General features: G+C 35.6%; 6 protein-coding genes across 7 annotated transcripts; 3 read left to right on the forward strand and 3 right to left on the reverse strand.

The window, feature by feature from the left end:
• LOC104787894 (ATP sulfurylase 1, chloroplastic-like) lies at positions 15,036–17,323 on the forward strand. The gene is made up of 5 exons (XM_010513553.2): positions 15,036–15,660; positions 15,916–16,321; positions 16,412–16,672; positions 16,759–16,845; positions 16,955–17,323. Exons 1-5 carry the CDS (start codon positions 15,143–15,145, stop codon positions 17,090–17,092), a joined length of 1,410 nt encoding a protein of 469 aa, XP_010511855.1. The 5' UTR covers positions 15,036–15,142; the 3' UTR covers positions 17,093–17,323.
• LOC104787904 (DNA-directed RNA polymerase IV subunit 7-like) lies at positions 22,734–24,134 on the forward strand. 2 transcript variants are annotated; one of them, XM_010513565.2, is made up of 2 exons: positions 22,734–22,885; positions 23,219–24,134. In XM_010513565.2, exon 2 carries the CDS (start codon positions 23,567–23,569, stop codon positions 24,068–24,070), a length of 504 nt encoding a protein of 167 aa, XP_010511867.1. In that variant the 5' UTR covers positions 22,734–22,885; positions 23,219–23,566; the 3' UTR covers positions 24,071–24,134. The 2 variants fall into 2 exon arrangements, with proteins under 2 accessions (XP_010511867.1, XP_010511875.1); XM_010513573.2 differs by having other exon boundaries at positions 23,546–24,134.
• LOC104787920 (putative calcium-transporting ATPase 13, plasma membrane-type) lies at positions 24,146–27,410 on the reverse strand. Its single transcript, XM_010513581.2, has one exon. The coding sequence runs from the start codon at positions 27,298–27,300 to the stop codon at positions 24,232–24,234; it is 3,069 nt and encodes a 1,022-aa protein (XP_010511883.1). The 5' UTR covers positions 27,301–27,410; the 3' UTR covers positions 24,146–24,231.
• On the reverse strand, positions 27,900–30,506 carry LOC109125695 (zinc finger BED domain-containing protein DAYSLEEPER-like). The gene is made up of 4 exons (XM_019228109.1): positions 28,812–30,506; positions 28,396–28,731; positions 28,201–28,275; positions 27,900–28,148 (listed from the first exon to the last, which is right to left on the reverse strand). The coding sequence occupies exons 1-4, from the start codon at positions 30,504–30,506 to the stop codon at positions 27,900–27,902; spliced, it is 2,355 nt and encodes a 784-aa protein (XP_019083654.1).
• On the forward strand, positions 45,759–47,480 carry LOC104706719 (cytochrome b6). Its single transcript, XM_010422932.2, has 2 exons — positions 45,759–45,842; positions 46,636–47,480. Exons 1-2 carry the CDS (start codon positions 45,837–45,839, stop codon positions 47,275–47,277), a joined length of 648 nt encoding a protein of 215 aa, XP_010421234.2. The 5' UTR covers positions 45,759–45,836; the 3' UTR covers positions 47,278–47,480.
• On the reverse strand, positions 55,028–57,030 carry LOC104787939 (calmodulin-like protein 11). The gene is made up of 3 exons (XM_010513604.2): positions 56,633–57,030; positions 56,458–56,538; positions 55,028–55,377 (listed from the first exon to the last, which is right to left on the reverse strand). The coding sequence occupies exons 1-3, from the start codon at positions 56,888–56,890 to the stop codon at positions 55,240–55,242; spliced, it is 477 nt and encodes a 158-aa protein (XP_010511906.1). The 5' UTR covers positions 56,891–57,030; the 3' UTR covers positions 55,028–55,239.

Below are 67,022 nucleotides of genomic sequence, written 5' to 3' on the forward strand. Positions count from 1 at the left end.
GAGAACTATGCTCTAGATCCTCTCATAGAGATGATCTACAATCTATGATCTCAAGTTTCTATTGTCTTATATACCTATTTGATGTCAAATTTCAAGTTTCAGACCGGTGACATAGTATCAATTCTATCTCTCCTCATAAATCTCCCGTTCTCTTCGATAAAGATACAAATAACAAACTATCTTCCTTAATTGCAGCTTCGAAATGCATGATCAAACAACAAATCACAGATTAAGAACTGAACAAAATAAATCGGAAAATTTTAATTGGTTATAGTTCGCCATGGATTAAAACCGGATCATTTAAATGGACGAACATAGAGTTAAGCTTACCTCTATGACAAATTAGATATCCATTCCGATTGGAAGATATGGACAGTCATCTACTTTCCCCAACAACGATTCGTATTCCTCCTCCAGCCAGAAGCTCAGGAATTTACCCCAATTCACAGGTTTAATCAGCCGATTACAGTGGCTAGATAAAGAGATAGGGGATACAAAATCGAAGAACATTAGAAAAAGGGAAAAAAAGGGAACGAAAAAAGGGAAAGCTGCCTTCTCTCCAAATTATAACCTACCCATTGTTTATTTGGTCATATAGTTTATTTGGTCATTGTTTATTTCGTCATATAGTTTATTGGTCAGTCTTTATTTGGTCATTGTTTAACATCTATAAGTCAAGTAAATTACACTTCTAATCATGTTGCAGATTAACATTACTGTGACAATTAAATATTCGCAATAGTGTGTCTACCAAAGTATAGTGGTTTATCAGGGGTATGAAAGAAACAAAAAATTGTTGTATCAAAACAAAGACAGTGTTCATCAAAGATAGAAGTGTAACTTCTCAAATACTTCTCAAATGTACTATTTTAAAATACCATACATAACCATTTATTGATCTATGAAATTTAACAATTTAAAAAACGAATTGTTATGCAAAGTTGATAAATAGCAAAATTATTACACATGTTAAAACTATATACTCAAATATAAAAAAATATTGTAAAGATAAATTAAATATCTAAAACTAATCGATTAATTATTATACCGGGCGTAGCCCGGAGTAACCCCTAGTTATATATACATTTTTCTAGTTCCGCGCGCACGTTATACACTTAACACATTTCTTACAAAACAATACGGATGGATTTAGGCCCATAGGCCCAGTCAACTAACTTAGCCCGATCACCCATAGGCCCATTTAACTAACTTAGCCCGATCGGGCTGAACAAACAATTTGAATTAGGCCATTAACACCACATTCTTTCATGATTTCGTTCCAATGAGAAAGGTGTAGTGTGAAGTCTCAACGTCGAAACGACCACATGTAATGTCATACAACAAAGTGATATGAACCTTATTTGGGTAACCCTGAAAACAAAAAAGTCAAGCTAGGATCATCATGTATAGCTAAATTCTACAAATCTCATTTATTATCATAAATAATCAAAACATAAATCAAACTAAAAGAAAAAAAAAGATTCTTCTTGGTCAATATATAACTAAAGTACTTCACATCTCATATACTGTCAAGTATCATTTCTTCAATGAACCAACGGATTATTCAGGGTCGTTCATGACATTAATTAACATGACGACCATTATTGTTCATCTTTTATGCATATATGCATATGTTTATATGCTTAATTATTATATATCACATTGGTTTTTAAAAAGAATCATATGGAAGCTCTCTATTGTAAAGGTATATGTGGTTGGCTAGATACAGACAGAATAGTGTCGATTGAAAGAGCACATGGATGCTCAACGAATCTCCCCATATCAAAAGAAGTGGATTACAAAAGACCCTCTTTATATAATTTTTTGTCCTAAAGAATTTAAAAACAATTTTTGTCCTAAAATTTTCAAAATATTGTATACGATATTTTTATATTACATTACATTTTCCTCTCACTTCGCATATGCACTTTGATTATAAAATTCATATACTACCATCACTTTTTGCCATAAGTTTTTTTTCCCCCTTAATGGACATAATAATATCCAAACTCTACCGTCTAAATCGAAGTTTTATGTGCTACTTATTTCTTTAGTACGAATGAGTAAACATATGGTATTCATATGGTGGTACTCAAGGATTAGAAGATTATTCAAATTGGGGTTTATATATTTAGATGCATTTTTGACATGAGTGTTCAAAGTACACAATCTCTATATGTACCTAATGTACAGTTCACAATTTCAAAATATTCTCGATCGAAGTAATATCATGGAGAGAAAAAGAAGGAGAAGGCTTTGCTTTTATGGGTGTGAATCTATAAATGGGATGTTTCCTACTCAGTAAACACTAATTTCTTTAAATAAAAACAGTAAAGGGGACCATTTTGCATGTTGCATCTTCTATTACATAGACTTAGCCCCACTTGCAAATTCACTACCCCCACCAAACGTTACCGTGTTAGTAAACTCCATGCTATAAGGTACGTACAAGTTACAAAACACACCAATATGTGTTTGTATGTATATATATCCATGGTTGATGGTCCTAGCTAGCTAACTACAACTCCTAGGGTACACATACCGGAGCCATCATCATCAATTTATCATCGACATCGATTTATCATTATGATCATCGAGACTCTCTCTCTCTCTCTCATCTCTCTCTCCTCCAATGTATGTAGCAGTGGCAGTAATGTGGGTGATACGTTTGTATAAAGCTGGAAAGCAACGTTTGAATCCACTCTCTGTTGGCTTAAGCATGCTTCTTTTAACTCTTCTCATGTAGGCTCTCTTTACATATATTCTAATAACGTTATAACAACTCACAATTTGCGACAGATTTATCACATACATGAACCAAAGAAACATTAGTACGATCATTTATATTTTAATGAAATTAAATTAAATATCATCAAAAACTCAAAGTGTACAATTGTTACGTACTTTCATTTTACATGGATTGTAAGATATATATTGATATTACCATTTTCTACATAAGCTTCAATGGCTTTTAGAACTAAATAAATTTGTTTTCAAAAATACCACACATTATAGCAATTTTATAATTGTAGATTCGTATATAGTAGTTTGGCGAAAGGCTATGAATATGATCACTTTTTCTTGGCTTTGGATGCAAAGTTACTGATGTCATCAAAATCAAACAACCCTTTCTATTTAATTAGCATCTATGTTATTGCTTTTTACGAAAAGAAAAATAAAAGAAACATAATAATAAAATATAGTACCATTGTATTCGATAGATGATCCAAAACAAAAAGATAAGTTCGAGTCGATAGCATCACATTCACATATATATGTCTGATCAAGTACTTCTCAATTTGCATACGTACACATCAAACAGTTGCATCAGCCTCCTCGTGAGTCATGTCGAAACATGTATGACAAATTTGTACGCCTAATCTTCTCAAGTCGTGTATACATCTAACAACTCAAGCGGGGATATTTCTGTATACTATTTTTTTAACCAAATTAATCATTGAAACACAAGTAAACTCACAGATGATTTTGTCTCTTGCTTAGGACTTATAACAGATGATAATTAACAAAAAAGGGACCTTAATTAGGCATATAAACTTTTCTCTTCTCCATGAAGCTTAACTATGTCAGCGAAATATCTATATACCCTTTCATTTGCAATTAGTGTTGTGACTTATTTGTACCAAACCAAATAATATGGCTTACATCTTAATTTGTTTATGCATTGTAATTATCGGACAAGAAACATAGTATCTAAATATATACTACTAAAAAAAAAATTAACTATGTATATAATACTGAAAACCATTATAAGTTATTCTTTTGCGTCCATGCACCAATTTTTATTAACAATTTCGTCACACACATCCCTAATTACTGGAAAATTTAGTTGACCGGCTTGAAGCTTATGTGAGTAACTATGTTTACTCTTTTTCATTTGCAATTACTGTTGTTGACTTATTGGTACCAAACTAAAAACCTTAAAAAAGGAACAATGAAAATGAAAAACTTCTAAGCCAATAAGAGGTTTTGCCTTTTTATCTTTCTACCAAATACAAAAAAAAAAAGTCGTTGTCGAAGGATTGTCCATATCAATAATTTTCAATAGCTTGCAATGCAATATCGCGTAGCTGTCACAAACCAACAGCTTGCCCAGAACCTATCGAAATTTGAGTAAGTTTTGCATAGAAATGGTATCATCCCATTGTTAGTGATAAGGAATCTTTTTGAGGAAAGTTTGTTTTATTATTCAATTCTCTTTCTATACATTTACAGCAATAAACAATTAAATCACATCAGTTTCATATAGTACTTTATTTATTACACATCTTCCAGATTTATATTTTTTTTTGTTCTTGTTACATGCTAAAGCTATTTATATTTTATAAATAAAAAGGTTGCTGTAACGTCTCTAGAGCTATTAATTACTACAACGGTAATTGGCATTGTGGTAGATTACAAGAACAAATGGTCGTAAAACATGTGTAGTCGGTAATTAAGCATTGATTCTGTATGCACATAGATAATTATATAGTTTAGCTTCACAAAAACTAAAATATATTATTTCTGTGTGACAAAGACTGGCACTTGGGTCAATAATTATATATATATATATATATATATTAATGCACTTTAAATAGATCATGAGAATATCCCTCTATTAGTTAAAATTATATTCAAATACCATTTTTAAAAAAAGTTTTTTTCCTACAAAATACTTTAATGTCTTGTAAAAAAATCAAAATGTTATTTTGGAAGGGTTTAAGCAATTGTAAGACTTTTTTCAGAACTCATTCTAGAAAACATATTTTTGTGGTGTATATTGGATTTTTTTTTTAAAGTTGTTTGTATACAGTTTGGCTTCTTCGTGAAATTAAGATTATACAATATCATTAGTGGGAACACAAGTATATACAATGTTTAATTTACTTAATGGTATATGAGAGAATTATAAAGCAGTTAACCATGCACGATGAGCTTATATATATATAGAAGCCAAAAAAATGTAATGCTTCCCATATATTATACTTCCTCAGTTTCAAAATATAAGATGTTTCGAGTGAACGCACGCAGATTAATAAATAACCACTTTAAAAAAGTTCAACCAATCATAAACAAGACTGCATAAAATAAAAAATAAAAAAATAATCTAAAAGTTACCTAGAAAGTTGAAAACATCATATATTATGAAACAAAGAAAAACTTCTAAAACATCTTATATTACGAAACGAAAGGAGTATACACTAAGAGTTTCATAGGTTATACTTTATGCATGTGTAAACTTCACTTTTTCATGACTTAGGTCTTAGTTAAAGCCACTATTTCTTAATTATATTGAATATGAATCATAAAGATATGTCTCTGCGGTGGAATTTGAAAACGAAATTAAACCTAATGATGAGTCTAATTAAATTCTATATAATCAATCGAATAGGACAACAAGAAAACTCTCGTTTTTTTCTATCCGACATAGAAAATAATAATTCTGAACATATTGTTAAATAAATGGTTAATATAAATACTAAACCAATTCGTACTACTATGTTTCAAATTAATTAACCAAGAATGGATGTATTCAGACGTATACAAATCGAAGTCGTCATCAAGTCTTCTATAATAACAGAGTGATAACTGAGTAAGTAGGTTTAACATTTGATTAACAAGTCTCAGAGTGATCGAGAACCTCCTATTAACATCTAACATCTTCTAGAACATTAATCTCATAGAAAACTATAATCAATTTAAAATATTATTATTATTTATTGAATTATTCTTTATCAAAACAATTTTTTTGGTATTTCAAAAAAATAATATCAAGAACTAGTAAGAAGAGAGAAAAAAAGAAAGGGTCTCCATCAATATATATATATATATATATAGTAGAGATCAGTAATTAATAAGAGTTACAGAAAGAAGCAAAAAACAACAACACACAAAACTAATCTGTCTCTCTCTGTAAGAGATGAGAGAAGAAGTAAGTGAATGAGACTTAGAGAATCGGCGTGACATTATTCAATTTTATTCACGGTTCTTACTTTGGACCACTCTTTCTTTAACGCCTTTTGTTTGTCACTCGTTCTTTTATTTTATTTTATTTTTCTTACACTTTCGACCCTCAAACCCTTGTTTAATTGTAAAACTGACCCTTCTCAAACTATGTTCTTATCTCTCTCTCCTTCACGTTCTCCACCTCTTCTCTTCTATATAAACACCCGTCTTCTTCTTCACTTGATGAACAGACGATTTTTATCTCTTTTTTATTTTGGGTTCTTGATATGGTTTGGTGCACCGGCATCTGATGAAGCTGCCAGCATGATCTAATTAGCTTTCTTTTATATCCGTTGTTGTTTTTCGTGACGATGGTTTAAGAGATGAGTGTCGATTAGATCATGTTCGCAGTTTCACCCGTTGACTGTCGCACCTTTTATATAAACCCTAATTTTTTCCATCTCAAAATCCACAATATCTAGGATTATTTTCACTCTTTAGTTTTTTTCGTTTGATTTTTAAGAAACTTTTTTTTTTCTCATCTGATCTGCTAGATTCGTTCTCTTTTCTGAGGCTTAATATACTGTTTCATCTGAATTTTCATCATAGATATGATTGTGTCTATCAGTGTATGCAGATCTGAAGGAATTTTGTTTTTGTTAGGGTTATATATAGAGTTATATGACTATAGGAAACCCTAATTCGTCATTTCGCAAATTGCTTTTATTTTTTTTTATTTTGTTAAATGTGAAAATGTCATTATGATGAATATAGGGAAGAGGAGATTTTATTTTTTTTACAAAGATTAGAGAATTTTATAGATTGATGAGTTGATTATCTATAGTTACTTTTTGGGGATCTCAAGAGAGACTTCCAACTTCTTTACCCTGTTCCTACAGAAAAGACTTTCATATACATCTGTATTTTTGTTATTATAATAGTTTAGGGTTTCTGGGAGTTGAAACTGAAGTTGTACACGATTGATACGTATATGGGTAAAGATTTCTGGTGTTAGTAGTTACTTTGCGCGGAGCTAACTCTACTTGAGGATCCTGCTATATTTACCAGAGATATGCAAATTAATAAGTGTTAAGAATTTTATAAGAGTTTACTACACCAGTAATGATGGTTGGCCAATAAATTACTGTTGTGAAAACCTTAGGTTAGGCTTTAGAGTCATTTCAACTTTGGCCTCGAAAAAAATAGATGTTTTCTGTGATTTGAATGGCTTCGTAGATCTTAGAGATATATATTTACCATGGTGAGTGATAGAATGATTAAAGAGTAATTCAAATTAAACCCCCAAAAAAAAACATTGAACAACTAAAACTTGGATATGTCAATTTTACTGTTTCATTGCTCGAAAATGGTCCCCTTTGCATGTTTAAGAGATATACACATGACCAGTTAACAATTGTTTCAATCACTACATTTCAATTGTATAATTCAAATTATTATGTACACAAAATATACGTTAGTTCATATGATCGAAACATTTCTTGACCTTATGCCTTATCAAATATCATAATTCATAAGTAGCCAAGTACAAACGATCATCCATATCATCATCGGTCGTCATCATCTCTTTTTTTTTTGCTTTTAACTCATCGATCGTCATCATCTAATAGGTACGTCTATAATAGGGATGATATGATTCGGTTAATGGGATTTCGAAACTTTGGCTTTTCTATTTGTATGGGAAAGCTCCACCGAGTGTACAATTTTGTTTTTTTGTCTAATTTAAATGAGATTCTCCAAGTTGCTTTCGTCTCTTTCAAACTTTCCTTTAATGGTTTTAGTTCGTCAGTTACAAAAGAAAATTCGTCTGTACGTACATAATTACGTATGTGTAAATCTTTACACTAAAATGTATCAATCTGTTCCTACATCACATTCAATTTTCTCCAACCGTTACTTTTACTTATCTAAGAAAAGGCCAAGCATTGATTCGCCCTTTTTCTGTATTCTAACGTTAATTAAACATTTTAATTTATGTAGGAAGTCTTTTTAAAAAATAATATAAACAAGACATTTATTTAGGGATCTGAGTAAACTTTAGGAAAATCAAAACCAATATATTATACTAAAGAAAAAAAATAGAAGCTTGCATGAATCACCCAATTATTAGAAATATCTTATAAAAAGCCTACAGCTTAGTTTATAAATCATTAAAATGAAATTTCCTTACACAACTTTCAAATGAGAAAAAGGCTATTGAAACAATATTAATTTGTAAGAAAAATATGCATTTAAGGATTTTGAACTAGACTGATGAATTTGTTGGTGAAAAATACATACTTATTTGGTCATTTAAATAAAACTCCCTTACAAAACTTGTAGTTGAATGTAATAGAATAGTCGTACTCGTATGTATTAGTTTCGTATAAATATTTCACTAGTAGAACTGAAACCTCTTGTGACCTGTCCATGATTATTGAACAATACAAAAATCTACTAGCTAGACCTTTACGCAATACGCAGTGTGCATCTTTATAAATTATAATCAACTTCGTGAACGAAGAGCCCGAACATGACGTGTGGAGGTGGACCATAAACTACAACCCGAACATGTCCTTGGCAAATACTATAAATTCAGCCCACCACAATTGAGCCTTTATTTTTTCTCCACAATACTTGGGCCTAATCTTCGTTATGTCATTGCTACTCATATAAGACGCATAGACATGCCCGGAATGTAATCATATCAGAGACCTACTTTTCAAAAGGTTCGTCTTTTTTTTTTTTTTGAACAAATTCAAAAGGTTCGTCAAGTACCGTCTGTCCTTACTATAGTTACTATATTCCTCATGCGTTAGATAAGTGCGGATAGTACATGGAGCCTAGACTCACTCAAGTCAAGCTTGTTCCTTTGGCTCATTTGTAATAATTTGGTGAAGTCTTCTTTAGAACCTTTGGATTGACTTCGGGTTTCCATTCATGAAGAGACTCGGATTAATCGAGAAACTTTGGCATTTCCTCTTATATGGATCTTACTTAATTACTTTGGGTAAGTGGACTTGGACAGTGAGTCCCAACAAAGTTTTAATTGGGCATGCATTAATTAATTTATGTTCAGAAAAACAAGAATATTTATAGTTCAGTATAATCGACGAACTTTATTGATAAGACAATGTACGATGAAATTTGAAATATTGGATTTTAGGAGTATATATGTATTAAATTGAATAAATTATGATTTCTGCTTACTGTATTTAATTATCTGGTTAATGATTACGAGAGCAAAGCAGGTAGGTCGATCATGAATGTTTTTATTTTGATTTTTGACACATGTTGAATGTGAAAAAGGTCCCTAGCCACCAATAAACTGGTCATCAAGCCCTACATGATCCAACTCCTTGATTGTCTTACATTTACTTAAATATATGAATTAGTAATAAAAAAAATTGTGTTAACATCCAAACTGAATAATTTTAAAAATAAGAAGAGTAAACTTGTAAGTTTGTAACGTTTGAGTATTTTGGAGTTCAATTTGTTATAATGGAAAAGAAATGGTTAAGAAAATAATTGGGAGTTAAAATTCATTCATCTACCAGCCTACCAACTTTCCAATTTTGACAATATTTACCACGTGCCTCTGCGCATGCACAGCATCATTGTCAGATTAACAAACACATAAGAAAGAGAAGAAGAAAAAAAAGATGAGTTCGTGGCTGCTTCGGGGTCAAGATTGGTCTGATTCAGGTCAATATTGAGGAGCTTTATAATATAAGTAGTAATCAATGGGTCGGCAAAATGTTTTCTACAATAACATCTTTTATTGTATTCACAATGATACCTCGTGTTTTTTTATTTTTCTTTCCCCCTACAATAATTGTGAGAGAATAACAAATATAAAGCTTTCTCTGTATCTATCTCGACGGCTCCTAAAGCTGTATATATACATCACAAATTAACCTAGAGAGATACTTACGATATACACATAAAAGATCAAAAAGGACAATATGAATATTAACATAATTCTACTCTAATAACCTCCCTCAAGTTAGAGCATGCAAATCAAGGATACCCAACTTGCCAAGAAAAGAGGAGAACTCCTTTGCTCTCAATGCCTTCGTAAAAATGTCTGCTAGCTGAATAGTGGTGGAGATATGTTGTGTAGCAATCACCTTCCGTTGAATTTCATCACGAATAAAATGACAATCTTTCTCAATATGCTTCGTACGTTCGTAAAAAACGGGATTAGCTGCAATATGAATGGCTGCCTCGCTATCACAAAACAAAGACATCGAAGATGAGTGATCAACACCAAGATCAAGCAAACAAGCTTTAATCCAAAGAAGCTCTTTAGTAATATCTGCCATGGCCCGATATTCGGCCTCAGCCGAAGACATAAACACCCGCTTTTGCTTCTTCGTTCTCCATGAAATAGGAGAGGATCCAAGCTGAATAAACCAACCAGATAAAGAACGACGAGTTAACGGACATCCATCATAATCAGAGTCACACCAACCACGAATATGTAGATCACAAGCCGAACTAAGAAGAACTCCTTGACCTGCAGTCCCTTTGATATAACGCACTACCCGCATTGCTGCGTCCCAATGGTCTTCACGAGGAGTCTGCATAAATAGAGATAATATGTGAACGCAATATGCCAAATCTGGTCTAGTTACCGCAAGATATATCATGCGACCAACCAATCTTCTATATCGTTCGGGATCATGAAGAGGTGCACTTTTAGACAAGGCTAGGGTGTGATTCTGGTCCATGGGAAAATCCACCGATTTAGCATTAAGAAGACATGTTTCCGAAACAATGTCCAATGCATATTTTCTTTGACAAAGGTATATGCCTGACGAGTTACGTGCAACCTCCAAACCCAAAAAATATTTCAAAGCACCAAGATCCTTCATATGAAACCTTGAGCTCAAGTAAGCTTTAAACAACTTAATAGCATCACCGTCGTTTCCCGTAATGGCCAAGTCATCCACATATACCAAGATATACAACTGAACCCCATCACGTACATAAGAGAAAAGAGAATAGTCTGAACATGATTGTGTGAAACCATAACTGATCAATGCATCTACTAATTTTGCAAACCAACAATGCGGTGCTTGCTTTAACCCATAAAAAGATTTCCGAAGCTTACACACCTGATTAGGAGACGACGTACAAAAGCCANGTAGAGATAATATGTGAATGCAGTATGCCAAATCTGGTCTAGTTACCGCAAGATATATCAGGCGACCAACCAATCTTCTATATCGTTCGGGATCATGAAGAGGTGCACTTTTAGACAAGGCTAGGGTGTGATTCTGGTCCATGGGAAAATCCACCGGTTTAGCATTAAGAAGACCTGTTTCCGAAACAATGTCCAATGCATATTTTCTTTGACAAAGGTATATGCCTGACGAGTTACGTGCAACCTCCAAACCCAAAAAATATTTCAAAGCACCAAGATCCTTCATATGAAACCTTGAGCTCAAGTAAGCTTTAAACAACTTAATAGCATCACCGTCGTTTCCCGTAATGGCCAAGTCATCCACATATACCAAGATATACAACTGAACCCCATCACGTACATAAGAGAAAAGAGAATAGTCTGAACATGATTGTGTGAAACCATAACTGATCAATGCATCTNTTTGTCAAATTGCCGCTTAGTCATAGCCATAAACTGTTTTAAATGCATAGATGTTTCACTCTTTTCCGTCATCAAAAATAGCCACACTCTACGAGAAAAATCATCTACTATAGTAAGAAAATATGTTACTCAAAACCAATTGGCAATGTTAAATTAGAGTTTTACTATGGGCTTCCAACTCAAAACCAATTGGCAATGAGTGGAAAGGCCCTAACCCTTTATATATTACTCAAGTCCCTTTACATCTATCATNTTTTAGTAAGACCGAGGGTTTTTTTTCTCGACAGTCACGACCAAGTTGAGCGATAGGTGGAGAGAAACCGTGGCTAGCATCACACACAGTAGAACCAAGTTGATCAACCACAACTAGTTGTTCCGCCGTAGGCTCAACGCCAACAGCTGCATGTGTAGCATTATTTGGAACCACCGGTGTTGGCTCAGTTTCGAGAATCACATCTGGTGTATTAAATTCCGGAGACACATCCGTTGCAGCGAAAGGAGAAACAACACCAACAGTGTCTGTAGACGTAGGAGCTAGAATTAACGGAGGTATCTCAGCCAAATCATGTGACGGTTCCAACGTCATGTTATCGTGAAAAGGAAATGATGTTTCACAAAAGACGATGTCACGAGAGACTAGAAATTTTTTTTCCTCAAGATCATAAACCAGCCACCCTTTCTTCTCATATGGATATCCCAAAAAAACACAACGTCGGGACCGACTCGCAAATTTATCACCATTATGATGTTGATTATGTGTGAAGCATAAACACCCAAAAACCTTTAACTGATCATAACGTGGAGAGCGTCCGTAAAGCATTTCATACGGTGTTTTTCCTTTAAGCAACAATGATGGAGTTCAATTAATAAGATAACAAGTAGCAAGTACGCATTCCCCCCAATATCCAATAGGAAGATGAGCTTGAAATCGAAGAGCTCTAGCCACATTTAAGATATGGGCGATGCTTGCGTTCTACTCGTCCGTTCTGTTGTGGAGTTCCAACACACGAAGTCTCATGAATAATCCCATGTTCTAGAAAATATCCCTTCATGCAAATAAACTCAGTTCCATTGTCGCTACGTACTCGCTTAATATTTTTGTCAAATTGCCGCTTAGTCATAGCCATAAACTGTTTTAAATGCATAGATGTTTCACTCTTTTCCGTCATCAAAAATAGCCACACTCTACGAGAAAAATCATCTACTATAGTAAGAAAATATGTTACTCAAAACCAATTGGCAATGTTAAATTAGGGTTTTACTATGGGCTTCCAACTCAAAACCAATTGGCAATGAGTGGAGAGGCCCTAACCCTTTATATATTACTCAAGTCCCTTTACATCTATCATATGTGGGATCTTTTTTCCACACGCCCCCTCGAGATGATGGCTCTTTTAGCCATTAATCTCGACAGAATCCATCACTCCCCTTCGAGATAATGCTCTCTTTTTTTAGCTATCTCGATGGAATGGGGCCTTCCTTTGGGCCATCAATTAATGGGTGATCGGGTCTCTATCCGGGCCGAACTAGTTAACGGGCCAGCGTGTGTAGACTCTGATACCATGTCAGAAAATAACAAATATAAAGCTTTCTCTGTATCTATCTCGACGGCTCCTAGAGNAATTAATAAGATAACAAGTAGCAAGTACGCATTCCCCCCAATATCCAATAGGAAGATGAGCTTGAAATCGAAGAGCTCTAGCCACATTTAAGATATGGGCGATGCTTGCGTTCTACTCGTCCGTTCTGTTGTGGAGTTCCAACACACGAAGTCTCATGAATAATCCCATGTTCTAGAAAATATCCCTTCATGCAAATAAACTCAGTTCCATTGTCGCTACGTACTCGCTTAATATTTTTGTCAAATTGCCGCTTAGTCATAGCCATAAACTGTTTTAAATGCATAGATGTTTCACTCTTTTCCGTCATCAAAAATAGCCACACTCTACGAGAAAAATCATCTACTATAGTAAGAAAATATGTTACTCAAAACCAATTGGCAATGTTAAATTAGAGTTTTACTATGGGCTTCCAACTCAAAACCAATTGGCAATGAGTGGAAAGGCCCTAACCCTTTATATATTACTCAAGTCCCTTTACATCTATCATATGTGGGATCTTTTTTCCACACGCCCCCTCGAGATGATGGCTCTTTTAGCCATTAATCTCGACAGAATCCATCACTCCCCTTCGAGATAATGCTCTCTTTTTTTAGCTATCTCGATGGAATGGGGCCTTCCTTTGGGCCATCAATTAATGGGTGATCGGGTCTCTATCCGGGCCGAACTAGTTAACGGGCCAGCGTGTGTAGACTCTGATACCATGTCAGAAAATAACAAATATAAAGCTTTCTCTGTATCTATCTCGACGGCTCCTAGAGCTGTATATATACATCACAAATTAACCTACAGAGGTACTTACGATATACACATAAAAGACCAAAAAGGACAATATGAATATTAACATAATTCTACTCTAATAATAATATCCAACTCAATAATGCTCCAATCTTTATCAAATTACATCGAGTTTTTTTTCGTATCGTCGTTGTCAAGAGCCGATAGACACACATAGCTACGATCCTACGGATAAGAGTAAAATTGGAAACATAGAATTATAACTAAATTTATCCAACTCACGTTCTAGTAGATCGTAAATAATGAATGGTGAAAAAAGAAAAAAAAAATGAATGGGTTATATAAGATAATAATAAGAGAGAATAATCTACAAAAAAAAAATGAAGTAAATCAAACAATTGAATAAAATTCTTAAGAAAGTAAATATAGCCATGGCATGAGTGTGTTACATCTATAAATTTTAATGTTTAGCTCAATTTTTGTTTATTTAAATGAGATTTGATTACTCCAAAAGTAGTACTAGTATAGTATTATTCTAAAAAAAAAAAATGAGAAAAAAGGGGACAAATATTCGTGATGTGACGTGGCAGATCGAGTGGTGTTAATATTCTAATATCAAGTGGTTTGTGTAGTAAGCAAATGCGTGGTCGAACCTGACCGTATTCTTGGGATGTATTCAACTGTAGCATCGGTCCTCACCACACAGTTTCCTAACTTTTATTTATTTCTTTCCTCAACAACATACAAAATTATTCATATTTATCTAATTACTCTGGATATATCTTTTATCTAACATGTCCCAAAACATAAAAATAAATTTATTCATAAAAATAATTACTATTATATGTTTTGTTCGATTATGACATTTATAGTTTATGAGTTAAATACAAAAGAAACGTATTGACCAAAAAAAATATATATATATACAATGACTCTGTGCTATACCAATAAGGTAACCTCGTTATAATATATGTCACACACTACTACTACTATTAATATAATCATACACTGAATAAAATTAATTAAATAACTAATACCCGTCCAGGTACATAATAATAATAATATTCGTAGATACGGTCCTTAATAATTACTATTAACTCTATAAAGCCAATCCAAACACCAAATCTCATTTTCCAATTGAAATGGGAACAAACAAACCATACCATCTCCAAGCTCTCTCTCCTCCATCTTGAAGTAGCAGCCATATAAGCCTAACAAGCCTTTCAAAAACATGGCTTCCATGGCTGCAGTATTAAGCAAAACTCCATTCTTATCTCAACCACTCACCAAATCATCATCCCCAAACTCCGATCTCCCCTTCGCTGCCGTTTCCTTCCCTTCCAAATCCCTACGCCGTCGCGGCGGCGGTGGAGGCGTGGGATCAGTCCGAGCCGGATTAATCGCGCCTGACGGAGGTAAGCTTGTGGAGCTTATCGTGGAAGAGCCGAAACGGCGGGAGAAGAAACACGAGGCGGCGGAGCTTCCTCGCGTCGAGCTAACGGCGATTGACTTGCAATGGATGCACGTGTTAAGCGAAGGCTGGGCAAGTCCACTCGGAGGTTTCATGAGAGAATCCGAGTTCCTCCAAACTCTTCATTTCAACTCGCTCCGTCTTGACGACGGATCCGTTGTTAACATGTCTGTTCCTATTGTTCTCGCTATCGACGATGAGCAAAAGGCACTCATCGGCGATTCTAAACGTGTCGCTCTTGTTGGTTCCGATGGTAACCCCGTCGCTATCCTCACCGAGTAAGTTCTTCTATTATTCTCTCGAATCAGATTTGATTGATTCATGAAGAAGAAGAAACTGAGATTTAGCTTTATCTGTGTTGATTGATATTGTAGTTGTTAGACTAGATCTGATTCGTTTGACAAAAGCTGAATACTCTGTTTATGCATCACTGTAGATACAATAGTCATTAAATGATATAGATGCATGATTGAAAATTGGATATGGATTTATAATTAGTTACTCAAAAACTTGTATGTTGCTGTTTTGATCAGCATTGAGATTTACAAGCATCCAAAGGAAGAAAGGATAGCTAGAACTTGGGGTACGACTGCTCCAGGTTTGCCTTATGTACAAGAGGCGATAACCAATGCTGGAAACTGGCTTATTGGTGGTGATCTTGAGGTTCTTGAGCCAGTTAAATACAACGATGGGCTTGACCGTTTCAGGCTTTCGCCTGCTGAGCTACGTAAAGAGCTGGAGAAGCGTAACGCGGATGCTGTATTTGCTTTCCAGCTGAGGAATCCGGTTCACAATGGTCATGCTCTTCTAATGACTGATACACGTAGGAGGCTTCTTGAGATGGGATACAAAAACCCTATCCTTTTGCTTCATCCGTTAGGAGGATTCACAAAGGCTGATGATGTTCCTTTAGATTGGAGGATGAAGCAACACGAGAAGGTAAAGAAACAACGCTTATTGATTGTGTGTATCTGAGTGAGAGCAACAACAATTGCTGTTATACTAAATGGGTTTATGATTCTAATACAGGTGCTAGAGGACGGTGTTCTTGATCCAGAGACAACAGTGGTTTCGATCTTCCCTTCTCCTATGCATTACGCTGGTCCAACCGAAGTGCAATGGCATGCCAAGGCTAGAATCAATGCTGGTGCTAACTTTTACATTGTGGGTCGTGATCCAGCTGGGATGGGTCATCCCGTAGAGAAACGTGATCTTTACGATGCTGATCATGGAAAGAAAGTACTAAGCATGGCACCAGGACTCGAACGGCTCAATATCCTTCCTTTCAAGGTATATAGAAAACACAATTGAAAAAGATTCACCCCTTTTTGTTCAGGCAAATGTTGAGATCTGATTCCTTGGTTCAATTTTGGCAGGTTGCTGCATATGACAAGACGCAAGGCAAGATGGCTTTCTTCGATCCGTCAAGGCCTCAAGATTTCTTGTTCATCTCTGGCACTAAGGTAAATCTATCAGTCCCCAAGAGAAATACTACATTGTGAAATCCTTCATCGCTTCATTGTATACTTACAAGAAAAAAAAATTCTCTAAATGTTTTTCGATTTCTTTCAGATGCGCACATTGGCAAAGAACAACGAAAACCCGCCAGATGGTTTCATGTGCCCAGGTGGATGGAAAGTTCTGGTGGATTACTATGAGAGCTTGACTCCAGCAGGTAATGGTAGACTACAGGAAGTGGTTCCGGTTTAAGACAAAAGACAAAACTGTATGTGCTTCGTTTCAAGTTGTAACGTTTGTATTGTGAGCCTTGTGGCAACAGTCATTGTTGTATAGGGAGAAAGCCTATGTATAATTAGGCTGGACCTTTTTCCAAATAAATTACAGAGAAAGACTGTTTCGTTTTGCAAGACAGTTTACGAAACTTGTAATATTTCGGTCTGAAACTTTGTACTATATGAATGAAACGATTGTGTTTATATATAACATGAACAGCTAATTAACTTTCTATAAAATTTTACGTGTAATAGATGCATGAATCATTGAATCTTTCATTTTTGACTCCATAATGAATTCATTCGACAAAAAAGTAATCATACCAGCAGTAGTTATGGGCCTTTCATAGGGCATGTAAATTAGGAAACCAACTTACGTGGTCTCCTCCCGACAAAGACGGATAGTGTTGTGTTGTCTTCTCCGACGCTTCGTTGCTCCTCGGCACAGGGAAATTGAAGTCTGTTTTCAAAGTTGTTCAATTAGAGGTTCTAGTTTCGTCTTTCAGTAAGTTCAATTAGAGGTTCTAGTTTCGTCTTTCAGTAATTCCTTTCAATATAATCATTCAGCTTTACAATCTTTCAGTGATTTGGTGCAACGGTAGAAATCACACATTCTTATTCCATGGGTAAGAGTGATGTTCGATTTTTTTTTTTTTTTTTTTTTTTTTTTTTTTTTTTTTTTTTTTTTTTNGGCTTTAGACAAAAATTGATTTGGTTTTAGTGTCTCACTCATCCATGATCCATGATCTTTGATTTTTGGCTTTGACTGTGATATATTTTTTTAAGTTGCAGTCCTTAACTTTAATTTAAACTATTCTAGATTTGGAGAATACAGAAGTGAAAGAGCTACTGGCCACTAATGCAAAATTAGAAGACGAAAAAAAAAGACTAACAAAAGAGGCAAGGCTTTTTTGTGGCTGTATTTTTCTTCCTATTGCGAATACATCTCTTCTGTTTCTGTTTCTCGGGTTAGTCCACATGATCTATTAGTTACTATGGAAATTATATGGATTGTTTTGTATTAATAGGTCACGTTAGTTAAGGGTATGTGCAAAAGCCTGCACAAGATAAAAACAGGTTTGCAAAAGAGCTATTCAGACATCTTGGAGGATAAAAGGAAACTAATGGAAGAACGCATGAGGCTGCGGAATGAATTAGATAAGAAAATTGTAAGTTTCTCCTCTATTTCACTTGTCTTTATAGTCACGTCCCGGTCCCTACTGTTTCTTAATATTTTTGTTTTTATAGACAAAATTTGATTTGGTTTTACTGACACATCCATGATCTTCGATTTTGGCTTTGACTGTGATATATTATTAATTTGATTTTTTTTTTTTTTTTGCAAATTGAATCTAAAGTTGTTAACTTTGGGGTTTTGTTTTTGTTGTGTGGAAGGTGATATCTCAAAACAAAACCCCGGAAGTGACCGAGAGAAGCTCAAACAATGATGAAGAGCATAGTTAAGTTGGTGTCAAGGAGAAAAGCAATCAGTTGGAGAGACACACTAAAAGAAAAGACCAAATGTCAGCTAGCATAAGATAGTTTTTTTTATGAATGAAACGATTGTCTTTATTTTATATATAATAAAAGCAGCTTATGTAACTTTCTATAAATTCACGGCATAAGCATGAATCATTGAGAATATTTCGTTTTTGTCTCCATAAACAATCAGGTGAATTTGTCTCATTTCGTGTTGTGTTGTCTTCTCCGACGCTTCGTTGCTCCTCGGCAGATGGAAATTGGAGTCTGTTTTCCAAAGTTGTTCAATTAGAGCTTCTAGTTTCGTCTTTCAGTTCATTCAGCTTAGTGCTTTTGATTTTTTCGAACCAATATTTTCAGTAGATTCAGTCTTAGCGTTTGTGAAGAATAACGATGGTGGAACTACAAACTGGTTTAAGCTTGTTTGTAAAATCAATGTTGGTTTGATGGACAATTAAAAAAATAATAGTTTAAATTTCAAATTTAGATTCCATAAATTAAGCAACTACAAAATCAAAACAATCAAGGCAGTATTATATTACGCTTGACAAACAAATTGATTGTTTCCTAAAATATCTATATCATCATTAACATGATGTTAATAACATCCTAAAATCTCGCCTCTTCGTAAAAAATTGATAGCCACGTAATTCCAAAATCTATCAAAATATTAATTCCGTAATCTTAACAAATCTGAAGTATAAATCCAGCTTTTTGGCAATTTGAATATATACGTTACTATTGCCTAATTGTCTCACACGCAGAAAGCTTTGATTAAGCGTCAAAGTACCGGTTTTATCGGTACAGCCGTCATTGTCTCACACGCAGAAAACTTTCTAATAATTTGTTGAATATCTTTTTTCTTTTATTCAATCGTAAAAATATTGAGAATTTAGTTAGCATTGCATGCGTTTTTTTCGTAGCATATATTTTAAATGATTGCTTGGAGAATATTTTATATGCAAAATTGGTAGTACGATTTCATACAGATATATGAATGAATTTTTATATGAATCATATACTAAAATTTGCACAAAAAAAAGATTTATTAAATATTAGCAGCTTGGGGTTGATTTTTACAGCTTCAAAATTCAAACTAGATATATATAGAGAAGTTAAATAGAAGGCGGTGCAACATTTTGAGTAATTCTTAATACCTCTACAAATTTATCATCAATGGGTTACAAACTTAGTGATTGCGATTATTTACGATTAAATTAAGTTATTATTTGCACCAAATAAAATGAACTTACTCCAAGATAATATTATTATTATACTTTCAAAGACAACATGTTCACAACTTGTTTACATAGCAAGCGCATGTTTTTTCAGGATTATCAGGTGACACCTGATAACATTTTCCGTGCTTCAAGTTTACCTTCATGCATTTTATGATGCAGTCTTTAGTTGTAATGCAAGAACCTACCCAATAATCGGTATTCGGTGTAACATCAGCTTCCGCAACATCTGTAATATTAAATAAAACAAATTAAAAATATAGTATATATAATATATAAATAAGCATATCATATAAATTTAAATAAAAAATGTAGATTATGTTGCATACTTGGGATCAAGAAAACGACCAAACACAAGAATATAAAACAGACAGATTTGTATGAGAAAGCCATTTTTTTTAATTATTTGTTTTGTCAATGAAACATAATCGAAACACTTACGAGTTATATATAGAGAGATATGGGAACATGCATTTATGACGATTTTATTTAATTTTACGTTGTTATTATAGGTTAATTTTCTAAGATTTGATAATGAACTCATCACAATCCCCGAAAAATGAAAGTTAATCATTATTCCAGATCCGAATTCATATTCTTCTTCCTATATTTGGTAGTAGGGACAATATATGGAATGTAATTGTGAGATCTTTGACAATAATATAAATTTTGGAATGTAAATATAATCCAAGTTTTAGTCATTTATGCAGTTATTTATATAAACAAATATTTAATTCTATCATCAACAATATACGTATCCATCGTGATTGATTAATATTGATATTGATGTTAATAGTGCGTATATTACGCTAATAAGAATTTACCAAATTTGTATGCGATTTTTCTATTTAGTATGTTGTAACTTGCAAGTAAATCTTTAATTAATATTGCAATATTCTGTGAATTAGAGGATCAGTTTGGAAAAAGAAAAAATCGCATATATATTTGGGAGGTTACGATTTGTGTAACCGGTTTTGATTTAAAGTCAGATTTAATTTCTTTATCAACTTTGCTTCTGCCATGACTTAAAAGGAAAAAATCGAAATAAGAATTAATTATTAGGGGATACGTACTAAAAATATGATCCCTAATTTTTAGCACTTACAACTCATTCCACGTCCCCTCCTCCCCACTAGTTATTTTCTACCATAAATTTGAGATTTTGGTCCGAGAGGAAGAGAAGAGAAACAAAGAAAATTTTTTTTTGACTTTTGATGCGTTCCTAAATCCATGTGGTCTTCTTTTGGTGTGTCGTCTCTCTACAGTGATCTAGTTTGAATGGTTTGCCAATTCAAACCAGTCAAACTAGTTGCGGTCGAGAGATGCACAAAAGAAGATTAAATGTCAATTTTTTTTCTACAAAAGAAAATCTATAGAACAAAAATACAACCACAATGGTTAATATTGTGGCATGTAGCTTTCAATTAATTAACCAAACCTATCTACTTCATTGTTCAATCTGGATATAGTGGTCCGTAGCTCTTTTACAGAAAACAAGTTGTTCATGCATTTTGGTTGGAGAATACAGGCCACTATATCCAATTGAATGAGGAAGTCGAAAGTTTGGTTGATGACTTTAACTCTATGCTTATTGAGTTTGATTTTTGATTTTTGATTTTTTTCGTTAATTGTTGAGTTTCATTTCTATTGTTTGCATGAAAAGTGTTTTTATAAAAAGTCATGAAGATATGGACACTGGCCTCATGCTCCAGAGAGCTATTGTTGTTCGTCTACTCGATGCCTTTTCTAGCAAGAAGGCAACAAAAGATCTTGGATACTTCATCACAATTCTTGAAACAGTCGGCGAGTGTAAGATCAAGGACCAGACTTGCGTAACTGTCTTTCCCGTGGTTTTAAGCCAGAGTTTAAATTTATATTTCATTCCTTTAAAAAGCAAAAGTCTATCTTGGCCTGTGTATACATGTTTAGTTTAGCTTAGTGCGAATACATGTACGTGTTATAATTTATAAACGATAACACTTATTGAGATCAACTTTGTAGTAAAATCGGATTTTGAATTTAAAATAAATTACGTGGCCTGTATTTTAAATTCCTGTAGGAAATAGGTTTAATTAGTTTGTAACCTCAAAAATCAAGCATTTAAATTCCTAAATTGCGATAATGATTAGCCAACATTTCCTAGCCTATAAACAGATGATAGTGAATCAAATTATATCATTCACATACCACATAAATCTAGCATGCATTATTCAAAACTTATGATTTCACTTATTCCACATAAATCCTAGTTGTTCCAACTTATTTAATTTTATGGTACATTGAACCATCTTTTTGAATACATAGTAGAAAAAAGTTATGAAAACTTCTTATTAGGCATGAAGGAATGGCGAGAGAAAAGATTCGTATCCAATTAGGGATACAGCATGTGGTTTGAATTTCTTAACATTTACCCACAAAGATTGATAAAGAAGGGTAACTACGCAAAATCAAAACTCTTATTATTTGTTTATAGATCTAATAAGCAAAGAGAACGAAGGATGAAGGTCATAACAGATAATTATGGACATGCTTTTTCGGATAGGCTATCGTGGATATATTATTAACAAACAAAACTTCATTCTCATTCTCTCCCTAGTTTGAGTAAGACCAGTTGTTGCTCAACACAAAGTAATGATGAGGTAAAAGAGTTACAGTTCACCAAACTAAGGGTATCGATCGCCAACTCAATTCAACTAACATCTAATCGTTTTCCGAAACTTTGTGACGACACAACAAACTTTGTCTTATGTTTAGTGAGTGACAGATTAGACATAAAATGTTTGGATTTAACAGACGTGGGAATAGAACCTGAAATGCAAATTAGGTGAGATATACATTGGTCCCATATAAGTTAATGGATGAGACTTATGTGTCGCCCATTTGTAGTAATGGGCCTATAAATTAGGAAACCAACTTACGCGTGGTCTCCTCTCAACGGCGACGGACAGTGTTGTCTTCTCCGACGCTTCGTTGATCCTCAAAGCAAGTGGAAATTGGAGGAGTCTGCTGATTCCGAAGTTGTTCCATTTACAGCTTCTAGTTTCGTCTTTCAGGTTAGAGCTTTTGATTTGTCAAACCAAATTTTTCAGTAGATTTCAGTCTTAGGGTTTTGTGAAGAAGAAGAACGATGATATTATAACGTTTTGGAAATACAAACTGGTTTAAGCTTGGTGGTAATAAAAATCAATGTTGGTTTGATGGTTAATGAAAAGTTGGAAACTTTGTGAATCTTCTTTAACTGTAGAGTTTAATTTCTATAATTGCATGCAAAGTGTTTGTTAAAATGTCTGAAAGAAAACTTAAAGATGATCATTTTGGTAGAATGCAAAACCTTCAAATCAGAATGTGATCTGACTATTTCTGATTATTTTTTGGAAATGTCACAGTTTCAGGCTGTGAAGAAAAAATGTTCATCAAAGTCAAATTGCCATGGAACGTTATGATTCCAGCTGAAGATATGGACACTGGCGTCATGCTCAAGAGAGCTATAATTGCATGCAAAGTGTTTCATTTCTTTTTGATTCTTTTTAACAAACAAGACATCAAAGTCAACTTTTTGATTCTTCTTAACTGTAGAGTTTCATTTCTATAATTGCATGCAAAGTGTTTGTTAAAATGTCTGAAAGAAAACTTCAAGTTGATTGTTTTCTGTAGAATACACTTCAAATCAGAATGTGATTTGGCTACTTCTGATTCTTTTGGAAATGCCATAGTTTCAGGCTGTGAAGAAAAAAATGTTCATCAAAGTCAAATTGCCATGGAACGTTTTGATTCCAGCTGAAGATATGGACACTGGCGTCATGCTCCAGAGAGCTATTGTAGTTCGTCTACTCGATGTCTTTGCTAGCAAGAAGGCAACGAAAGATCTTGGATACTTCGTAACACCCACGATTCTTGAAACAGTCGGCGAGGGTAAGATCAAGGAACAGACTGATGTGTTTCCCGTGGTTTTCAATGGAATCTGCTTTAAGATGTTTAAAGGAGAAGTTCTTCATGGTGTGGTTCACAAGGTGCACAAGCTCGGTGTCTTTTTGAGTTCTGGTCCTTATGAAACCATTTACCTATCTCACTTGAAAATGTCTGGTTATGAGTTCATTCCCGGAGAGAACTCGTTTTTCATGGATGAGAACATGTCCAAGATTGAGATTGGTGCCACAGTTCGTTTTGTCGTGTTGGATACTGAGTGGAGAGAGGCAGAGAGAGACTTCATCGACGAAGACAATCTTGGCCCGTTCTAGAAGATTGTAATCTGAGTTTTCACTTTATTAATATGCTATTGTAAAAACGCTTTTCTATGTAATTGTTTCAATCTTTATTTCAAATCTATTAAACATATTAAATGAAAAAAAAAAAAAAAAAATCAATGCTTCATAATGTAAGATCAAATTAAGAGGCTCTTTCATGATCTCTTCTTCCATTTCAGGTAGCTAAAGAAGTGTTTCTCTGGAACAGGAACAGACTTCACTAACCATCCAATAGGCCACGATGCAGCTGCAATCGCAATGCAAACTCCCCATTGACCCCAGTTCAACCTCTCAGTATTAGCAAATCGCTTGAGAAACTCAACCATCACCACTTGCAAAACCACAGTCACAACTATAATCCCAATGAAGAGCCTGTTCTTGTGTAAACCCTTGAACACGTTCTTCTTCTCCAAACTCCTCGCGTTAAACTCGTTGAACACCTGACAAAGCACAAAGGTATTGAAGATCAAAGTGTTCTTCACCTTCTCTGTCACATCGAAGATTGATCTTCCTCTAAACTGAAGCACCAAGAGCACAGAGATCTGATAAAACGCTTGAGCCAAAAGATTCCTCCACATGATGTTTGTGATCAATGGCGCCACTCTCCCTATAGGTCTCTTCTTCATCAGATCGTTTGTTGGTTTCTCTGTAGCTAAAGCCAATGCACCGAGTGTGTCCATGATCAGATTCACCCACAGTAACTGAACCGCTGTCAAAGGAACTTCTCCAGCTGAAACCGCAGCCACGAAGTTGATCACAAGAGCTGCTACATTGACAGTGAGCTGAAACTGAATAAACTTCTGAATATTGTTGTACACGCATCTCCCCCATTTCAAAACCGTTGCAACAGAAGCAAAGTTATCGTCCAAGATGACAATATCAGAGCTCTCTTTCGCAACTTCTGTACCTTGAATCCCCATTGAAAGTCCAATATCAGCTTCTTTCAACGCCGGTGCATCGTTAGTACCGTCTCCAGTAACTGCCACAACATGGCCTAGCTCCTTTAGGCATTTCACCATTAGAAGCTTATCAAACGGTGAAGATCTCGCCATTACTTTGATTCTTTCCACTTTTGCTAACCTTTCTTCTTGACTGTAGTTTCTAAACTCCTCTCCTTCTACCACTGCTTCACTGTTAACCTCATCTTCAGGTGTCAAGATCCCACACTCTACAGCAATCGCTCTCGCCGTGAAAATGTTATCTCCAGTGATCATTTTGATGTTTACACCAGCGAATTGGCAATCCTCTACTGCCTTCTTTACTCCAGGTCTACATGGATCTTTGATTCCAACAATCCCAAGTAAGCTCAACTTCTCTTCTTTCAACTTCTTGATGTCTTTATTGTCTTCTGAATACGCAAAGGCGATGCAACGGAGAGACTTAGCTGCCATGGATTGGATAATCTTCTCGAACTGAATCATATCATCTTCTTTAATCTCTCTCACAACTCCAGAACCATCGTAGAACGTTGAACACATAGCTAGAATCTTCTCAGCAGCTCCTTTCCAATGAACAACATTAACTTCTCCATTCTTCTTCTTCATTAACACGCCACTTCTCTTCTTCTCTGAATTGAAAGCTTCCACATGAACAACGTTATGTTCTCCAATCACTTCCTCCATATCCATCTTCAACTCCTCAACCGCCCAGCTCAGAATCGCTTTCTCCGTTGGACTACCAGAGAACTCATACTCTGTTCCTGACTTAGCCTTAAACACACTCCCTGTAGTATTCATCCCAACTCCTTGATGAATCAGTTCAACCAATTTCTGAGACACAGAAGAAGCTTTTCCTGACTCGAGACCGAACCAGAAATCAGTTACCTTCATTTGGTTAAGCGTCAGAGTACCGGTTTTGTCAGTACAAATAACCGTTGCAGAGCCCATTGTCTCACAAGCAGAGAGCTTCCTCACCATAGCTTGATCTTTCATCATCCTCTTCATCGAATACGCCAATGTTAATGTCACAGCTAATGGTAATCCTTCTGGTATCGCAACCACAATGATTGTAACCGCTGCTGCAACCATCTTAACCACAGCGTTCACTATCTCATCGCTCTTCGTCTTCTTTCCATTATAGTCACGGTTTCCACTCTCGTCTTTCGTGGTTCCCGTGAAGTAACGGACTAACAGAACCAAAAGAACCAAGAAAGCTACAAGTAAACCAACTTTACCTATCGAAGAAGTAAGCTTGTCTAGACGAGACTGCAATGGAGTTTGCTCATTCGTGTCACGAGAGATGTGACTCATCATTTGTCCCCAAGCTGTGTTCATTCCGACAGAAGTAACCGCCATTTTACCAAACCCATCAGCTATTTTAGTCCCGGAGAACAAGAATGTGTTTCCTGTTAAGCTAACCTCGACATGGTCGCTCTCTCCAGTCATGCTGGATTCGTCAACGTGCAACGAGTGTCCTTCAACGAACACACCATCCGCTGGAACTTGATCTCCAATGTTCAAACAAACGATATCTCCGACGACAATGTCAAAGATGGAAATCTCTTGACGACGTCCGTTTCTAACAACATCGATCTTGATGTTGCTACTTACTTTAGAGAGCTTATCGAACTGTCTGTTCTGTCTAAAGTTACTGACCGCAGAGACAGCTACCACCAAGAACACCGCTACGAATATGCTTCCTCCATCGTACCATCCTTCTTTCACTCCGTGCTCTTTGATACCGAACCCGAGAGATAACGTTGCACAACCGAGAAGGATGAGTATCGTGAGGTCCTTGAACGCTTCCACCACGAAATAGAAGAGACTCTTGGATGGTTGTCTCGTGTAAGTATTAGACCCGAACGTCAAACGCCTACGTTCGATCTCATCAGCTTCTTCGTTGATACCGACACGTGTGTTAGTCTTTAAGGCCGAGACTAAGCCGTTAGGACCACCAAGAGACTCAAGTTTCTCTTGGTTCTTGTTCTTGACGAGATCGTTTAAGGTTTCAGTATCAATCTTGAAGTGATCTCCATGATGATCATCTTTTTGATGGTGGTCAAGATCAATGGCGGTGTAAGAAAGGGAACGAGGGAACAACAAACCGGGTTTTCGGATAGCGTGTTTGGCGCAGTTGAGGAGAGTTCTCGAACAGTAGATCTTGATGAACGCTAATTGCCACTTCTTGTTTGGTTTGCTTAGGGTTTTGGGAAGTTCCAGAAGAACCTCAACGCCTACCACCTTGTTCTTCTTCTTCTCTGCATGATCAGGAACGTTTCTTCTCATTGTTTCTTGGTATTTCTTAAACCGGAATTACTAAACCGAAAAGACGAAAAAAAAAAAAAGAACCAGGAAATTGTATAAAATCTTTTGTTTTGTGAAGGCAATGTTGTAAAGCCAATACGAATTGCAAAATAAGAGAGCTGATGATGTAAAGATGATAGTTTCAATTGGGTTTATAGTTAGTTGATTAGTCGGTCATTACGTATCATCTACGAAGTTTCGTAGCAATGACTAGAGCTGTCAAAATGGGCTGTTTACGTCCATTTTGACCCGTCCAACATTGTCCAATTTGATTTTGGACAAATAGCTGTCCGTGTCCATTAACATCCGGTCCATTAACGACCATGTCCACTTATGCCCATATTTTTATGGGTTATCCATGGGTGTCCATTGGACAACATATAACAAATTTTGTAAGATGAGAAAAAATGGTGTAATTAGTTTAGAACATAAAACATAAGTGATCCTTTTGTGCTGCCAATTACATAAAACATAAAAGATCCAAACACAATGATCAACATCCAAACACAATGATCAACATCCAAAAGCAATAAAGCAAACATGAACATCTAGAATATTTTAAACACAATGACACACATATTTCAAACTCCTTCTCCTTCTCTTTCCCCTTCTTTGCCTTCTTCGAATGGATCAACAATCTCTTCAAAACCTTTAAGCCAATTTCTTGCGCAGATTAAAGCTTGGACATTAGAAGGAAGGAGTGAACTCCGATACTTGCTTAACACCCGACTTCCAATGCTAAACGAAGATTCTGAAGCTACAGTCGTAATAGGGATGCTAAGGATGTCACAAGCCATAGAAGACAGTTCTTGAAAACGGTTTGCATTATCCTTCCAATATTTCAAAACATCCAAGCTCTTAAATGCCATTATGTCCCAAAACCGGTTCATCTAAGTACTTGTCTAATGCTGACTTGCCATTAGCACCAACTGTTTGGGAGATGAAAGCATAAAAGTCCTGAAACAGTTCAAACACAAATATGCAGCAGCTCAAAACACTTAAGTAGCAGAAACAAAACACTTAAGTAGCAGAAACAAAATCGATACAAAAACAAAGTAGTTTAAACAAAACACTTACACCATATCCAGGAAGAATGTTTTGCTCCATATTGTTTGACTTTGAACTTCCTGCTGCTGTTTTTGTTGGATTCTTCTTGTAAACATCAAAAAGCTTCTTCAGCTTCTTACGCAAGTGATCCACCCTTGCTTTACTAGTTGACGCATCAAGGGTATTGAAGCAATACTCTATATAGGTAAACTTCAATCTAGGATCAAAGACCGCAGCTAGAGCAAGTATGTCACTATAATCCTCCCAATACTTGTCAAATTTCTCCTTCATACCTTTCACCATCTCACAAATCACATCATCATAAGAGTACTCTTGAGCTTTCAGCCAAGTTTCAATTTTCCATACCTAAACCAAGGACAAATCAAAGTTAATATGTCGAATACCTAAATCAAAGTCAAATCACATCGTTATTATGTCAATCATACCTGATTGAAATACAAATTGGCAGTTGGATAAGATGAACCAGAGATCAAATTCGTCATCTCTGCAAATGGGGTCAACAGCTCATAGATCAACTCTGCTCTTGTCCACTCAATATCAGAAGGGAAAGATTGATAACTTGTATCAATCTCTGCAAGATGCCGAAGGGCTTCCTTATAGATGATTGCTCTTGAGAGCATAAGGTGAGTTGAGTTCCACCTAGTTGAAACATCTGAAAGTAGTTCACCCTTAGCTTCAATTCCCATTGTTTCCACACATGTTTGAAAGGATTGTTTTCTAGTCTCATTCACCCTCACAAACTTAACACTATTTCTGATTTTCTCTAGAGCACCATCAATCACATCCAATCCGTTTTGCACAATCAGATTCAAGATGTGTGCAACACATCTCACATGAAAGAACTCTCCACCACACACCAAATTTTTCCTAAGCTGCCTCTTGAGAATTCCTTGCATGTTGTCATTTGAGGAAGCATTATCAACTGTAATTGTGAACACTCTCTTTTCTATTCCCCAATCTTTTAGCAATGCCAACACCTTTGTAGCTATTCCAGCACCCGTATGTGGAGGAGGAAATGCACAAAATGACAAAATTTTTGTCTTCAAATTCCATCCACTATCGATATAGTGTGCAGTCAAACACATGTATCCCTCTATTGTGATTGCCCTCCACAAATCTGTTGTTAAACAAAACCTACCCGGAACTTCACCCAACATCTTTCTAAGCTTCAGTTTCTCTTTCTCGTAGATCTTTAAGCAATCAGCAGCCGCAGTATTTCTTGACCAAAACTCGATGTTGGAATTTGCATACTGAAAAGCCTCTCTAATTCTTCTGTACTCAACGAAAGAGTAAGGCAAATCATGTTCTATGATTGCCAATCCTATCATCTCCCTAAACACCATCATATCTAACTTTCTGTTTCCACATGAAGGAGTGCTTCCTGGAGTCTTTGAGCATGATTCCATGTGACGCAAGAGAGTATTGGTGCCACTTCTACGAAGATCAAGGCAATAAGTATGCTCACAACGGGTGCATCTAAGATTATTCCTACCATCATCCAACTTATCTCCAACAATTTCAAAATTTTTCCAACACCTTGACCTTTTACGTTTACCTGTAGACTTGCCTGTCCTCTTATCAACCGTACTAGCTACTGAATCTGCTTCTACACGTTCCTCTCCTACATGTTCTTCTTCATCCGGATTCATATCATGCTCAATCATATAATCATCTCCACTCATATAATCATCTTCAAGGTTTAGTGTATCANTTATGATTGCCAATCCTATAATCTCCCTAAACACCATCATATCTAACTTTCTGTTTCCACATGAAGGAGTGCTTCCTGGAGTCTTTGAGCATGATTCCATGTGACGCAAGAGAGTATTGGTGCCACTTCTACGAAGATCAAGGCAATAAGTATGCTCACAACGGGTGCATCTAAGATTATTCCTACCATCATCCAACTTATCTCCAACAATTTCAAAATTTTTCCAACACCTTGACCTTTTACGTTTACCTGTAGACTTGCCTGTCCTCTTATCAACCGTACTAGCTACTGAATCTGCTTCTACACGTTCCTCTCCTACATGTTCTTCTTCATCCGGATTCATATCATGCTCAATCATATAATCATCTCCACTCATATAATCATCTTCAAGGTTTAGTGTATCACCCATATGAAATAACCAAAACCAATAAGTGTTATCTATATATAAACAAGTGTTATCTATGTCAAGAGCACAAACAATAATCTATAAGGAAGCTATTCTACAATTCAACAAATCGAAAGAGAAGAAACATAAATCTCAAATGGGTCTCTCCCAAAATTGAAAGAGAAGCAAACCCAGTTTCAATCTAAGTAAAGCAAACCCAGTTTCAATCGAATTCAAACAAACCCAGTTTCAATCGAATTCAAACAAACCCAGTTTCAATCGAATTCAATCGATACATAGGAGAAAACAATCTTACCGATAGTGCTTTGAGGAGAAGAACTGAAGAAGAGCTTTGCGGAGAAGAACTAAAGAAGAGCTTTGAGGAGAAGAAATGAAGATTTCAAAGAGAAGAACTGAAGAAATCGAGGAGAAGAACTGAAGAAATCGATTTCTGTTTAGGAGAAGAAGAGCTTCCAAGAAAATAAGAAATCGATTTGTGTTTTCCCCAAATCGATTTTAACCTAAAATTTTCAGACCAATGGGCCGTCCAATGTCCACGCTGTCCGTCCAGTTTTGTCCGTGGGCAAAAGCGGACTAAGCCCATTTAAGCCCGTTCAAAATATGGACTTGTCCATAACCCGTCCATAATGAATTGGACATGGGCAGATCATGGACAGCTCGCTCATTTTGACAGCTCTAGCAATGACAACGAAAGTCATGTTCACCGGAATTTACAGCTTTAAAAGCGAAGCAGTTACAATGAAATCGATATTAATACTTTTTAATTGAACGTATCAAATTTTAAATCAAGTTATACACAATAATATAAATGAAAACGAGTGAAAAAGATATACAATTGAATACAAACTTCCTCTCCAAAACTTACCTATAAAAAAAAGTATCAAGCCACATTAGGTAAAGTATCTAAGTAACCAAAAAAAAAAGAAGTAAGTAAATATTTTCTTAGATTTTCTAAATTAATATCCTTACATTAGGGGAATTAGTTTAATTGTTTATGTTTAAAACTTACATAATATTCTTTTTAATGTAATTTATGATTAAAGAAAGGTGTACGGAACTCATTCAAATCTTATATATTATAAAAGATGATGTTCTAGGATTTTTTTGTATCATAAAGGATAATTTCTTTAATGTATTTAATGTATTTTTATTCTTAAAATCAAATAACTAATTAATGTTTTTATTTTTCTAATAAATAATTAAATATATTCATGTACTTGAATGGCAAGTGTGAGAAAAGTATGAGTAAATGAGTATTAAAAAAAATATAAAACAAAAGTAATTAATAATAATACAACATTTCTTATTTTTTTTAATCTTAGTCAAAATTTAAAAATCATCTATTACGATACAGAGGAGTATTTATTTAGTATTTTTTTTTGAGATAAATATATAATCCATAAGAAGAAATACTAAATATCAGTAAACAAGTGTAATTTGAGTAAATTGCTGCCAAGGGTCAAAACTCTTTTGGAAAAATATATAGCCTCCTAGTACGAAACGAAATCTTCAAAATTATATTTTTAAAAGAACAAAAAAACCAAACAAAGTCAAGTCTACTAGGAAACATTATGAACAGCAAAATCGAAACCGTTTCGAGTTTTTCTTTTCTTTTTTATAAAAAAAAGATTAAAACATCAGAGTCATTTAGTCATGGACCTGACCTGGAAACGTCACGGCCAACATAGATGACTTGTTTTACAAATAGGATGTATGTATAAAGTGTGTATAGTCCGTGTTCATTTAATTTCGGTGTAATAGTATATATGTATCTAACATCCGTTGGCCTCGTAGTGGCATATCGACATGCCTACTTTTTTTTTATATAGTATATTCTTTGTTTAACGATTAAGGAATTGGAATTGATGATATATTTATTTAGTTCTATCAACTTCTTCAAATTAGTTATTTACCATTTCAAAGAGTTTAATACGTGTGGAATTCGAATCTATCACAATTTGTAATAACGGCTGATCCTAACATAGTCCTAATTTTCATTACACTTCATATGGTGGATAACATTCCATGTAGACTTGTGGCCTAGTTGGCCTACTAGTGGTATATAATTATATACGTGTGGCTTGTTCATGTGTTTTTAACATTAACAGATTTGCTAAAAATTTTAGAAAATGTCCTTGATATTCTACTCTTAGACCGCACGTTGTAAAATCTTATTTATCCAAAAGTTACGTTTCGGTTTTAATATCTACAAACAAATGACTTAGAATTGTTGTAAAGTAGGAAGGAGTATAACTTCCTAACAAAGTTTATCGTCTGGTGTGGAGAAATTTAATATGCTATGCAAAGACTTTACTTATAGTCTTATATTAGTTAAAAAGATGACTTTTAGAAGATGAAAACAAAAAATTCCATGTCTCAAGTCTAAACCACCATTAATGGATTCCTTGTAGGAACCACTGAGCATTTATCATCACATTTTCGTATACGATATTCTCCGGCAAGACAAAAAAAAAAAAGGTATGACATCATGAAAGAAAACGTAAGCAACATAGAAGTCGTTAGCAAGTGGAAAAATATGGGGAATAGATTGGTATATTATGGCGGAATAGGGTTATGGTTGATTTACAATTCGATATTTGACCCAATTTGTAACTAATTTGTGGCTTACCTTACCTTATAGCTGAACACATGTGTTTTGTAACTGATATTTTCTCTAGTTTTTAATCATATGATTTTTGTTTATTGTTATTCTAATTTAGCATTTCGATGTAGAGGAATGGGAGAAGATTTGTATTATTCACATGACCAACATATTTATACAAGAGTTTGTTGTTATCACAAATATACTATTACAATAAGGTGAGATCTTTATAAGATAAAAGACTTTACAGATTGAAGCATATCATATCTATATTAATAAGCTCCCGCAAGATGGAAGTCGGTGGCAGAGTCCAATCTTATTACAAAGAGTGTCAAACCGTTGACGAGGCAGAGGCTTAGTTAACGCATCTGCCAGTTGATCTTCAGAACTAATGTGAACAACTCGCAGTTGCTTGGCGTGTACTTGCTCACAAACAAAATGATAATCAATAGCCAAATGCTTCATCCGAAAGTGAAACACCAAATTTGTAGAGAGGTAGGTAGCACCAACGTTGTCACAAAACAGAACCGATGTGACAGGGGACTGAATACCAAGTTGAGACATAAGAGAATTAACCCACTTAACCTTAGAAGCAGCCGCAGTAAGAGCCCTCTACTCCGTGACCAATAAGAATATAATATGACTACTCGGTCGGTATAAGTGTATTTGATACCATGTATATAATATGAGTTCCATGACTTAGTAAGAGCCCTATACCAAGTTCAATCTGTGAAGTCTATATCTTATAAAGATCTCACCTTATCGTATTAGTATGTTTGTGATAACAACAAACTCATATATAAATATGTTGATCATGTGAAGAGATCAAAGTTTTGTGAGGTTTGGAGATGTTGAAAGCAGGGGAGGATTCAGCAGAACTAGAAGAAACTTCGGATATCATGGTGGCAAAAAGAGAGATTGCAGAGAAAACAAGAGAAAGAAAAAAAAAATCGATGAGATCTTAAGTTTTTTTATTCTTTGGATCATTGCTCTCATACCATGTAGAGGAATGGGAGAAGATGATTTGTATTATCGATATAAACATCATATTTATACAAAAGTTTGTTGTTATCAGAAACATACTAATACAATAAGGTGAGATCTTTATAAGATAAAGACTTCACAGATGAAGCATATCATATCTATACTAATATACCATTGTTATAGATGTCACTTTTTACTAAACGAAGAACTAGTATCTAGTTAACCGAAGAAACGATACTAAACAAAATAAATACAGAAATTTCAGACCTGTATAATACAATAAAACCTCTATAAATTAATAAGGTCGGGACCATGAAATTTTATTAATTTATAGAGGTTTTAATTTATTGATAAAGTAATAATTATTAATTTATCGATAAATTCATAAAATATTAATTTATGAAGAGATTTTCTCATTTTCATAATTTTGAATTTTGAAAATTTTCTATTACAAAACAATATATTTTTGTTATCATTCACATTTTTTTAAGAATTTCTTTAATTTATAATATTGGCTATCGTAACAGCTAAATGTCAATTGTTTACTAGATTATCTAGGTAAAAATTAAAAATCTTAAAAGTTTAGAGTTTAGAAGAAATTGTTACTATTATCCTTCATGGTAATGATGAAGTCGAAGAAGATATTGCGATACCTTTAGAACCAGTTACTAAAGAACCAATTATCGCATATAGGATTCTCCACAGTTTTTGGATGCGAGAAAATAAAAATGAGAAAGATTAGAGATGAGCTCTAACAAGAATAAAGTCATATTTCACTACATTTTCTTAGATAGGCAAACAACCATAGAGTCATATCTCACTAGATTTTCTTAGATATATATATATATATATATATATATATATTTTAATTTCTTTGATTATTAATTTATGATATTGATGGGATTATAGTTTTATATAGAATTATTAAAAAAAATATTATTTTATTATTTTATCGAAATGTGTCATTTTTTACACTGACCCAACTTGGGACCGGAAAAATTTATTAATTTATATCGAGTATTAATTTAAAGAGTATTAATATATAGAGGTTCTAATGTATATGAAATTTTTTTATTGGTTTGGTAAGATCGTCGTAAATATGTCAATTTTTTTTTGATAATTTCGTAAATATGTTGAAGTTATTAAATTTAGCGGTTTATACTTTATACTACGAGAAAATAATGTAAGATTGCTTCATGAACCAAAAAGGGTACGCAAAAGTTTTGAATGATAATTATCAAGTGCAATGTAAATAAAAGTGGACCAACTCTAAAAAGCCAATACGAATAAACAAAGACTTTGGTCAACGTTAAGAATAAAAAATTGACTTCTATATAATTTTATAGTCAATAGAACAAACGACAAAAGATTCTTCCACATTGGATAATTTAAAGTACATTGCTTCTTCTTTTTTAAAAAAAAAGATATTATTGTAGTGAAGAAAAATTGCATGAATTCGACAAAACGAAACTTAGAATAATATAAAAATGAGAGAGAACAGATTGTATACAATTTCGCCTTAGACCAGTACATTTGCTTAAGTGATAAGGTCCTTCTTCCAACTCCAAGCTCATTAACCCTATACGACGTTTTGAAGGTATTGTGCAAACCAACGACACCTTTCCCCACAATCATTTGAACAAATTGTATATATACACAATTTGGCATAGACTATTACCATCCAATTTTTTGATATATCATGGTTTTTACGGTTTTTAACATGATATAAGTATGCTTTTTGAGTCCTTTGATTTGTTTTCTAGGATGTTTTTGAGCCCTTACAAGTTTTATAAGATTTTGGTATGGATGGAACAAGGTGGAGCAATTAAGATCTTTTTGAAGCATTGAACCGAAGGAAATCAACTTGGAACCAATCACGAGTAATGGTGTCGATCGACACCATCCTTGGTGTATTCGACATCCTTTAGCCGACACAAAAGATGGCCCAAAGTCGAAGTTTTACAAAGCTACCTGAAGTTTTCCAAAATTGCAAGATTAGTCCCTGATATGTTTTAGGATATATATATAGTATTTTTAGGTTTTAGAAACCCTTAAGCTTTATTTTCTGCAACTTTTTGAGGGAAAGATCTAGAGAGCCTTGGAGAGACAAGTCAGAACTCAACCTTGTTGAGAGAAGATTTCGAACTTTCTTACTTCTTTATTACTCTTTCTTATGCAATTAATTCAGTTATTGATTTGTACCCACGAAACTGTTCTTTTGGTTTGCGGATGTTACATTATGTGGACAAGTTTACTCTTAATTTATCTAATTATTAGTAAAACTCAATTAACCAAAGGAAAAAAGCTCTCATACCCAAGTATCGAGGACCTCCATCTAACCATATTTTTTGGCTCTGGTGTAGCCATAGATCATCGGCGTCTAGACCTCACCCTTTCTTTTGGATTCACTTAATCTCTCTCTCGTCTCAAGCTTTTTCCTGATATTTTCTCACCCTTTCATAACTTTTTACCCTTTCAATTATTTTCCAAATTTTCAAGCTTCCTTGGTCAATCATTCTATAGTGGCAAAAGATGGAAGAGATGTCATGCGACCCTTTTCTAGACCTAACCTCTACTCACAACATTTCTGAAGTTATCTCCACCCCCAAAACCATCCCATGGTCTTAAATCTGTTCTAATTGGAATGTCTATTGAAGCTCCCCTAAAGAACTTGTAAAGCATGGATAGCCGCTGATGGTTGCTTCAATCCCAACTATCTGCTCGTCTCTGCGTAGCCGTCACACCATCACATTTTCCTGTTTAACCGAGGAGGCCCTACGGTTTCAGATGTTGGTTCTTTACCCAAATTTAGGCCCATTATCCAGTTATCGTCCCATCTCCATTAGATTTGGCCCAATCACACTCTACCGGTGGTCCAAGTCTGTCTCTCATGTTATCTTGTCAACACAAATCTTTCTGATTCATCGATTCTCTGCCTTAGGTGGTCAAAAACTCCACTTGATATGTGAATTGATTCCACGAGACTAGTTCTCGCATTATCATTCCGAAATCCTGTCACCATATTCATATCCAGCCAAACTTTGTAAAAGCATAATCTTGCTAACCCCTTTTCGACTATGTAATAGCTCTTCTCTGTCAAGGTTAAGTTTTCATTTTTCTCTATCAATCTCAATCCCTTTAATGCCTTTTAATTCTGTTTTGGCTGTTCGATTACATTCTAGAAGAGTTGTAACGCCCGTGAACCGAGTCCTGGTTTTGGAGGTTGGTGTCGACCGACACCAAGGGGGTGTTGATCGACACCATATTGTTTAAAGGTTGTCGGTTTGGTTTGTTCTCCAGTTTTGTGTGGTTTAGTGGTTTTGAAAAAACCCATAAGTTTTCTGTAAAAGGGAAGATGCCTCGTTCTGTATAGGAGTTAATGCTCGAACCGTTTCATGCCTTAAAAGAAGAGGAGAGGGGTGTGGGTTCTCTCTGGGAAGGGATGAGAAAGATGATGGTTTGGGATGGAAGGGAAAAGGAAGGAGGTATTAGTGTGGGAGGTGTTGAGAATCGCAGACCCCAATTCACCTCTATAGTGAATCGTCTACCGCGACTCTGCCCCTACTCCTCGTCTACTTCACAGATCAATATGCATAACATAAACATAACACAGCGATTTAACGAGTTCCCCTCATGTAGAGGGTACATCTCGTGTGGGAACCTTCTCCCACAAACATCCACTATCAATCGTTCAAGGTTTTACATAGTGTTTCATATACAAGCTTAGAGAACTAGCAACTACAAAGAAACCTGAAGACGAAAATACATAATAGATCTAGCTTTTCTTCTTCCCCTCTCTTTGTTTCTGGTTCACCTCTCACCTCAATGTATAACATGGTTCACCTCCAGAACCCCAAAGAAGCAGGTCCACCTTCGTCTCTCATCAGAGTGTCCTGAAGACACCTTAAACCTAGACAAGGTTATGTCCGGCTCTCAGCCCTTCGACCCCAACCAAGCTTGTGCTCATTTATCATGGTTCTACGCACAGCTTCAAGCTCCATGTACGACGCCCTGCGCATGCTCTCTGCATTGCGCCTTGCATCTCTGCATCTGTCCTGCACAGCGCCCTGCGCTGTGCCCTACAGCCGCCACCAAAGTACCACCAGTTTCTTCTGCATCTTTGTGATTACTCCTTTTTCTTGTTTCCTCAACCCTAGCTTCCCTTATATAGTGAAAACCCTAGAGCTTATGTCGGTTTATCCTTGCAGACCACACAACCCGGATCCTATATGGGCTTCACACCAATATGGGCCCAGTTCATGTTTCAGACCAAATAAGCCCATATGAAGCAAACATTCACAACAATCTCCACCTTTTGCTTCATTTGGCCCAACTCACAAAATCCCCTATGTGTTTATTCTTTCCTGAGAAGAAAAACAAATCTTGTCTTCTCCTATCGAACCTGCAACTTCCAATGATCTTCATCTTCATCCACCTTAGGAATTTTCTACTCCATCTTCAGAAACTTCAAGAAATTCGCGACTCTCTCTCAAGCTTCCTTCTCCTGATGGCATTAATCCCACTTGTAGACGAACTCTGACCACTTAACCGACATCCTTAAAGAAACCCTTAATAACTTTGATTCATTGATAATCAATACAGAACAATACCAACCATTAATGTTCCTTTTTGTCCTCCAATGTCATCCTCTGACATTGCTCTGAAATTCCCAGCACTTATCGAATCCTTAGACTGTCTCATTGACTGTCCCTCTGTTCTAACTTTCTAAAATTTCAGTATGCGAAGCCATACAACTTCTCCCTTGTTCTTGACAGCTTCTCTAAATAGCTTACGATACTCTTCAGCTATCCCAACAAGTTCTTGTAACTCCTTACACAAATCATCTTCTTCAACCTTGTTTCTCCTGATCTTAGAAACACTTATGAAGACTTTGATTCTCATGTTTCTCACAACAGCTCCACCTAGAATAAGAACTTCTGATTCACCCACAGGTAACACCTGACTTGCTTGTGGACCTTTGATCTTGAACCTTTAGAATAGTAAAGCCTAAGATATCTTCCTCTCATAACACGATTATAACAATCATATAACATCTCCTATAGTTTCTGATAAACGCCACAAACTTGTTATCACGATTGTATATCATCTGTATCCGTCTGCAACCTGATTCACTTGGTCGACCTTTGATTCCTCTCATGTGCAGTGAGCTTGAACCAAATTTCCTTGAATCCCATGCAGAACACATGAATCATACATGCTTCAATCCTGAAACAATCTATGATTCATCATGTAAACAATCTTAACTCAATGCATTACTCCTGAGATTGAGTTTACATCCCATTTGTTTAACCAATTGACTTTTGAACCCAGCTTATATGATCTGATTGTACAACCTCCTGTTCAACCTCATGTTAAAACAAATGTCCGACCAACAGCTTTTGAACCTCTGCTACTCTCCTTGTAACAGCCTTTAGTGTTTCACTCTAGAATCTCTGAAGCCACACTTACTGCAACATAACCCTACAATAGTTCTTCACTTTTGCAGACCTTACCAAGAAGAACCTTGGTACCAGCATCATACCTTTTCTCACCATTCATCAATACAATTTGACATTTCTTCACAATTGATGAATCCTCACTTAACCATCATGTAAGTGACTCTCCTGAGAAACTTAACGATGCTACTAGACCCACTAGTCTTCTACTAGTCTTGTCTATCATAACATGCATCTTTAACCACCAGAGATCTACTTGACTCTTCCCCTTATACTCACATGCTTCCTTATTAAGTGTCAACAAAACACTTAAACTTCCTGCAAGTGAAAGCCTTCAGAAGATTCATCCACCAAATTATCTCTGTAGTTGCAAACAGACGAACCAGATCTTTTATGTTTCTGATTCTCTTCTCAATGCAGATACACAACCCCAGTCACCTTTCGCCAGCCTTGTAGATTCTTGCACTTACTTGCAGTGGCGGATTCAGAAAAATTATTTGTATGGGGCACAAATAACTTATTACTAATTAATATTAAATTTTTTTGTCAACACTCTAATATTAAATTAAAATAATAAAAATATTAAATATGACTTTCCATTTATAGTAATTTAAATTTTATTTTTATTTGATTTCTAAATGTATATATAATTGCATATTAGATATATTTATAATTATAATTATATTTCACACAAATTTAAACTCTAAATATATTAGATAAAGTAAAAAAACTTTAAGATTGTATACTAAGTTTGCAAATATTTTTAAATTTAAATGTAAATATAGTTAATAGTAGAAAAGGAAGATTCAGATTTTGTTAAAAATTAATTACAATTACGAAAGAAATAAATAAGCCTGAAAGACTATGAAACTAATCATAAAAAAATAATTAAAAATATTGTAGACATTTAATGAGGGAATGTGGCCATGGAAAAAGGAAAATAAGAATACAACGAAAAAAACTATAGACAGCATCGAACTCGTCACAAGATGGTGCATGTGGGACACTTATGCCAAATGAGCTAGGAACGCACAAAACATCAATATCCATTAGAAATTTTTATAATTTAGCATGGGGCACGTGCCACACCTAAGAACCCCGTAGATCCGCTCCTGCTTACTTGCAAACTCTTGCACAGTCCTGCAACGTCTACAAAAGTCTTTTTGAGATTTTAAGTCAACTTGAAGAACAAACTCCACCTTGACAAAGAAAATCTCATTGTTAGCAACTTCGACTCTTGGTACTCTTCTGCATTTCCATTCACTGTAAACCTACCTAGATTATAGTATGTTCAAATCTCTGACAACTTGATATATTCTTGAGACTTAGCCATTCACCCAACACCTTTCAAAACTGACCACTTCAACATAAATTGCCTAGTCCATCTCATACTAATCTGAATCTTCGACACAACTTGTTGACCTAACAACCCTCTTACACACAGATTCACCTCTGAAGGCGTCCCTTAGTAAATCCGTGATTCCTATAGTTGTACCTTCAACCAATTCCTGAACACCACTACACAGACTTTCAACAACCAAAAAACTGATTTTTCAATAGTTGAAGACGTCTACATCTTTGTGTTCTCCTAGTGTCTAGATTCCCTAAACTGAAACAATTTTGAGTATTCAGAAGCTTCAAAACAGAACATCACATGTACCTTGTGACGCAGTGGAAAACTGAACTCCTATTTTGATAAGTTCTGAGCCTTATAGATGATGCTTTGATTCACTCTTCACAGCCATGTGCAAATCACCTTCACACATCCATCCATGAACCTGAATCAAACACTGCAGATAACTCCACCTTAAACCCAACCCCATAATTGATTTAACCTTTGAATCAAGAACACCTTCACCTCTGTAGTGAATCGCCTACCGCGACTATGCCCCTACTCCTCAACTACTTCACAGATCAATATGCATAACATAAACATAACACAGAGATTTAACGAGTTCCCCTCATGCAGAGGGTACATCTCGTGTGGGAATCTTCTCCCACAAACATCCACTATCAATCACTCAAGGTTTTACATAGTGTTTCATATACAAGCTTAGAGAACTAGCAACTACAAAGAAACCTGAAGAAGAAAAGACATAATAGATCTAGCTTTTCTTCTTCCCCTCTCTTTGTTTCTGGTTCAGCTCTCACCTCAATATATAACCCTGAAACACCTCCAGAACCCCAAAGAAGCAGCTCCACCTTCGTCTCTCATCAGAGTATCCTGAAGACACCTTAAACCTAGACAAGGTTATGTCCGACTCTCAGCCCTTCGATCCCAGCCAAGCTTCTGCTCATTTATCATGGTTCTGCGCACAATTTCAAGCTCCATGTACGACGCCCTGCACATGCTCTCTGCTCTACACCTTGCGTCTCTGCATCTGTCCTGCACAGCGCCATGCGCTGTGCCCTACAGTCACCACCAAAGTACCACCAGCTTCTTCTGCGTCTTTGTGATTACTCCTTTTTCTTGTTTCCTCAACCCTAGCTTCCCTTATATAGTGAAAACCCTAGAGCTTATGTCGGTTTACCCTTGCAGACCACACAACCCGGATCATGTATGGGCTTCACACCAATATGGGCCAAATTCATGGTTCAGACCAAATAAGCCCATATGAAGCAAACATTCACAACAGGAGGGAAGGAGAGATCGAGCAGTGGCTGGAAGGTAGCTTCTCCTTCGTCGTTCAGCAAGGATGCTGGAGAGAGAGACCTTGTGCTTTTGGCATAGGAGAAAGAGAAGGGAGATCCATGAAATATATGTGTGTGGGGATGAAACGACCCAACCCTCTTTTTTGTTTTTAATATAATATTAGTTCTCTATTAATCCCATACTCACTAACAAGCAAACAACATTCAAATCATACAGCGGACAATACCAACATTCAACCAACAATAATCCAACAAATACTTTGATAGAATAAATAACCAATATCAACCATGTCTACAAATCCTAAACTAATAATTCAAAAGCAAACAACATGAATCAAGTAACCAACAGCCGTTCTAGACAACATTGTTCCAGTCTAGCAACCAAACAACAACATATAACAAACAACCGAGCCTCTAGAACATCTTCCTCTTTATCGTCTTGATCCCACGATTATACCAGGCCTTTACATGCACCACAACACATATGAGATGAGTGAGTATTATCATAAAAACTCTTTGAGGCGATCCTCCCATCTACTGGGCTATACACAAAAGCAAAAAGACATGAACAATCAAATACACAAAGAAACAAGCAAACCATACAACTCTGAATACACGCGTAGACCGACGCCCACCTTGCATAGACCAATGCAACGCCTTATGCGTTGATCGATTCACTCTTTGCATCGAATGATGTAATGTCCATCGTCTCCATCGAATCCCTAACTGCATTGACCGATGCACTCATTGCATCAATCGATGTATTCGCGCGAAACATCGCTGAACGCGGTCTCTTTCGTCTCCTCTCTGCTCCAAGATGCTAAAACCGACTCCAAAGGGCACAAAAACTCACAAAAACACTCACACATGAGTATATAAGCATTCAACAACCAAAAATCATAGAAAACAAGCATCTAATCGCTTAGATCAGCCATGATCACACAGTCACCTTTGAGAATGACAAAAACTTATTCTAAACACACGAAAATAGCCTCCTAGCAAGCTCTTAACATTTACCCAGCCCAGATCTTCACTCTACAAGAACAGATCTCGCAAACAATGGCCAAAACTCTAAAGAACTTTTACAAAACTTTTCTCTGCTTTTGTAACTTTCTGGAATACGACCAAAAGAGGCCAAACTCGTCGAGCTTCCCATTAAATACCCGACCTTAAGGTTTTTTACCAAACCAAAATGCAATAAAACGAGCGTTTAACTTAAGTCATCCCGTACAAGTGAGCCTTGCATCGANTAATGCATACTGCTCTAGTTGCTGGTTGGGCCGGCTCGATGGCTCTATATGAATTAGCAGTTTTTGATCCCTCCGACCCCGTTCTTGATCCAATGTGGAGACAAGGTATGTTCGTTATACCTTTCATGACTCGTTTAGGAATAACCAATTCGTGGGGCGGTTGGAATATTACAGGAGGGACTATAACGAATCCGGGTCTTTGGAGTTACGAAGGGGTAGCCGGAGCACATATCGTGTTTTCTGGCTTGTGCTTCTTGGCAGCTATTTGGCATTGGGTATATTGGGATCTAGAAATTTTTTGTGATGAACGTACAGGAAAACCTTCTTTGGATTTACCCAAGATTTTTGGAATTCATTTATTTCTTTCAGGAGTGGCTTGCTTCGGTTTTGGCGCATTTCATGTAACAGGATTATATGGTCCTGGAATATGGGTATCCGACCCTTATGGACTAACCGGAAAGGTCCAACCCGTAAACCCGGCGTGGGGCGTGGAGGGTTTTGACCCTTTTGTTCCGGGAGGAATAGCCTCTCATCATATTGCAGCAGGGACGTTGGGTATATTAGCGGGCCTATTCCATCTTAGTGTTCGTCCGCCTCAACGTCTATATAAAGGATTACGTATGGGCAATATTGAAACCGTCCTTTCCAGTAGTATTGCTGCTGTCTTTTTTGCAGCTTTTATTGTTGCTGGAACTATGTGGTATGGTTCTGCAACTACTCCCATCGAATTATTTGGTCCTACTCGTTATCAATGGGATCAGGGATACTTTCAACAAGAAATATATCGACGAGTTAGTGCTGGACTGGCTGAAAATCAAAGTTTATCAGAAGCTTGGGCTAAAATTCCTGAAAAATTAGCTTTTTATGATTATATTGGTAATAATCCAGCAAAAGGGGGGTTATTCCGAGCGGGTTCAATGGACAATGGGGATGGAATAGCTGTTGGATGGTTAGGACACCCCGTCTTTAGAAATAAAGAAGGGCGTGAACTTTTTGTACGCCGTATGCCTACTTTTTTTGAAACATTTCCGGTTGTTTTGGTAGACGGAGACGGAATTGTTAGAGCCGACGTCCCATTTAGAAGGGCAGAATCAAAATATAGTGTCGAACAAGTAGGTGTAACTGTTGAGTTTTATGGTGGTGAGCTCAACGGAGTGAGTTATAGTGATCCCGCAACTGTGAAAAAATATGCTAGACGGGCTCAATTGGGTGAGATTTTTGAATTAGATCGTGCGACTTTGAAATCCGATGGTGTTTTTCGTAGCAGCCCAAGAGGTTGGTTTACGTTTGGACATGCTTCATTTGCTCTACTTTTCTTCTTTGGACACATTTGGCATGGTTCTAGAACCCTCTTCAGAGATGTTTTTGCTGGTATTGATCCAGATTTGGATGCTCAAGTGGAATTTGGGGCATTCCAAAAACTTGGAGATCCAACTACAAAACGACAAGCAGTCTGATGCAACATTGCTTTTTTTCTTCTAGTTTCTGTTTGCGATTTTATTTAATAGGTAGGGTACTGTAGGAATCTTTATTTAAATCGCTGCCGTTTCTTTGACTCTTTTTCTAGAGGGATACTCCCAAGTAAAAAAAACAGGTATGAAAGCTATAATTGTAAACCACGATCAAATTTATGGAAGCATTGGTTTATACATTTCTCTTAGTATCCACTTTAGGAATAATTTTTTTCGCTATTTTTTTTCGGGAACCACCTAAAATTTCAACTAAAAAATGAAATAATTTTTCATTATCTTCATTGACGTAATCAGCCTCCAAATATTTGGAGGCTGATTACGTCAACTAGTCCCCGTGTTCCTCGAATGGATCTCTTAGTTGTTGAGAGGGTTGCCCAAAGGCAGTATATAGAGCATACCCAGTAAAACTTACAAGTAACCCAGATATAAAGATGGCGACTAGGGTTGCTGTTTCCATTATTATAGAATTGAAAGACCACACTGGATCTATGCTAAGATCATTTATTTACAACGGAATGGTATACAAAGTCAACAGATCGTAATGAATACAAAATAAGATTTATGGCTACACAAACTGTTGAGGATAGTTCTAGATCTGGTCCAAGAAGCACTACTGTAGGGAAGTTATTGAAACCATTGAATTCCGAATATGGTAAAGTAGCTCCTGGATGGGGAACGACCCCTTTGATGGGTGTTGCAATGGCTCTATTTGCAGTATTCCTATCTATTATTTTGGAGATTTATAATTCTTCTGTTCTACTGGATGGAATTTCAGTTAATTAGACTGAGAAGAATCTTGAAGTTCTCGCTTTTAGCTCGATACAAAAAAGTAAAGTATGTAGGTCTAACAATTTTAGCCTATTAGCCTTTGGTAGTTCGACCGCGAAATTATTTTCTGCATTGTATATTTCCGGAATATGAGTGTGTGACTTGTTAGAATTGACCCTACGGATAGTACAGAGAATGGGGTCTGTCATCTTTATCAAGATGGTTTTACTTCGTCGGATATTCATTCGAGTATCTGGAGCACGAAATAGATCAAATAGATCACAAAGTATTCGAACTATGATTCATACTTAATACTCAGACCTCGTAGCCGGACTTCTTTCCGTTCTATCTTATAAACTTTAATAAATCAAAATAGTTTTCTGCTTTTAAACTCTTATTTGGATCAAAGGACAAACGCTTCTTTGTATTTTATGTTTTTAGTCATTATAGCTTTTTTTTGATTGAATAAGTGATGATCCAATGGTTCTCACTCAGTGAACTTTGGACTTTGAAGGTTTCATTGAATTATCGTGGTTCTCGTATGAATCTGAGGTTTCAATTGATTAGTTAAGTAGGGTCTTAACAAGAGAATTCCTATCAATAATAAAGAAAACAAGAAGAAATCCCTATCCCCGTTCCATACAAATACCAAATAAAAAAAGATAATAAAGATAGGTAATCTAGAAGATTCAAGAGGCCTGTAACGATCAACACAACATAAAGACGAATGAGCTTACTTGATTTTTTGGCATTTAACCACAAAGACGAGCTTTCGCATTTTGACTCTTTCATATCTTTAAATAATATTGAATGAGAGACAAGTTTAAAACTTTATATTCCATATCTGTTTCAATAAGTATTTGGGTCTTTTTTTGTTTGAGCTGTACGAGATGAAATTCTCATATACAGTTCTTGGAGGGGGAGTAACCTTGGTTTACCTATCTCAATAAAGTTTATGATTGGTTCGAAGAACGTCTTGAGATTCAGGCGATTGCAGATGATATAACTAGTAAATATGTTCCTCCACATGTCAACATATTTTATTGTCTAGGTGGAATTACCCTTACTTGTTTTTTAGTACAAGTAGCTACGGGATTTGCTATGACTTTTTATTACCGTCCAACCGTTACTGAAGCTTTTGCTTCTGTTCAATATATAATGACTGAAGCTAACTTTGGTTGGTTAATCCGATCAGTTCATAGATGGTCGGCAAGTATGATGGTCCTAATGATGATCTTGCACGTATTTCGTGTATACCTCACCGGTGGTTTTAAAAAACCTCGCGAATTAACTTGGGTTACTGATGTGGTTCTGGGTGTATTGACCGCATCTATTGGTGTAACAGGTTATTCTTTACCTTGGGATCAAATTGGTTATTGGGCAGTCAAAATTGTAACAGGTGTACCTGACGCTATTCCGGTAATAGGATCACCTCTTGTAGAATTATTACGCGGAAGTGCTAGTGTTGGACAATCCACTTTGACTCGTTTTTATAGTTTACACACTTTTGTATTACCTCTTCTTACGGCCGTCTTTATGTTAATGCATTTCCTAATGATACGTAAGCAAGGTATTTCTGGTCCCTTATAAATAATATAGAATATAGATTATAGATATTTGTACTTACTTATTACTTGGTGAAGGAACGATAGTATTTTATTGCTATAAATATGGATTATTAAAAAAATAAGACATGTATTTGGATATTTCCCTTCAACTCCACAATATTTTATTATTTTTTTGACATAAAAGGTTGAAGGGAATTCTATGAAGAGATAATGGATTATGGGAGTGTGTGACTTGAACTATTGATCGGGCCGTGCAGAAATATGACTTTATCTGCTACATTGGAATTCCCAACCAAATGTGTCTTTGTTCCAACCACTGTGTAAGCCCCATACAGGGGATAGGCTGGTTCACTTGAAGAGAATCTTTTCTATGATCATACCCGACGCTGTCGTGGATGAGTGGGCTCCGTAAAATCCAGTAGATTAAGGGATGGAACATAATCCTGATTATGTTTTTAGTTATTTTGGACTAAAAAAAAATAATTAATAGTATGTAAATGCATTCATTTTCTCTGCATCAACACGATTTATAATACTATCGGAGTGAATACAGGATCTAATGAAGAGTAGAGGGTAGACTCCATTAGTAACAAGTAAATCCTTTGTATTTGAAAAATCTCGATATAATTTTTGAGATTAAGGACGAATTGATAAGGTATGAGACGACCCAGAAAGCACTTAATCATGATCAACTTTTTAAGCTTACGTGGGTGTTGAGCATTTACCTGTAAGAATGGAATTTCTGGAATCTTTAGTTGCAATAACTTTGGAATCGGATAATTCTTTTTTTACATATTAAATACTTGTGGATAACATATATATTTTTTGTATGTATTCATTTAGTTTGATTAATTCTTGCTCGAGCCGGATGATAAAAAATTATCATGTCCGGTTCCCTCGGGGGATGGATCCATAAGAATTCACCTATCCCAATAACAAAAAAACCAGATTTGAATGATCCTGTATTACGAGCTAAATTAGCTAAAGGTATGGGTCACAATTATTACGGGGAACCCGCATGGCCCAACGACCTTTTATATATTTTTCCAGTAGTCATTCTTGGTACCATTGCCTGTAACGTAGGCTTAGCGGTTTTAGAACCATCAATGATTGGTGAACCTGCGGATCCTTTTGCAACTCCTTTAGAAATATTACCTGAATGGTATTTCTTTCCTGTATTTCAAATACTTCGTACAGTGCCTAACAAATTATTGGGTGTTCTTTTAATGGTTTCAGTACCAGCGGGATTATTAACCGTACCCTTTTTGGAAAATGTTAATAAGTTTCAAAATCCATTTCGTCGTCCAGTAGCGACAACCGTCTTTTTGATTGGCACCGTGGCGGCGCTGTGGTTAGGTATTGGAGCAACATTACCGATTGATAAATCTCTAACTTTAGGTCTTTTTTAATTAAATTTATTCAATTGTAAAATAAAAGACGTGGGTATCTAGGGAGTAATCATTTCCAAATGAATTCTCCCTAGATACATATCTAATTCATTTCATTAATTAATTAAAAAGGGTTCGACTGGAAAATAGAAATTACGTTGAAGGTTTAAAATCCATTTCAATTTCAAATTGATTTTTTAGTCAATTTTTTTTTGAAATGCTTTTTCTATTTTTTTTCTAGAATGTCTAATATCTTTTTTACATCTTCTACGTGAAAATGTTCAATTTTGATAAGGTCTTCTTGACTGTTATTCAAAAGGTCCAATAATGTATGTATATTGGACTTTTTGAGACAATTATAGATTCTGGGAGGCAATTCTAATTGGTCAATAAAAATATATTGAAAGGCTAGTTCTTTTGTTTTTTTTCTTAGGTTAACTAATCTATTATGAAAAGGAAAAAAGGGTAAAGTAACTTGATGTTGATTGTTCTCTAAATAGAACGTTTCTTCTTCTACATGTAGAAAAGGAATAAATAAATTAATCAAATTCCGGGAGGCTTCATGAAGTGCTTCTTTAGGAGTTAAACTTCCATTTGTCCATATTTCTAGAAAAAGAATCTCTTGTTTTTCATTCCCATTCCCATAAGAATGAATACTATGATTCGCGTTTTGNGCTCGACGCCCACCTTGCATAGACCAATGCAACGCCTTATGCGTTGATCGATTCACTCTTTGCATCGAATGATGTAATGTCCATCGTCTCCATTGAATCCATAACTGCATTGACCGATGCACTCATTGCATCGATCGATGTATTCGCGCGACATATCGCTGAACGCGGTCTCTTTCGTCTCCTCTCTGCTCCAAGATGCTAAAACCGACTCCAAAGTGCACAAAAACTCACAAAAACACTCACACACGAGTATATAAGCATTCAACAACCAAAAATCATAGAAAATAAGCATCTAATCGCTTAGATCAGCCATGATCACACAATCACCTTTGAGAATGACAAAAACTTATTCTAAACTCACGAAAATAGCCTCCTAGCAAGCTCTTAACATTTACCCAGCCCAGATCTTCACTCTACAAGAATAGATCTCGCAAACAATGGCCAAAACTCTAAAGAACTTTTACAAAACTTTTCTCTCCTTTTGTAACTTTCTGGAATACGACCAAAAGAGGCCAAACTCGTCGAGCTTCCCATTAAATACCCGACCTTAAGGTTTTTTACCAAACCAAAATGCAATAAAACGAGCGTTTAACTTAAGTCATCCCGTACAAGTGAGCCTTGCATCGATAGATGCACCAACTGCATCAGTCGACGCACCACCCGAACCGGGATTCCGGTTCACGGGCGTTAAAATGGAAGGATCTGATTACTTGGTGGTGGATTGGAAGAGTCAAGCAGGCTCTCTCCTAGCGGTTATCCAGGTAAGTTATGTTGTTTTAGTGTTAGCTCGATAAGAGAATCGATGATTGTGGCGGATTAGAGTTTTGCAGCGAGAAAGAGCTTGAAGGGATGCTTGGATCGTGATTTCTGGTTTGGTGTTGTTCGACACCATTGTGGTGCTGGTGTCAATCGACTCCAACACCGACAGATGGACTATGCAGACTAGTTCGAGATGGCTATTTCGGAGCAACACTTGGAGGATGAAACAGAGTCCGATTAGGCTGACCTTTTGTGGTGAGCTTCATGGTGCTATAGGCTTCATATCTGAATGAACGGTTATTTTTTGAATTAACCAAAGGTTAACATAGACGTTTTCCATGGACATGTTGTGGCAATGTTGTGGTATCGAACGATACCAAGGTGGTATCGGTCAACACCAGCATGTTATTGTGTGTTTGATTCATAAAATAATGGATGTAGTTAGGTTTGATGAGGAGAGAATGACAGAAGTGATGTGTGCGTCGGTGTTGACGACACTAGGAGAGTGTCGATCGAGACCATGTGTATTGGATCGCAAGTAGAGCGTTGGGTGACAATCGACACCAGGTGGAGGTGCCGATCAACACTGGAGGAGTTGATAGTGAATCAGATTATTCGTGGGAAAGTGTTTTCCGTGGCTGAACGGAAATAAATATTCCAGCCCACCTCTCTTTTTACTCGGTCGCTAGGGGTGGTTAGTTGTGCGACTTAGTAACTAGACGAGGTGGGGTTTGGTGTATTTGTGGGAGTTTTGTAAGGAGTAATTTGTACGCCGTTTGTTTCGTCGAAAATATGGGATTTCGGTGAGAGCGTTTCCCGTAGATTTTCTACAGGGCTATTTTTATCGTTTGTTCATATATCAATAATATAAATATGGATTTTCAAAAAAGATGTGAGAATATGGTATTTGAGAAATGTTTTTGTTTTTAATGGCATTATTGGTAAAATTCCTTAGATACCATATGTCTATTTCTTGAAATTAGTCTTAAATTTACGGTTGAAGGGTGTATTTATTTACTTTTCCTTTTGTGTCCTGCTCATCTGGAAACATGACAATGAAAATTATTAATGTGCCAATTATAAATAGACCCTATCGTTTAACAAACATAGATAAAAGAAAATTATAACTTTTTTAGTTTAGATTCTAACATACATATGAAATATATTATGATATAAATTAAAAAGAAATATTATTATTTCCACAATTTGCCTTTAAAAATCGTTGTAAATCATGAATGTTTTTGTTTCGGAGTTTGAAAGTCGATAAAAACAAAGTAATTGAATTCTGTAATAAATGACATGTATCAAACAAGAGAGAAACACAATGGGTGGGAAAAATTCAGGAAAGTCTAGAGGGTTAACACGTACTTTGACTGATACGTCGGTGGGTGGTATAACTGATGCTATCACGCACGACAACGTCTCCTCTTGACGTTATCAAAATAAGATTTCAAGTAATGAATTTTACTTAGCTAGTTGTGGGTCTAAATTAGGCATATCATCCTTTCTATATAGAGAAATTTTCTCAACACTAAAATTTCTTCTATTTTTTTTTAATACCACAATTTCTTCAACATCAGTACTAATTGAAATTTCCTAAATTAACTATTTATTTTCAAAACATATGTAAAATATAAGTAAAACATAAGCAAAATATTTTATGTATGTGTTTTTTATAACAAATAAAATTGATTATACATATTTAGCTATATATATGTAAATTATAATTGATACTAAATATGTTAATATACTATAATTATAGATAGATAAAATATATAAACAACTAAATACATTTTAATTATCGTGTGGACAACCATCTGACCATCTAGTATGTAAAGTTTTTAAATGGTTCTTAAAGGATATTTATAAAATATCTAAAAATTTTACACACATAAAATAGAATGTAGATAGAATTTTTTTTTAAAAATATCATGAACAGTATTTTTCTTTTTCAGAAATGTCATATTGTTCAATTTTGTTACTGTCTACCACAACATCTACGTAGAATGACCAACTATTATTTTCTATGGTACACCATTTGGAATGTTGCCCACATACAATTTTAATTCTTAATAATCAACGATTTATTATTTGTTTTCCTATTTAGTTTTGCATCTTTGATTTATGAAGAGCATTTATAGAAATTTTTAATTTTTAGTGGACAACATTTTCATTATTGTGTTTTGTGAGATATATAATCTTTTAGCCAATAATTCACTGATTGAAAATTTTGAAGATCCTTTTGGTTTTTGTTACAACGGGATTCATCGTCTATGTTTAAATTATTTTTCATGGAAAACTTAATCTTTATATTAGTAGAAAATTCTGAACTAATGTGGATAACTTTCCTGAATTTTGAGATTTTCGTCGGTGAATTAATTTTTCAACTTGTATCTACCATCAACGAATCTTCATTTCTTAGACAATATTATCGCATAACAACTAATTTAAACTCGTAGATATTTTAGTTAATTGTATAACTATTGTGGAAAAGTTACTAAAATAACATTTGACTTATTTCAATAAATGGTTCATCAAATCTAGTTTACGCGCGTCTTCAACTGTCATATCACTTTTCACTGAAAAACGATTCTTTCATACCTGACCTTGACAATTACAATATATTCAATTTATACATCCGACTATTGGGTACGCTGAAACATACATTAACTTTTAAAATATTTGAGTTTCATATCTGAATTTATGATTTTGTGCTTAAATATACAAAAACGTGATTAAATGCTAACTCTGTTAATTTTTCTGTTAAGTCAATCTGACGTGGATTCCATGTGTACAAACATAGCAAAACGATGGGCTCGAACCTGCACAGCTTATATCTAATAAGATCAGTTTAACCACTGCGAGAGAACAAATAATTGTTATATGAGGAACAATAATTGAATATATACTCTTGTCTCTCTTTCTCTTTTACGTTGATGGCTCGTGAAGAAGTTCAACAGCAACAATAATGGCCTAATCCTTCCTCATTGTCGCTAAATTCCTTTGTCTCACACTCGTAGCTTTATAATTTCTCCAAACTCATCACTTGAAAAGGTTTAAACTAAATTTCAAGAGAATAAGATCTAAGAGAAAAGAACAAGAATTTAGAGTTTATGTGCTCCAACAAGATATACATAGACCAGATTACTATATATATATATATATATATATATATATATATATATCTCCTGATAGCTTTGATACTCATCTGTCTCAACCAGATCTGATTCTGGGTTTTTGATTTCAATGCTAAAATATACTGTTTTTAGATTACTCTATGTTAGGGTTAGTCTTTGAATCAATAGACCATAGATTTCCAGAGTTAAAACCATAGGTTCCGATTAAACTGAACTTGATTTCTCCATTATTGTTACCCTTCATTCTTCCCTGTACAATTTCGGGAAAGAGGAGAAGAAGAGAGAGAACAATTTCGGGAAAGAGAATATATTGGTTCTTTGTTCATTCTACCCCAATAATTTAATGTGTCCGAGAGGTTATGGAGAGATTTTTCTATCTAAGCTTTCGTAGGTTCGAATCTACCTTGCTACATTTATTCAAATATTTTAAAAGTCAATGTATGTTTCAGCACACCCATTTTTCCACTTGTCACTCTTTAATTTTGGAATGTTATTTGTGTCTTTTGTTTACATACTAACAGTAAATATATAACATTTTTAAATAGTGTGAGAATATGACATTTAGAAAAAAAATATATTCTTTTTAAAGTGTAATATAATTGGTAAAAATCTAGGTTGCATGGAAACGGAAACGGATACGCGGAAACGAAACGTTTCGGAAATAGAAAACGATTTTTTTTCAAAAATTAAGTAATGGAAACGTGTAGGAAATGTATATATATATATATATATGTCTATACAGATATATATATATATATAGATATAATAAGTCTCCAAACATAAAAACCATATTAAAAAAAATCTGAAACAACATAAATTCAAAACAGAAATATTAAATAGTTTAGTTAAAAGTAAAACTATAAAAAAATAAACGTTCAAAATTAATTTTTTGACCAACATCGCCATATATTTATGGATTTTAACTTTTAAGCTACTAATTATATTATTTTGTTTTTCATTATATGTATCATGAATACTTATATTTTCAAATTATTTATTTATTAAATTTTGAAATTATAAAAAAGAGTTTTCGTCGCGTTTCCAAAATAGAAACGGAGTTTCCATCGTGTTTCCAAACAGAGATTTTTAGGAATCGTGTTTCTGTGACTTGTTTCCGAGTTTCGATAAGTTTCTATTTCCGAAACGTTTCGGAAACGAGAAATGCACCTCAAAAAAAGTTTCCATGCAACATAGGATAAAATTCTCTTAAAGCTAAAACTTTTTTCGAATTTACATGTTTAATGAAATATGTAAGTAATTTTGATCAAATTTTAGAGTTGGATATGATACATTTAATATAAGCTCAATGGTCCACTGCGCAACCAAGTCCCCAATTATAGTGGTTGGTTTCAATTTGTCTATAAGCTTATGAAAATTTAAGAAAAACAGCCTCTAATTCTTTTTATATGGACTTAAAATAACAATGTCAATACATTGAAGAGGATAAAATAAAAATGGAAATTGCAAATAATGTTAGAAAAACAAAAAAAGAGAGTCAATATAAGTATATAATTTCTTGGTCAAAGTTGCATACAAAAGTTTGGACAAAACTTAACATCAAAGACGAGTTCGATTTCTGAGGTTTATGAATTTAGTGTGATTATGATTGTACCAACCACCAACTAAGGGTTTTATATATTTTCTCTCAAGTGTCTTAATACTTTGATTAAAACTAAAATTAATCTCGAACGGAAAATTATGATTAGCGTCTTACACTTTTAAAAATTGATAGGAAATTCTACATAATACTATGCACTATGTGATAAAAACAAATCTTGATTTTTCTTCTATTTACCATATATAAAATAGCCAAAGAACATATAAGTACCCAATCTGATTAACCTTTCCAATACAATGCTAAAAAAAAAAACTATATACATTAAAAACTTATTAAGAATCACACTAATCCCAAAATAATCTATTTGTGTCATTGAATATGAAAGATAGCTTAAAATTAATTTAATTGGAAAAGTGAAATACGATAATCTGACAAGGATTAACAAATTTATAAAAGATAATACAGGTTTTAACCATTGGTCATCATCATCCTGACAAATTCATCATAATTGACTTGGCCATCACCGTCCAAATCTGCCTCTTTTATCATTTGATCAACCTCTTCATCAGTTAGCTTCTCCCCAAGATTGATCATCACATGCCTCAGCTGTAATCATATACCAAAATTACAGAGATTATATATTATAAGCACTATTTAGTACTATTTACTAATGATGTTTGTATTTACACATAGATCATGGCTAATGCACAATAAACTTTTTTATGTTTATCATTAAAAGTTAAACCATACATAGCATATATATATGAATGTGAAAAGAATATATAAACATACTGTATTATTTACACTATGTGAGACATGTGCTCTGCCCAATAAGCCAATAGAATCATAAACACAGTTTACTACGATGTTATTCACTATTTTTAAATATTTCTTTTGACCTCGTTATCTCCAAAAAGTCATATTGCCAGCTAGCTCGAAGCCTCAAATAATTTGGCTTTCTACGACGCAAGGCAGACACTTCTTAATTAATTAACGTAAACACCTAAGGATCTCTTATAATAAAACTCAAAGCATCGTCTAGACAACTCGTGATCTGATATATTTTCATTGATACAAAAGATTCCAACCTTGATTTAGCTATCTATTCTTTTCCTCCTTTATATATCTAATCAAATGAACTCAGTGCTAATAAAGAATTATACGAATATAGAGAATCTAAATTTCGAGTGAGTGTATACCACTCAAGTAGAGCATAACAAATCTATATTTGTCTTAAGAAAATTGGTTCATATAACAAAACTAGACAAAATATATAACCCACTATTTACATTAAATTATATTGTTAGATACAATACAATCAGTCATAACTCTTTTTTTTTTTTTTTTTTGGACAAAGACAATCAGTCATAACTCATAACTCATAAGTAAATACATATTATATGCTTCCAATTCCAACCATTAAATTTAACACATAGTTAGACCGCACCTACGATAATTGGAGTGTTATATATAACACATCTAATTGATTTTGTTCCATTATACTCAATCGAAGCATATCTAATTTTATAGAGATACATAGCTAGTTGCAAGTTGCAACAAAAAAAAAACATAAATATGCTTTAAATTTTTTTGTATAACTAAAGAAATTAAAAGATTTGCAATATCTAAAGGAAAAAGGAGTTTATAGTTATATAATTAAGAGAAGAAAGGGTAATAGTTATATACCTCAGTGGCAGAGATGTAACCATTTTGGTCTTTGTCAAACACTTTGAATGCTTCTTTGAGCTCTTCGTCTACATCAGTTTCCTATAACGAAAAAAAAACAAAAAAAAAATCAGTGAAGAACAAAATAACCAATATAATTAGTTGTTGTAATCTCCTATAAAGTTGATAATTAAACCTGGATTTGGTTGGCCATGAGGTTGAGAAACTCAGAGAATTCGATGGTGCCGTTGCCATCGGAGTCGATCTCAGTGATCATATCTTGAAGCTCTTGTTCGGTAGGGTTCTGATCCAACGAGCGGATGACAGTGGCAAGTTCAGCAGCAGTGATGCAACCATCACCATCTTTGTCGAAGAGACAAAAGGCCTCTTTAAACTCCGTTATCTGTTCATGCGTCAGTTCTTGTTGTTTTTGTTGTTGTTGTGTTTCTTCCATCTTGTAGTAGTCTTCTTCAGAGAGAGAGAACAAAAAGAAGAGAGTAGAGAGAAGGCAAAGAGAGAAGATAGACGAGAGAAGAGAGAAGAGAGAAGAGCGGAGAGAGCTTTGAAGTGCTTTCAACTCATTCTATTTTCCTTATTTGTAGAAGTCTTTGCTTTAGACTTTCTTGCTTTGGACTCATTCACTTTGTTTTATTTCTTTTTTTCATTAATTTTATTTGCAAATAATTTATTTGGAATTTTTATTCTAGTCACATTACTTTAAATGTTAATTTCCTTCAAAAGATTTTTATACATGATTTTTCATTTATATGAAAAATATCTTAAATGATAGCTTATGCGAAACGAAGAAAGTAGTATATGCATATGGTTGTGACTTGTGAATGATGTAATTTGTAACAATAATTAGCAATTGCATATAATGAAGTAGTGTGTGTAATTTGTAAAATATAAATGGGTGTGGGTTTCGACAGCTGTAAGAGTAGATGACGAGGAGACAAAGAGCATTGAAATTGGTAGACCAAAGCATTTGAGTTACGGGAAAACGTGTCGATCTCTTTTTTCTTTCTTTCATTATTTTAGGCTTTTAGCACATTATTCATTTACATAAATATTCCTTAATTTTCTTCAGCCAAAACAGATCATTGCCGACTCGTTTCACGCCGTAGATGCCACTATGGTACGAACTATGTGTATAACATGATTGACCGAATTTATTATAATGTGTTATGAATTTATTATAATAATAAATGTGTAATTTGATCAAACATCATTTATTTAGAAGCAAAATACTGTAGTACGTTTTGGACTCTATTAGACATATATGTTGCCAACAAAAAAACTTACCTCGGTCAATCACTTTCTTGTGAATTTATCTTCAGTTTTTTTTGGTGGGAAGTGAATTTCTCTTCATTAGTTGCATTATAAATAGTTCAACAGAAAAAAAAAATTCCCAGTATCTCAACAATTTTGTAAAATCATTTGAGATAAATTATATTTGCATGATGTATTTTATTTATGTTATATGTGTAATGGTTTGAAGGTGTAGATAATGACTAATTTCTAATTAATTTTAAAAGCTGACTCAGCTGCGACCAATCAAACACATTTTTGTATACACTTTGCATAATGACACCGACCTCTGCGTACGTGCTTAAACTTGTTGACTAAGCTGAACTGTGTGACCTTGTCCAAAAGCATCATAAGTTATATTTGCATGATGTATTTTATTTATGTTAATATTTCTACATATGAAATAAGCAAACGTGGAAACTTCCTTAACCCCATACAAAAGAGGAAAATAAATATTATTTACTCTCGATAGGGATTTGTAAGTTTTACACGTAATCAGACTGAATCCAAAATGAAATATGAGAATTTGATTTCTATTCAAAATATATGACTAAAAGTCTAACTATACAGGGATGGTTGATTCCCAAGACCTAAATTTCAACATCATCGAACTTCTCCTTCATTGCAACATGTTGACTTGACTTGAATGTTGATATTCGAAAATATTAAGATGCATTTGTTACAAATATACAAATCCTTTATATGAGCAAGTTCTAGTCATGTTGATATGGTCTTGATATAGAAGTTAGTAATTTACTATTTCATATACACAATAGTTTAAACAATCAATCGTATTCGTATTTACATGGTCTTGAATGGGATTTAGTAATGCTAACTTGCATAGAGTGCCTGCGGTACCATTAGGCAATATCTCACAAGCTTACGTACGTAGAGTGTTTGGATGCGTTTTGATTTCGTAAAGTCAGTGCTACTAAATGCTAAACTATTTAAAAGTTGCGGTGACCCACTTAATGTTTTTTTTGCTTTTAGGTTTGTTTTGTCTTTTATATTTGACCTTTTTGTTTTCTGATAAAGTTATATATTTGACGTTTTTGTCCAGCAAAAGATATACGTCGATGTTGAATTGGCGTCGTCTTAAAGGGGGTTGGAAAACAAATTAATGCCGTAAATATGAAACGTACAAAATAGGTCTTATACTAGTGTGTTTTTGACAGCACAATTACAAGATGTGATGCGAAACCGATAGTTAGATTTTAGAGTAGTTTTCATCTGAATTAGGATTGAAATTTTAGGTCCACCTTACGTACTCTCTATATATCTAACCAAAGAGACTGAAAATGGGCGAAATTTTGCAATATTTAGACCGAGTCCGATCATATATACTTATACAGAGTTGATAAGGTCTTCTTTCGTAGTTCCCTTTTTTTGCACTAGTATTCGGAGAAGTATAGACATTTTTTTTGTTTTGAGATTTTGAAAGCTGGTCTTGGATAGCGTTTAACGATGAAGGCTCCAGTTTCTTTAATGCTAAAACCGCGCAACTGTATGAATTTTGCGATTTATTTCCTCTTTGACATTTGTTGGTGTTAATCGTTTTGGCTTTTTTTTTAATCGTATTTTTGGGCTTTTTAGTTATAATTTTTAATATTTATGTCTCTTTTTTCTTACTATGTAATTGCTGTCACAATTCAAAAATTCTATAAATCTTCAATTTATTACCAAATATATATAAAGAGCAACTTATATAGGATATTAATTAGTTTAGGAGAAACTATATCTTTTGTTATACTGATTAGTTATTAATTTTATAATTTTATTATTAGGATATTAATATAAGAAACTTTTAATTTACATAAATCGAAGAAAATAAGGAGAATTGTGATAGACAAAACTCTTTATATATATATATATATATGAAAAAAAGAGTCGCCGAATATTACAATTCATGGTCCTTTGTACATTCTACATATTATGTTGATGTCCGCAAATTAACCTTTTAATGTATCTTTTGTCCATCTCTTTCAGTGACTGAAATAAAATAATTTGTTATTTAGAAAAAAAAAAAAAAATAGGGGAGATATTAAGAAAACAGCTCACACAGCTTGGTACGCGGTCGCGGTTTCAGTCCTTTCTCAACCGTCCAAGATCTCAGTAAGTGGTCGAGACTCAGAGATGACACTACAGATTCAAATCTGATACGTACGGACATTATTGCTTTTGAATTGAAATAAGAAACTAACAATATAGACAAATCTAACGTAGTTTAATCTTTCTTAAAAAAGGTTAATTATTACAGAAACTGACATTGTCACTACGTAGAAGTAGAACTCTAGCTGACACACCAAGTACGTTTTCACTTCATCAATCCACACGTACTTGTTGATTCACCTTTCTTAAAAACTAAGAATCTAAGGGCTCTACGGCCAAAACGATTAAAGATGTCTGAGTGCGATTAAAACAGCGAAAACCTAGATCTACTTTTTCTTCTTCCGACTGGCGGATTGGCCTCACGCCACCGTTGAGAATTTTCTTCTTTCTTCCCCCTCTTCCTTTCTATCATGGCAGTGGAAGAACCGGATCCAGGCGTCATTGTGGCTCTCTCAAATCCCTTAACCCCACCGGCTCAAGATCCGATTGTTGATACGACCTCCCCAGCAGTTCAACCTGAAGCAATCTCCTCTCCACCTGATAATTCAGCACCATCTGAGACTCCTTCCGACCGTTCTCTCGTGAAAGCATTCGAAGAACCTTCTCCAGTAATCGATGATACCAAACTTCAGTGGGCGGAGAGATTCAATCCATGTCTGCGCAATCTCAAGAAAGCTGCACAGCCACACTTCACAGAGGATGGCACCCCTAAGGTAAGAGCTCCGGCCGCTGTCATACTTAAAGCGTCTGAAACATGGAAGGACCATATAGTGGCTCACTTCCATGGCAACCCGCCTCCTGCTGGTAAAATCTTTGTGGATCTAAACCCGATTTGGGGGAAGGATGGCCGGATAAATATTAGATCCTTGCCAAACGGGCTTGTCCTTATCTACATACCCTCAGAACTCACTCGTAAATGGGTTTTAGAGGTAGGTTGTTGGCAAGCGGGCAATTGCCTCTTCACAGTAACCCCTTGGTCTCCTACAACTTCTCTCACTCCTCTCAAGTTAGTCTCTCTTCCGATATGGGTTATACTCAAGGATGTTCCCCCCCAGCTTTACTCACTTGCGGGACTTAGCACCATCGCCTCTGGTATAGGCGAACCGCTTCACACCGAAAAACATCAGCTCCCTCCTCTTGCCAGAGACACTAGAATTAAGGTTGAGATCCTACTCAAGAAACCTCTGCCTCAGTCCGTTCTAGTAGAAGATGATGAGGGTAATGAGGTGCGCATTTGGGTTGAATACCCTCGACTCCCGCCCAAATGTGATTTTTGTAATGAATTTGGTCACCTCTACCACCGATGCGCTACTGCACCAGCAATTACGAATGACTTGGCTCTACCTGGCAAAGCCTCCTCCTCAGCTTCTCTTGTGATCAAGTCCGACCCTAAACCTCTACCACAAAAGGCGAGCTCAACTTGGCAGGTAAAGGGACATCTAGTTGCAGGCATTCCAATACCTGAAAACTCGTCTGAAGCTGCTGAGAAGACTGTTACTCCTCCTCTCAGTCCCCCAAAGGCAGCACCAGTGCAGCATGTCCCCACCACAGCAACTCACAAATATCTGGACTCTCCTATCACTGACTCACCAAATGAATGGCAAGAAGTCAAAGGTCGCTCTAAATCGCCGAAGAACAAAGCGCAAGGCTCCGGCTTAAAGGCCTCAGAACAGAGCACACTACCACTATCAGACAAGACTCTTACCAATCATGTTTCCCATCTTGGTAAAGACAAGACCACTTCAGTCTCCCTTAGCACAGAGGCTCCTCCCCAAATCAATCACAACCACCGCATGACCAACCAAAAGAAGGCTATCTCCAAGAATACTAAGGTTTCAATTAGAGGAAGGGTCCCAGCCCAGGGGCGTCCTCATCTTCATCATCCTTGAAAGCTCTGCTTTCAACCTTTTGCCCACCGTTTTTTGTAATGATGATGAAGATTTTTTGCTATAACATAAGGGATTTAAATACAACCCATCGGCAACAAGAACTCAGGAGATGGGTTCAAGTAAATAGACCTTCAATAGGAGGTATTTTGGAAACACATGTTCAGGAGGACAATGCGCATTCTATTTTGGCTTCTACCTTCCCTGGTTGGAGATTCGATTATAACTACTCATCTACAGCGCTTAATGGAAGAATTTGGCTAGTATGGGATCCAGCTTATAAGGTCTTTGTTTACAAGAAAACTGATCAAGTCATGGTCTGTGGTGTTTTTGACCCTGTCTCTAAGCTCTCCTTCTCGATATCTTTTATTTATGCACGAAACTGCATGGTTGCCAGAAGAGAACTTTGGGATAATCTAAAAGAGTTGCATCATATCAGAATCCAAAGAGAACATCTCTGGCTACTCCTTGGAGACTTCAATCAAATACTTCGAGCTGAAGATCACTACTCGCTTCACCCATATCCCCTGCCTCTACAAGGAATGTCTGAATTTCAAGACTGCATTGATGAATGTGAGTTACAAGAATTACCAAGCAGAGGAGCTATGCATACCTGGTATAACAGTCGCCCTCAGGATCCAATCACTCGAAAGCTAGACAGAACCTTAGCAAATTCTGAATGGTTGACACTCTTCCCTCAGTCTAACGCTCTCTACGATAGTCCAGGAGGATCAGATCACACTCCCATAATAGTTACTACCTCTGATATTCAGGAAAGAAGGAAGGTTCCATTTAAGTTCTATACCTTCTTTACAACACACCCGGATTATCCGATTATTGTTGAATCAGCCTGGAATGTGCCTACTGCTAAAGGTTCCAGTATGTTCTCTCTCTGTCAAAAGCTTAAGACGGTAAAAATTGGATGTAAGGCTCTAAATCGAACCCATTTCAGCAATATTCAAGCCAGGTCTGCAGAAGCACTGGAGTTGTTAACTACTATTCAAAACCAAGTCTTATCCTCGCCAAATACCATACTCTTTGAGGAGGAGAGATTGGCAAGGCAGAAATGGCTCATACTCTCTACAGCGGAGGAAACTTTTCTGAGAGAAAAATCAAGAGTGCGTTGGTGTTCAGAAGGAGATTCAGATACCCGTTTTTTTCATAATTCAGTCAAAGCTCATCAGGCCAGAAACCTAATTCGCTCTCTCCTGGATGATGATGGAGAAAGGATCACAGATAAAGCTACTCTCAAGATAATGGTAGTTGATTATTACAAGCAGCTTCTTGGGACAAAAAACACTCAAGTCGAGCCTCTATCAGTCCAACAGATTCGAGAGCTTCATCCTTTCAGATGTACTGATGAATTGGCTGCTTCTCTGATTGCCATTCCTTCTCCAGAAGTGATAACCTCCACAATGTTCTCTCTTCCCAGAAACAAAGCTCCAGGTCCAGACGGTTTCACAGTGGAGTTCTTTATCTCATCTTGGGGGGTTGTGGGATCATCGGTCATTGAAGCAGTTTCTGAATTCTTTAGAACGGGGAAGCTCCTCAAGCAGGTAAATGCAACAATCCTAGCTCTCATTCCAAAGACGGTAGCAGCAGAGTCCCTCTCTGAGTTCAGGCCGATCTCATGCTGCAATACCATCTACAAGGTCATCTCGCGGATTCTAGCAGGCAGACTAAAGCTTTTCACGGCAGTTCATAGGAACCAAGTAGCTTTCATCCCTGGTCGCCTACTATGCGAGAACGTCCTACTTGCCACAGAACTGGTTACAGACTTCAATAAGGAGGGGCCAGTGATGAGAGGTTGTCTGCAAGTCGATTTATCAAAGGCTTTTGACAATATCGATTGGGGTTTTCTTTGCAACATTCTTGAGGCGTATAACCTGCCTCCTCAATTTATCAAATGGCTTACAGCCTGCTTCACGTCTCCAACTTACTCGGTGGGTTTCAATGGTGAGCTTGAAGGCTATTTCCCTGGTGAAAAAGGTCTGAGGCAGGGTGACTCTATTTCCGCACCGCTCTTCACACTAGTTATGGATATCCTCTCGAAACAGCTTGATAAGGCAGCTCTTGAAAACAGGTTTCAAACTCATCCTCGATGTGTCAATCCGCTGATCACCCACCTCAGCTTTGCGGATGACATACTGGTCTTCTTCGACGGCTCTGAGAGATCTTTGATTGCAGTATTGGATATCCTATCTCAATTCAAGGCAGTTTCAGGCTTGGGTATTAACATTCCGAAAACTTGTCTCTATCTTGATGGTAACAATATAGACAACATCAATCACCTAGCAACTTTACACAATCTCACTCATGGGTCATTGCCTATGCGTTACCTGGGAGTTCCTCTTCTCACACACAAGTTAGCTCCTACGGACTACCAACCTCTCATTGATAAAGTGAAAGCAAGGATAAACTCTTGGACAACTCATCACCTCTCTTTTGCAGGAAGACTCCAGCTCCTTCAATCAGTGATCAACAGCACCATAAACTTCTGGGCCTCAATCTTTATGCTACCTAATAAGTGCATGGTCAAACTCGAGCAGATCTGCGCAGCGTTTTTGTGGAACAGCAATGCAGACTCAGGTAGAGGTGCAAAGGTTTTCTGGGAAACTGTTTGCTCTCCTAAATCCGCTGGGGGTTAGGACTTAGGAGGTTAATTGACTGGAACAAGATTTTCGGTCTCAAGTTAATATGGTTGCTATTCTCTCAGGCTGGATCTCTCTGGGTCTCCTGGTTAAATGCTCACTTGATTAGAGACAAAATCTTCTGGGAAGCAGATTTCCGTTCCACGGGAAGCTGCATTTGGAAGGGTTTGTTAAAGCTACGTCCACTTGCAAGGCCGTATGTGTTCTGCAAAGTCCACTCAGGAGAACAAGCCTTTTTCTGGCACGACAACTGGACGGGACTTGGTCCCCTAATGGGTGTCATCGGGGATCAGGGTCCAAGAGTCACGGGTATCCCTTACCAAGCTAGGGTGTGTGAAGCCTCAAGAAACAACAGCTGGACTCTCCCCAGAAGTTGACACCCACTTGTTCTTTTGCTTCGAGCTTGCCTACAAGGACACAACCCTCCACAGCAAGGCTTGGGAAACGATACTTACCAGTGGAAGACTGATCCAGAGCAAACTATTGACACTTTCTCTTCGCTTAGAACTTGGCGGCATCAGCATCCTCCTGGTAATTCAGTCCCATGGCATACTCAGATTTGGTTCAAAGAACGCATTCCTAAAATGGCGTTCATGGCTTGGCTTACTGTCCAAGATAGGCTCACTACACGTGATAGATTGATTCGCTGGAGTCTACCTGTTCCACCAACTTGCCTCCTATGTCAGACAGGTGCAGAATCACGGAACCACCTATTCTTCATTTGTCCTTATTCTCTAAATCTTTGGAATAGATTCTATGAACGATTTCAACCCCTTCCTCCAAGTACTTTTGATGGTTTTGTAAATTGGATTAAGTCTCCCACCACAAATAGGAAACTTANTTATAATATTTTGGCAACACGGCGAAGTTTATAACAGTTTCTTCTGTTCTAATTTGGTTTCATTTTGCAAGAGTTTACAATAATGTGACAGTTTATTTGCTTAGGTAATCTTGCATGCAATGTCTTAATGTAGTGCGTTTATCCAAATTTCATGGCCTGGTCGAATGGAAACATAACAGCAAGTGCAACGTTCAACTGGAAATTCACTCAGGAGAACAAGCCTTTTCTGGCACGACAACTGGACGGGACTTGGTCCCCTAATGGGTGTCATCGGGGATCAGGGTCCAAGAGTCACGGGTATCCCTTACCAAGCTAGGGTGTGTGAAGCCTCAAGAAACAACAGCTGGACTCTCCCCAGAAGTTGACACCCACTTGTTCTTTTGCTTCGAGCTTGCCTACAAGGATACAAACCTCCACAGCAAGGCTTGGGAAACGATACTTACCAGTGGAAGACTGATCCAGAGCAAACTATTGACACTTTCTCTTCGCTTAGAAGTTGGCGGCATCAGCATCCTCCTGGTAATTCAGTCCCATGGCATACTCAGATTTGGTTCAAAGAACGCATTCCTAAAATGGCGTTCATGGCTTGGCTTACTGTCCAAGATAGGCTCACTACACGTGATAGATTGATTCGCTGGAGTCTACCTGTTCCACCAACTTGCCTCCTATGTCAGACAGGTGCAGAATCACGGAACCACCTATTCTTCATTTGTCCTTATTCTCTAAATCTTTGGAATAGATTCTATGAACGATTTCAACCCCTTCCTCCAAGTACTTTTGATGGTTTTGTAAATTGGATTAAGTCTCCCACCACAAATAGGAAACTTAATTCAATTTGCAAACTAGTTTTCCATGCTTTGATCTATGCTATCTGGAAAGAGAGAAACTCTAGACTCCATGGTCCTGCTTTCCGCTCAGAAGCCCAGCTCCAACGAGATATTCAGCTCTAACTCCGGCGTAGACTCTTATGGTTGGACCGAAATAACTCAGGAAGATCAGCTCTTACCTCCCCCCCCACAAGCTGATTACCTATGTTTATGGTTCACTCACTTCCAAGCCCCATAATATTTTACTTCTGAAATGTGTTCTTATCTAATGTAATCTCCAACTCTTGTAAAGTTTCTGTTGCTTATTAATGAAAACGGTATCTATTTAAAAAAAAAAAAAAAAAAAAAAAAAAAAAAAAAAAAAAAANATATGCCATTTGTACGTCTCTTACGTATATATATGCAATTTTTACTTACTTATACAAATTTTCGAGGAAATGATAAATTACACTTAATTGAGATAACCATTTTTACTTACTTATACTTTTTTTTTTTTGGCAAACACCATTTTTACTTACTTACACAGGTAACCATTTTCTCGATAACTTGATGATCATTCTCATCATCAAAATTCAAAAATGATAAATTACACTTAATTGGGCCACTAAAAGGCCCATTCTTAAAACATAAAACATCGAATCGGCGCGTGTAGATAACGGAAATCAAACTTTTAGGAAGAGACAAAAAAAAGAAAAAAAAATTAAACAAATTTTTCTTCTTTTCTTCTTTTTTGAAAATCGCAACTTTTTATTTCTTTTTCGACCCTTTCGATCATCGGAAAAGCTCTTTTTTTTTTGTTTTTCAAGTCTTCCTCCAACTCATAACTTGAATTTTCTATTTTCTCTTTCTCAGAAAATTACAACAGTTCTCTCTGTTTTTTGTTTTTGGTTGAATTCTTGAGATCTGTTTGATTCTGAGTCTCCCTAGTAATCTGTGTCCAATCAGTTTTTTTTTTTTTTTTTTT

Source organism: Camelina sativa, chromosome 1 (assembly GCF_000633955.1).
Source record: "Camelina sativa cultivar DH55 chromosome 1, Cs, whole genome shotgun sequence".
NCBI classification, from domain to species: Eukaryota; Viridiplantae; Streptophyta; class Magnoliopsida; order Brassicales; family Brassicaceae; genus Camelina; species Camelina sativa.

Excerpts from the sequence above, each read along its gene's own strand:
- LOC104787894 (XM_010513553.2), top strand. The coding sequence starts at position 15,143 with ATGGCTTCCATGGCTGCAGTATTAAGCAAAACTCCATTCTTATCTCAA. Across the intron at positions 15,661-15,915 it reads CCCGTCGCTATCCTCACCGA|CATTGAGATTTACAAGCATC; the intron begins GTAAGTTCTTCT and ends TGTTTTGATCAG. Across the intron at positions 16,673-16,758 it reads TCAATATCCTTCCTTTCAAG|GTTGCTGCATATGACAAGAC; the intron begins GTATATAGAAAA and ends CAATTTTGGCAG.
- LOC104787904 (XM_010513565.2), top strand. The coding sequence starts at position 23,567 with ATGTTCATCAAAGTCAAATTGCCATGGAACGTTTTGATTCCAGCTGAA.
- LOC104787920 (XM_010513581.2), bottom strand. The coding sequence starts at position 27,300 with ATGAGAAGAAACGTTCCTGATCATGCAGAGAAGAAGAAGAACAAGGTG.
- LOC104787939 (XM_010513604.2), bottom strand. The coding sequence starts at position 56,890 with ATGGAAGAAACACAACAACAACAAAAACAACAAGAACTGACGCATGAA. Across the intron at positions 56,539-56,632 it reads TCATGGCCAACCAAATCCAG|GAAACTGATGTAGACGAAGA; the intron begins GTTTAATTATCA and ends TTTTCGTTATAG. Across the intron at positions 55,378-56,457 it reads GTTACATCTCTGCCACTGAG|CTGAGGCATGTGATGATCAA; the intron begins GTATATAACTAT and ends ATATGATTACAG.